This window comes from Ranitomeya imitator, chromosome 1 (genome assembly GCF_032444005.1).
Source record: "Ranitomeya imitator isolate aRanImi1 chromosome 1, aRanImi1.pri, whole genome shotgun sequence".
NCBI classification, from domain to species: domain Eukaryota; kingdom Metazoa; phylum Chordata; class Amphibia; order Anura; family Dendrobatidae; genus Ranitomeya; species Ranitomeya imitator.
The window spans coordinates 111,654,091-111,726,179 of NC_091282.1; the positions used below are offsets into that span (position 1 = coordinate 111,654,091).

At 44.6% G+C, this 72,089-nt stretch overlaps 2 protein-coding genes across 2 annotated transcripts in view; both read left to right on the top strand.

Moving 5' to 3' along the window:
- Positions 1 to 12,469: 12,469 nt before the first annotated feature.
- SLC30A5 (solute carrier family 30 member 5) lies at positions 12,470 to 53,483 on the top strand. The gene is made up of 16 exons (XM_069749721.1): positions 12,470 to 12,748; positions 18,982 to 19,104; positions 23,424 to 23,490; positions 26,688 to 26,773; positions 28,088 to 28,175; positions 33,153 to 33,240; positions 35,105 to 35,181; positions 41,358 to 41,528; positions 42,717 to 43,005; positions 45,695 to 45,903; positions 47,152 to 47,309; positions 47,428 to 47,557; positions 48,958 to 49,195; positions 49,288 to 49,514; positions 51,932 to 52,060; positions 52,575 to 53,483. Exons 1-16 carry the CDS (start codon positions 12,678 to 12,680, stop codon positions 52,743 to 52,745), a joined length of 2,322 nt encoding a protein of 773 aa, XP_069605822.1. The 5' UTR covers positions 12,470 to 12,677; the 3' UTR covers positions 52,746 to 53,483.
- Positions 53,484 to 66,751: 13,268 nt separating this feature from the next.
- The window catches only part of CCNB1 (cyclin B1), a 10,541-nt gene continuing 5,203 nt past the window's right edge, over positions 66,752 to 72,089 (top strand). Inside the window, exons 1-4 of the mRNA XM_069745367.1 lie at positions 66,752 to 66,890; positions 68,516 to 68,644; positions 70,236 to 70,322; positions 71,558 to 71,731. Of these exons, the coding sequence (XP_069601468.1) occupies positions 66,870 to 66,890; positions 68,516 to 68,644; positions 70,236 to 70,322; positions 71,558 to 71,731 (411 nt within the window). The 5' untranslated portion in view covers positions 66,752 to 66,869. The remainder of the gene's footprint in view (positions 66,891 to 68,515; positions 68,645 to 70,235; positions 70,323 to 71,557; positions 71,732 to 72,089) is intronic.

The window sequence follows — 72,089 nt, forward strand, 5'->3', positions numbered from 1 at the left end:
GAAAAGGTCTTGCCTGTGGACTATTCTGAATGCCTTTTCCAATCTCGTAATTTTCTGCACCTGATTGTCCAGCATACGACATGTTTACACCTCACTAAATGGCCAAACTCCCCACACGGGGCCATGGTATCGACACTTGGCGACAGCACCCGTGAGAGTGCAGTTTGTCTGAAGAGGTGGGTGAGCCCGCTTTTGGTCGACGGCACTGCCACTGGGTCCCTCCTAGTACAATAAAGTGTCTCTGGCGGTGGTGGTGCGCACCCAACGTCAGACACACCGTTGTAATATGAGGGGCCCTGGGCCTGTACCGCCGGCCACAAGACAGTTTCCCCCCACCCCAGCTCAAACAGTGCTCTACCACTTGCAAAATTATTTCACAGCTCCACCAATGTTTAGTCTATGCGCTGACATCCTTCAATGCCTGCCACTGACAATACCATTGTATTGACATTTTTGTTATGTTAGGCCTTCGATGCCTGTCTGTGGTCACTCCTTCCACTAGGCCTCCACTGACCACACCACTGCTGCCCGTGTACCCCTGTAACCAATTTAAAATTGCCTACAGCCATGTGTTATTATTTTAGGCCTTCGATGCCTGTCTGCGGTGACTCCTTCCACTAGGCCTCCACTGACCACACCACTGCTGCCCGTGTACCCCTGGAACCAATTTAAAATTGCCTACAGCCATGTGTTATTATTTTAGGCCTTCGATGCCTGTCTGCGGTCACTCCTTCCACTAGGCCTCCACTGACCACACCACTGCTGCCCGTGTACCCCTGGAACCAATTTAAAATTGCCTACAGCCATGTGTTATTATTTTAGGCCTTCGATGCCTGTCTGCGGTCACTCCTTCCACTAGGCCTCCACTGACCACACCACTGCTGCCCGTGTACCCCTGGAACCAATTTAAAATTGCCTACAGCCATGTGTTATTATTTTAGGCCTTCGATGCCTGTCTGCGGTCACTCCTTCCACTAGGCCTCCACTGACCACACCACTGCTGCCCGTGTACCCCTGGAACCAATTTAAAATTGCCTACAGCCATGTGTTATTATTTTAGGCCTTCGATGCCTGTCTGCGGTCACTCCTTCCACTAGGCCTCCACTGACCACACCACTGCTGCCCGTGTACCCCTGGAACCAATTTAAAATTGCCTACAGCCATGTGTTATTATTTTAGGCCTTCGATGCCTGTCTGCGGTCACTCCTTCCACTAGGCCTCCACTGACCACACCACTGCTGCCCGTGTACCCCTGGAACCAATTTAAAATTGCCTACAGCCATGTGTTATTATTTTAGGCCTTCGATGCCTGTCTGCGGTCACTCCTTCCACTAGGCCTCCACTGACCACACCACTGCTGCCCGTGTACCCCTGGAACCAATTTAAAATTGCCTACAGCCATGTGTTATTATTTTAGGCCTTCGATGCCTGTCTGCGGTCACTCCTTCCACTAGGCCTCCACTGACCACACCACTGCTGCCCGTGTACCCCTGGAACCAATTTAAAATTGCCTACAGCCATGTGTTATTATTTTAGGCCTTCGATGCCTGTCTGCGGTCACTCCTTCCACTAGGCCTCCACTGACCACACCACTGCTGCCCGTGTACCCCTGGAACCAATTTAAAATTGCCTACAGCCATGTGTTATTATTTTAGGCCTTCGATGCCTGTCTGCGGTCACTCCTTCCACTAGGCCTCCACTGACCACACCACTGCTGCCCGTGTACCCCTGGAACCAATTTAAAATTGCCTACAGCCATGTGTTATTATTTTAGGCCTTCGATGCCTGTCTGCGGTCACTCCTTCCACTAGGCCTCCACTGACCACACCACTGCTGCCCGTGTACCCCTGGAACCAATTTAAAATTGCCTACAGCCATGTGTTATTATTTTAGGCCTTCGATGCCTGTCTGCGGTGACTCCTTCCACTAGGCCTCCACTGACCACACCACTGCTGCCCGTGTACCCCTGGAACCAATTTAAAATTGCCTACAGCCATGTGTTATTATTTTAGGCCTTCGATGCCTGTCTGCGGTCACTCCTTCCACTAGGCCTCCACTGACCACACCACTGCTGCCCGTGTACCCCTGGAACCAATTTAAAATTGCCTACAGCCATGTGTTATTATTTTAGGCCTTCGATGCCTGTCTGCGGTCACTCCTTCCACTAGGCCTCCACTGACCACACCACTGCTGCCCGTGTACCCCTGGAACCAATTTAAAATTGCCTACAGCCATGTGTTATTATTTTAGGCCTTCGATGCCTGTCTGCGGTCACTCCTTCCACTAGGCCTCCACTGACCACACCACTGCTGCCCGTGTACCCCTGGAACCAATTTAAAATTGCCTACAGCCATGTGTTATTATTTTAGGCCTTCGATGCCTGTCTGCGGTCACTCCTTCCACTAGGCCTCCACTGACCACACCACTGCTGCCCGTGTACCCCTGGAACCAATTTAAAATTGCCTACAGCCATGTGTTATTATTTTAGGCCTTCGATGCCTGTCTGCGGTCACTCCTTCCACTAGGCCTCCACTGACCACACCACTGCTGCCCGTGTACCCCTGGAACCAATTTAAAATTGCCTACAGCCATGTGTTATTATTTTAGGCCTTCGATGCCTGTCTGCGGTCACTCCTTCCACTAGGCCTCCACTGACCACACCACTGCTGCCCGTGTACCCCTGGAACCAATTTAAAATTGCCTACAGCCATGTGTTATTATTTTAGGCCTTCGATGCCTGTCTGCGGTCACTCCTTCCACTAGGCCTCCACTGACCACACCACTGCTGCCCGTGTACCCCTGGAACCAATTTAAAATTGCCTACAGCCATGTGTTATTATTTTAGGCCTTCGATGCCTGTCTGCGGTCACTCCTTCCACTAGGCCTCCACTGACCACACCACTGCTGCCCGTGTACCCCTGGAACCAAGTTAAAATTGCCTACAGCCATGTGTTATTATTTTAGGCCTTCGATGCCTGTCTGCGGTGACTCCTTCCACTAGGCCTCCACTGACCACACCACTGCTGCCCGTGTACCCCTGGAACCAATTTAAAATTGCCTACAGCCATGTGTTATTATTTTAGGCCTTCGATACCTGTCTGCGGTCACTCCTTCCACTAGGCCTCCACTGACCACACCACTGCTGCCCGTGTACCCCTGGAACCAATTTAAAATTGCCTACAGCCATGTGTTATTATTTTAGGCCTTCGATGCCTGTCTGCGGTCACTCCTTCCACTAGGCCTCCACTGACCACACCACTGCTGCCCGTGTACCCCTGGAACCAACATCAGAAAATATAAAAATAAGTATTTTGCTTATAAAAAAGAAAATACTGGAGAGATATCAAATGCAGACATTTTAACATTAAAAACAAACACATACAACAAAAATCTGGTACAGTACTAAAAATGGCCACCAGCTACAATAACTTTCTCCTGCAAGTAGTTAACTGAAAGGTTTTTTCAATTTTAAACACAGATATGGCATCCACCGAGTGTTGTCCTGTCGCGTCTTCTTTATATTATTGCCAAGAAGATGCAAAACAATGAAAATAATAAAATCATTATTTACCAAAAAAATAGAGTAAGTCAAAACCACATTGCAAATAAACATTCATTACAAATAATGAAGCAGGTCGCGTCCGAGGGTGAGTATATACCTAATAAGAATATAATCACCCTCGGACGCGCCCTGCTTCTTTCCGACAGCCTTCCTTCCTAAGAATCAGCCCTTCCGTGGTGTAGAGAGGGTTTGTTACACTCCAAGGTGTTCCCCAGGTTGCCTTTCCTGAGCTTCGATCTTCCGGCTCTCGTTTAGTAGTTGTTGGAAACTACGCTGCATTGGGCCTACAAATTGGGTATGGGGTGTAGAGAGATGGTGTGTTCCACTCCAAGGTGTTCCCCAGGTTGCCTTTCCTGAGCTTCGATCTTCCGGCTCTCGTTTAGTAGTTGTTGGAAACTACGCTGCATTAGGCCTACAAATTGGGTATGGGGTGTAGAGAGATGGTGTGTTCCACTGTAGAGAGATGGTGTGTTCCACTCCAAGGTGTTCCCCAGGTTTCCTCGCCAATGCTTCGATCATCATGCTCTCGTTTAGTAGTTGTTGGAAACTATGCTGCATTAGGCCTACAAATTGGGTATGGGGTGTAGAGAGATGGTGTGTTCCACTCCAAGGTGTTCCCCAGGTTTCCTCTCCATTGCTTCGATCTTCATGCTCTCGTTTAGTAGTTGTTGGAAACTACACTGCATTAGGCCTACAAATTGGGTATGGGGTGTAGAGAGATGGTGTGTTACACTCCAAGGTGTTCCCCAGGTTTCCTCTCCATTGCTTCGATCTTCCGGCTCTCGTTTAGTAGTTGTTGGAAACTACGCTGCATTAGGCCTACAAATTGGGTATGGGGTGTAGAGAGATGGTGTGTTACACTCCAAGGTGTTCCCCAGGTTTCCTCTCCATTGCTTCGATCTTCTGGCTCTCGTTTAGTAGTTGTTGGAAACTACGCTGCATTAGGCCTACAAATTGGGTATGGGGTGTAGAGAGATGGTGTGTTCCACTCCAAGGTGTTCCCCAGGTTGCCTTTCCTGAGCTTCAATCTTCCGGCTCTCGTTTAGTAGTTGTTGGAAACTACGCTGCATTAGGCCTACAAATTGGGTATGGGGTGTAGAGAGATGGTGTGTTCCACTGTAGAGAGATGGTGTGTTCCACTCCAAGGTGTTCCCCAGGTTTCCTCGCCAATGCTTCGATCATCATGCTCTCGTTTAGTAGTTGTTGGAAACTACGCTGCATTAGGCCTACAAATTGGGTATGGGGTGTAGAGAGATGGTGTGTTCCACTCCAAGGTGTTCCCCAGGTTTCCTCTCCATTGCTTCGATCTTCATGCTCTCGTTTAGTAGTTGTTGGAAACTACGCTGCATTAGGCCTACAAATTGGGTATGGGGTGTAGAGAGATGGTGTGTTACACTCCAAGGTGTTCCCCAGGTTTCCTCTCCATTGCTTCGATCTTCCGGCTCTCGTTTAGTAGTTGTTGGAAACTACGCTGCATTAGGCCTACAAATTGGGTATGGGGTGTAGAGAGATGGTGTGTTACACTCCAAGGTGTTCCCCAGGTTTCCTCTCCATTGCTTCGATCTTCCGGCTCTCGTTTAGTAGTTGTTGGAAACTACGCTGCATTAGGCCTACAAATTGGGTATGGGGTGTAGAGAGATGGTGTGTTACACTCCAAGGTGTTCCCCAGGTTTCCTCTCCATTGCTTCGATCTTCCGGCTCTCGTTTAGTAGTTGTTGGAAACTACGCTGCATTGGGCCTACAAATTGGGTATGGGGTGTAGAGAGATGGTGTGTTCCACTCCAAGGTGTTCTCCAGGTTGCCTTTCCTGAGCTTCGATCTTCCGGCTCTCGTTTAGTAGTTGTTGGAAACTACGCTGCATTAGGCCTACAAATTGGGTATGGGGTGTAGAGAGATGGTGTGTTCCACTCCAAGGTGTTCCCCAGGTTTCCTCGCCAATGCTTCGATCATCATGCTCTCGTTTAGTAGTTGTTGGAAACTACGCTGCATTAGACCTACAAATTGGGTATGGGGTGTAGAGAGATGGTGTGTTCCACTCCAAGGTGTTCTCCAGGTTGCCTTTCCTGAACTTCTATCTTCAGGCTCTCATTAAATTGTGGTTAAACGGAACAACTGCATTTGGCGTACTAGTTGGTTTGGGGCCTACTATCGGTGTCTGCCGCTCCTTGCTGTTCTCCTGGTTTCCTGTCCTGAAATTCCGTTTTCAGGCGCTCGTTAAGTAGTTGTTAATGTTAGACTGCATTTGGCCTACTAGTTGGGTTGGGGCCTACTATCGGTGTCTGCCACTCCTTGCTGTTCTCCTCCACTGAACAAAGCTGTGCCGCCTGTTTACTACTGTTGCCAATTTTGAACTGCATTTCGACTACTTACTGATTTGGGCCTACTCTCTGTGTCAGCCTCTCATTCCAGTTGTCCTCCACTGCAATGCCCCCTGATTAGTCCTGTGTTACCAATTTTGAACTGCATTTAGCCCACTTTATTCTTTGGGCCTATATCTGTGTTTCCTCCTCATCCTGCCCATTGCCCAGCCAGTGATAGATGAGTCTGCTGGTACATTGACCCATAACGCAACATTTCCCGTGCACGCTACACTGCAAGATTGTGACCCTGCTGAAAGTCAGGTCCCCCTTCCCGCATACCATACCACCTTACACGGGGACAAACAGGAAGGTGCAGATGAAAGTGCAGGTTCCTTCATCAGGTGGGGGGAGGAATACTAGTTGGCGACGTCTCTGGCACAGGGCCTCTCATGGTACGCAAAAGTGTTGCTGCCAGTGGGAGGCGCCCCCGCCATGCAAACACACCGCTGTACTTTGAGGGGCCCTGTGCCAGTGCCAATGCCAACGAGTGGGCCCCCCCTGCTTGCTCAGGTTCACAGCACTTGCAAAGTTGAAATACTTACCTCTCCCTGCTCCACTGCCGTGACGTGGTCCAGATTTCCTGGGCCCACTAATTACTTGAACCAGCCCTACCCACCACAACTTTAGCCAAATGACCCCCAATTTCAAATGCCTTCCAATTATTATTAGGTAAATTACGCTTGACAAGCTTCATTAAGAAGAATGGATGGTTTTGACATTAAAATGGGCACTCTAGGTGTTTTCCTGGCCCCCACTCACTGCCGACTATGCTGCCCCATTGACTTGCATTGGGTTTCGTGTTTCGGTCGATCCCGACTTTACGTCATAATCGGCCGATTTCATTCGACCCGACTTTTGAGATAGTCGGGTTTCGCGAAACCCGGCTCGACTCTAAAAAGGTCAAGGTCGCTCAACTCTAGTAATGAATATGCGGCTCCACCTCCCATAGAGGTGGAGCCGCATATTCATTACTGTAATCGGCGGCCCCACGTGACCGCATACAGGAGAAGATGCGGCACATAGATCTTTATTTTAAACACTATTATTCATATCTTCTCTGCAGCAAACGCTGCTGCAGGGAAGATATGAATCGTGGCTTCAGCACCAGATGCTGGTACGTGTGGTACCCAGCACGGTGCGTGTGGTACCCAGTGGGCACACGGGCGGCACACGTGTGCCGCACGTGTGCCACACTGATGTGCCACAGAAACGTAGGGGGCACACGGACACGGATAATTCCGGTACCGATTTTTTCCGGTACCGGAATTATCTGGACGTGTGAAACCGGCCTTGGTTTGTTTACTGTAAGTGATATCTGTAACTTGTATGTAACCCCTTCTCATGTACAGCACCATGGAATCAATGGTGCTATATAAATAATAATAATAATAGTTACATTGTATGATGGCAACACTGCTCCTATATAAAGTATGATGGCCCCACTGCCCTATATATATAGTATGATAGCAACACTGCCCCAATATATAGCATCATGACCCCACTGTCCCTATATATAGTATGATGGCCCCACTGCCCCATATGTATAGCATGATAGTCTCACTGCCCCTATACATATTATGATAGCAACACTGCCCCTATATATAGCATCATGGCCCCACTGTCCCTATATATAGTATGATGGCTCCGCTGCCCCATATATATGCATGATGGCCCTTCAGACACTCTAAGGCCGGCGTCACACACAGCGTAAAACAATACAGTCCGTATATTACGGCCGTAATACGCTGAAAAGTCCCGAAAATAGTGGTCCGTAGCTCCTCCGTAGGCAGGGTGTGTCAGCGTTTTTTGCGCATGGCATCCTCCGTATGTAATCCGTATGGCATCCGTACTGCGTGGTTTTCTCGCAGGCTTGCAAAACCAACATACCGCTATAGAAGTGATCCATGTGTCCCAAAAAGAAAAAAATATATACATATACTGTCTATATATATATATATATATATATATATATATATATATGTCAGTAGACACATATATGTATATATATTAATATTTTTTCCAGCGCTATACAGCTTGAAAGCCGGTAATTCAATTACCGGCTTTTTCTTTCTCCTTCCTAAAACCCGACATGATTTGAGACATGGTTTACATACAGTAAACCATGTCTTCTCTCCATTTTTTTTGCAGATTCCACACTACTAATGTCAGTAGTGTGTATCTGCAAAATTTGGCCGTTCTAGCTCTTAAAATAAAGGGTTAAATGGCGGAAAAAATTGGCGTGGGCTCCCGCGCAATTTTCTCCGCCAGAGTAGCAAAGCCAGTGACTGAGGGCAGATATTAATAGCCTGGAGAGGGTCCATGGTTATTGGCCCCCGCCCCGGCTAAAAACACCTGCCCCCAGCCACCCCAGAAAAGGCACATCTGGAAGATGCGCCTATTCTGGCACTTGGCCACTCTCTTCCCATTCCCGTGTAGCGGTGGGATATGGGGTAATGAAGGGTTAATGCCACCTTGCTATTGTAAGGTGACATTAAGCCAAATTAATAATGGAGAGGCGTCAATTATGACACCTATCCATTATTAATCCAACACTAGTAAAGGGTTAAATAAAACACAAACACATTATTTAACATTATTTTAATGAAATAAAAACAATGGTTGTTGGAGTATTTTATTCTACGCCCAATCCAATCACTGAAGACCCTCGTTCTGTAAGTAAAAAAACATAATAAACCAACAATATCCTTACCCCCCGCAGAACGAGGGTCTTCAGTGACTGGATTGAGCGTAGAATAAAATACTCCAACAACCATTGTTTTTATTTCATTAAAATAATTTTAAATAATGTGTTTGTGTTTTATTTAACCCTTTACTACAATTGGATTAATAATGGATAGGTGTCATAATTGACGCCTCTCCATTATTAATTTGGCTTAATGTCACCTTACAATAGCAAGGTGGCATTAACCCTTCATTACCCCATATCCCACCGCTACATGGGAATGGGAAGAGAGTGGCCAAGTGCCAGAATAGGCGCATCTTCCAGATGTGCCTTTTTTGGGGTGGCTGGGGGCAGATATTTTTAGCCAGGGGGGGGCCAATAACCATGGACCCTCTCCAGGCTATTAATATCTGCCCTCAGTCACTGGCTTTACTACTCTGGCGGAGAAAATTGCGCGGGAGCCCACGCCAATTTTTTCCGCCATTTAACCCTTTATTTTAAGAGCTAGAACGGCCAAATTTTGCAGATACACACTACTGACATTAGTAGTGTGGAATCTGCAAAAAAAAAGGAGAAAAGACATGGTTTACTGTATGTAAACCATGTCTCAAATCATGTCGGGTTTTAGGAAGGAGAAAGAAAAAGCCGGTAATTGAATTACCGGCTTTTTGCTATATCGCGGCTGTATGAAGTAAGAATATATATACATATATGTGTCTCACTGACATATATATATATATATATATATATATATATACCTATTCTATGTGTACACATTTATTCTACCTATTCTACTGTAAGCTGTCAGTGTGATTTTACTGTACACCGCACTGAATTGCCGGCTTTTCTTGCTAACACCGCTGCGTATTCCTCGCAAGTCACACTGCTGGTCCGTGTGTAATCCGTATTTTTGGGGCTTCCATAGACTTTCATTGGCGTTTTATTTGCGCAATACGGTGACAAACGCAGCATGCTGCGATTTTCTACGGCTGTAGAAAGCCGTATAATACTGATCAGTTTAATACGGCAGATAGGAGCAGGGGCATAGAGAATAATTGTGCCGTATTTTTTGCGAGTTTTACGGACTTAGTTTCTGCGCTCTTACGTCCGTAAAACTCGCAAGTGTGACGCCGGCCTAATACGATGGTCTCCACAGCCCAATCATACAAAAATAATAAAGTTTAAACTCACCTCATCCTGATTGCAGGCACCCCTGCCTCCGTCTCCTCTTCTATGGTGGGCTTGCAATTACGTTATCACGCCGCCTGTGTGACTTCTCCGACATATAAATGATTTGCGGCTTACAAGACGGACAGCGATCGGACAGAGAGCTGGTGTCTCGCTGCTCTATCACGGGACTGAACTGTGTCTGTGTCATGTGTCAATGCTGCAATAGCAGGAATCCGGCTAAGACATTTGGGGCCGGAGCAATGCTGATGTCCATGGACCTTCCCATCCTGATAGTATAAGGTTGCTGCTGTCATTTTTACCTTGGCTGGTTGTGTAGAATGAGAGGAGCTCATGTTATTTGTTTTCTAACTCTTCACATATGCAGAATTGAGCAGTCTGTATCCACTATACTGGGGCCATGTATTTCTATTTATTTTGATAGATGCAGGAAATATTTGCCTTCTTTAGTCAATACAGAATCATCAGCAGCAAACTGATCTACTCGCGATGGGAAGGTCCTTAGCTGAGCGCCTAATCTAACAATGACAGCGTACAGCCGCCCCAGGCATGGTGCATTAGGCAGTGAATTTATAGTGTGGGGGGTCATTTCACACTAAGCCCCAGTAAGAATAATTTAAAGGTGTCTGTCAGATACCTCAATTAATAATGCTGTAATAAAGTGTTACAAAAAACACAAATACCTTATTAAAAAAACACACAGAAAACCATTACCCTACACCATCCCCCATTGATCGTTGTATTAACTGACTAGATCCCATGTTGGTCCAATGTAGTCCGTATAGTGATAAGAAGAAAGACGTCTCTGATATTCAGCTTCATCTTAATGTACACAGCGTCCTACTTTTTGTTGAAGATTTAGCCTTTCTTGTTTTTATAGTACATGGATGACGGGCCCCCAGAATTATGTTCTTTGGTGGGCTCTGTGTTCTCCAGTCCAACACTGTATAGGGGAGAAATGTAAAAACAAGAACTTTTGCAATTTACGGTTTCTAAAAATTGCAGCTGTTCATGAGATCTCACCATTTGTCCTTTCTTTCGGCTGCTTTCTGACCGATTACCGCTGCTTTCTAGCTCATAAACGCTGCGCTGAAACTAGGGATTAGGAGGTAACAGCGCTCCTGGACAGCTTCAAAACAGTTATTACAAGCTCAAAAGAAAAGATCTTGTAAGGCTAGGTTCCCATTGCGTTAATCGGACCGCGCTAACAGACAGCGTTGCACGGCGAAATTAACGCCGTGCAACGCATCCGTTAGCGCGCCCATTAACAGCAATGGGGACGCGCATCACTAGCGCGTGCCATTTTCGGCACGCGCTAGCGATGTGCCGGTGTTTTGTGGTGCGCCGCGGACGCTGCTTGCAGCGTCCGAGGCGCCGCGGTCCGTTCCCCGCTCTTGCAGATCTCCGATCTGCGAGAGCGGGGACGTTTAACGCGACCCCTTTACAACACATTGCGTTAGCGCAATCCGCTAGCGCTAGGCGCTAAACGGATTGCACTAACGCAATCTGAACCTAGCCAAAGCACTGCCCATGGTCTGCTGTCTAGCAGTGGTGGCCGGTCTCCAAGGCAACAGACTGTAAACAAAAGTGTTATCTCAAGAATGACTTAAAATTTTAATAATTAGTCAACTGCAAAACTGTTTGTTTTTACAAATCCCATCAGACAATAGCCATTTATGAAGATGGGAAAGTCGCTGTAAGTGATTACAGACCATAGAGCACTGGATCTTTTTGTGCTGAATATCAGGTGAATGGAGCCCTATGGCTATGTACACACGTTCAGGTTGTTTCACTTTTTTTCGCGATAAAAACGCTATAAAAACTTATTAAAGGGAACCTGTCACCTGAATTTGGCGGGACTGGTTTTGGGTCATATGGGCGGAGTTTTCGGGTGTTTGATTCACCCTTTCCTTACCCGCTGGCTGCATGCTGGCTGCAATATTGGATTGAAGTTCATTCTCTGTCCTCCATAGTACACGCCTGCGCTGTGCAAGATTGCCTTGTGCAGCCATGTACTATGGAGGACAGAGAGTGAACTTCAATCCCATATTGCAGCCAGCATGCAGCCAGCAGGTAAGGAAAGGGTGAATCAAACACCCGAAAACTCCGCCCATATGACCCAAAACCAGTCCCGCCAAATTCAGGTGACAGAGTCCCTTTAAAAACACATACATTATGCATCCTATCATTTAGAATGCATTCTGTATGTTTTGTGCACATGATGTTTTTCCGCGAAAAAAAAACGCATCGAGGTAAAAAAAAGGAGCATGTTCATTTCTATGCAAATTCTATGTATTTGGGAAAAAACGCACAAAAACGCACCAAAAACGCGTCAAACAACGCGAATTAAACGCATGCGGATTTCTGGCAGAAATGTCCGGTTTTTGTCAGGAAAATTTCTGCAAGAAATCCTGACGTGTGCACATATCCATAGTGTTTGTATTTAGACCTGGAGCATTTCTCGGCTGCTTTCTCAGAGGCAATGTTCATGTGGATTCACCAATGTGGATGTATCACGTGGGATGCAGTCACTGGAACCTTTTCCTGTCTGAAAAGACCAGGAAACGCAGTGCCATGAAGTTTGTCCCCACCGCCTCCCTGTACTTCTCTGGAAAACGCTTCTTACACGTCTGAGTAAGATTTTCCCTGTTTCTTTCCGTACTGTAGCTGTCATGTGACCGGTGACGCTTCCATCAGCACTCCAGGCCGGCGAGCTGGCAGTGCTGGAGGCTGTGTATCCGGAATATGTGTCCGGGCTGCGGCTGTCACTCGGTTCCTTTCATGTACTCGCCGTCCCGCAGGGCCCTCCGCGGGTGTCCCGGCCTGTAGACGGGAGGGGGCAGATTACAGCAGCAGCTACATGACGCTATAGGGAGCCGCCGGCATGGACGACAAGTACAGCAGCAATGTGATGAGCAGCGGCAGGCTGGGGCCTGTGGATGCCCCGGAGTCCAGGTGAGGAGGTGCCATAGCCGGGCCTGTGTGTGCTCTGCTCCAGCACTTGTGGGCGGGCAGCTGTCGGCATGCTGGGACTTGTAGTGTCTCCTCCTGCACATGTGGGGGGCGGGCAGCTGTCGGCATGCTGGGACTTGTAGTGTCTCCTCCTGCACATGTGGGGGGGCGGGCAGCTGTCAGCATGCTGAGACTTCTAGTGTCTCCTGCACATATGGGGGGGCGGGCAGCTGTCAGCATGCTGAGACTTCTAGTGTCTCCTGCACATATGGGGGGGCGGGCAGCTGTCAGCATGCTGAGACTTCTAGTGTCTCCTGCACATATGGGGGGGCGGGCAGCTGTCAGCATGCTGGGACTTCTAGTGTCTCCTGCACATGTGGGGGGCGGGCAGCTGTCGGCATGCTGGGACTTGTAGTGTCTCCTCCTGCACATGTGGGGGGGGCGGGCAGCTGTCAGCATGCTGAGACTTCTAGTGTCTCCTCCTGCACATGTGGAGGCGGGCAACTGTCAGCATGCTGGGACTTCTAGTGTCTCCTCCTGCACATGTGGAGGCGGGCAGCTGTCAGCATGCTGGGACTTCTAGTGTCTCCTCCTGCACATGTGGGGGGGCGGGCAGCTGTCAGCATGCTGAGACTTCTAGTGTCTCCTCCTGCACATGTGGGGGGCGGGCAGCTGTCAGCATGCTGGGACTTCTAGTGTCTCCTCCTGCACATATGGGGGGGCGGGCAGCTGTCAGCATGCTGGGACTTCTAGTGTCTCCTCCTGCACATGTGGAGGCGGGCAGCTGTCAGCATGCTGGGACTTCTAGTGTCTCCTCCTGCACATGTGGGGGGGCGGGCAGCTGTCAGCATGCTGAGACTTCTAGTGTCTCCTCCTGCACATGTGGGGGGCGGGCAGCTGTCAGCATGCTGGGACTTCTAGTGTCTCCTCCTGCACATATGGGGGGGCGGGCAGCTGTCAGCATGCTGAGACTTCTAGTGTCTCCTGCACATGTGGGGGGCGGGCAGCTGTCGGCATGCTGGGACTTGTAGTGTCTCCTCCTGCACATGTGGGGGGGGCGGGCAGCTGTCAGCATGCTGAGACTTCTAGTGTCTCCTCCTGCACATGTGGAGGCGGGCAACTGTCAGCATGCTGGGACTTCTAGTGTCTCCTCCTGCACATGTGGAGGCGGGCAGCTGTCAGCATGCTGGGACTTCTAGTGTCTCCTCCTGCACATGTGGGGGGGCGGGCAGCTGTCAGCATGCTGAGACTTCTAGTGTCTCCTCCTGCACATGTGGGGGGCGGGCAGCTGTCAGCATGCTGGGACTTCTAGTGTCTCCTCCTGCACATATGGGGGGGCGGGCAGCTGTCAGCATGCTGGGACTTCTAGTGTCTCCTCCTGCACATGTGGGGGGGCGGGCAGCTGTCGGCATGCTGAGACTTCTAGTGTCTCCTGCACATGTGGGGGGCGGGCAGCTGTCGGCATGCTGGGACTTGTAGTGTCTCCTCCTGCACATGTGGGGGGCGGGCAGCTGTCAGCATGCTGAGACTTCTAGTGTCTCCTCCTGCACATGTGGGGGGGGCGGGCAGCTGTCAGCATGCTGAGACTTCTAGTGTCTCCTCCTGCACATGTGGAGGCGGGCAACTGTCAGCATGCTGGGACTTCTAGTGTCTCCTCCTGCACATGTGGAGGCGGGCAGCTGTCAGCATGCTGGGACTTCTAGTGTCTCCTCCTGCACATGTGGGGGGGCGGGCAGCTGTCAGCATGCTGGGACTTCTAGTGTCTCCTCCTGCACATGTGGGGGGCGGGCAGCTGTCAGCATGCTGAGACTTCTAGTGTCTCCTGCACATGTGGGGGGCGGGCAGCTGTCAGCATGCTGAGACTTCTAGTGTCTCCTGCACATGTGGGGGGCGGGCAGCTGTCAGCATGCTGGGACTTCTAGTGTCTCCTCCTGCACATGTGGAGGCGGGCAACTGTCAGCATGCTGGGACTTCTAGTGTCTCCTCCTGCACATGTGGAGGCGGGCAGCTGTCAGCATGCTGGGACTTCTAGTGTCTCCTCCTGCACATGTGGGGGGGCGGGCAGCTGTCAGCATGCTGGGACTTCTAGTGTCTCCTCCTGCACATATGGGGGGGCGGGCAGCTGTCAGCATGCTGGGACTTCTAGTGTCTCCTCCTGCACATGTGGGGGGGCGGGCAGCTGTCAGCATGCTGGGACTTCTAGTGTCTCCTCCTGCACATGTGGGGGGCGGGCAGCTGTCAGCATGCTGGGACTTCTAGTGTCTCCTGCACATGTGGGGGGGCGGGCAGCTGTCAGCATGCTGGGACTTCTAGTGTCTCCTGCACATGTGGGGGGGCGGGCAGCTGTCAGCATGCTGGGACTTCTAGTGTCTCCTCCTGCACATGTGGGGGGCGGGCAGCTGTCAGCATGCTGGGACTTCTAGTGTCTCCTCCTGCACATATGGGGGGGCGGGCAGCTGTCAGCATGCTGGGACTTCTAGTGTCTCCTCCTGCACATGTGGGGGGGCGGGCAGCTGTCAGCATGCTGGGACTTCTAGTGTCTCCTCCTGCACATGTGGGGGGCGGGCAGCTGTCAGCATGCTGGGACTTCTAGTGTCTCCTGCACATGTGGGGGGGCGGGCAGCTGTCAGCATGCTGGGACTTCTAGTGTCTCCTGCACATGTGGGGGGGCGGGCAGCTGTCAGCATGCTGGGACTTCTAGTGTCTCCTCCTGCACATGTGGGGGGCGGGCAGCTGTCAGCATGCTGAGACTTCTAGTGTCTCCTGCACATATGGGGGGGCGGGCAGCTGTCAGCATGCTGGGACTTCTAGTGTCTCCTGCACATGTGGGGGGGCGGGCAGCTGTCAGCATGCTGGGACTTCTAGTGTCTCCTGCACATGTGGGGGGGCGGGCAGCTGTCAGCATGCTGGGACTTCTAGTGTCTCCTCCTGCACATGTGGGGGGCGGGCAGCTGTCAGCATGCTGAGACTTCTAGTGTCTCCTGCACATATGGGGGGGCGGGCAGCTGTCAGCATGCTGGGACTTCTAGTGTCTCCTGCACATGTGGGGGGGCGGGCAGCTGTCAGCATGCTGGGACTTCTAGTGTCTCCTGCACATGTGGGGGGGCGGGCAGCTGTCAGCATGCTGGGACTTCTAGTGTCTCCTGCACATGTGGGGGGGCGGGCAGCTGTCAGCATGCTGGGACTTCTAGTGTCTCCTGCACATGTGGGGGGGCGGGCAGCTGTCAGCATGCTGGGACTTCTAGTGTCTCCTGCACATGTGGGGGGGCGGGCAGCTGTCAGCATGCTGGGACTTCTAGTGTCTCCTCCTGCACATATGGGGGGCTGGCAGCTGTCAGCATGCTGGGACTTCTAGTGCCACCTTTACTTGGGAATTACACTGCCTGTGCTACAGGGCAGGCCACACTACTGATTCCCCAATAGTTGCAGGAGGGGTAATCCTCCTCCATTGATCCTGTATATGTCACATAGTGGCAGGTGGAGCCGGGTTTTCCTGGGTTGAAAAATACTTTAAACTGACCGTCCTGACGGCCTCCACCTGCAGCATTCGGTTATGGAGGATCAGCACTTCTTACCACCCATCTTCTGGACCGGTGATAACTTATAGACCTTATAGTGGTCCGACTGCCGGTGCTGCACCCACCGCTAGGACTTCTATCTCTTAGAATAGAGCAGCAGTGCACACGCCCGAACGCGGCTGCACTCATTCTCTATGGGGTTGCCAGAAACAAACTGAGTGCAGCTCTTGGACGTCCCCATATAGAAGAAATGTAGCAGGGGTCAGGGAAAGTTCTCCAATATCCCATCCTAGGGATAAGTGATCCTTCTTCCATTTGGAATATCCCTTTAATGGGGTTGTCTGGGATTTTAAGCAAGTGTCCAAAGAGTAGGAAATGTTTTAACTAAATAACCTTTATTTACCATTAAAGGTAACCTGTGCCCCCTAGAAATGCTGTCTGCTGCTTTAATGGTAATCTGCAGTCAGCCAAATAGTTTTTAGGTCATTCATTGGACCAGCAGCTTTCTCCACCTACACAGCAGAGCTGACTCTGCGGAGGGCCGTTGTGTGCTCGGTTACAGGGAACAAAAGGATCAACAGTCTGAAATCAGACAAGCCGGATCCTCTCTGCACATTTGATGTTCATCCAAACTCTTTTATATCAGTGAGATCAGACCGTATTAGTCTAATGTGTGCGGGGCTTTCCGGTGAATGCGGTGTATTTACTTCACTCCTCAGAGCAGGATGTCAATCAAAGTGCCCGAGTGATAACAGTGCACTCGCTGTATAGTGAGGGCGACTAACCACTCTCTGCCCAGCTGTGCACTGAGTATAAGATGCTTTCCTCCTGGAGCCAACCAGATGTGACTTAAAGATGTTTACCTGCAGATTACCATTATACCTGCAAGTAAATGGCTTTTCTGGAGGTGACAGGTTTCCTTTAAAGGGACTCTGTCAGCACAGAATGACTGTGCAAACCAAGAACAGACTCTCCGTGCTTCACGGCGCGGCCAATCCTTTATATACATCTTCCCACCTGCTTGGTTTCCATCTCTCTCCACCCGTCACTGCCTCTGTAAAGCCAGAGCTGTCAATCACAGGAGAGGAGGGAGGTGGAGATTGATGGACAGCAAGCAGGTGGGAAGGTGTATTTAAATGTTTGGCGACGACATGATACACCAAGCGACTGTACTTTTTTTGTTTGTTTTTTTTTGAACAGTTATTCTGTGCCGAGTCCCTTTAAATCCCCTGCTGTTCCAACACTGTAGCCCTCATGATGAGTGCAGCCATTCACTGGCCCAGGCATTGTTGGTTGCTTGTATGACACGTGATTGAGGCCGGTTATTGGTAGTAACGATCATGTGAGTAATGTATATGACATTGACACGCAGGAGGAGCTGATCAGATTAATATACCTTTTTTAAAATAAACTATTTACTGATTTTTTTTTTTTTTTTTTTTTTTTTTTTATTCATTGGATGGTCCTATTTATTGGTCCTTCCTTGTTTGCATGCTTGCAGAGATACCGGTCAGTCACTAGTAGGACCGCCCACTGGACTCCAATCTACAGAAACACCAGGGATTTCAATGAATAAAATATTACTTACAAATGAACAAAGCCTTTTTAAACAAACCTGCAAATCATTCCGTTCAGCTTCTTGTCCTCTATACTGCAGCAACATTGGGATCATGGTGTTGGTGTTGCATTTGGAAATCTTTAAAGGCGTTGTCCAGTGGAAAATATATTTTGGGTGTGTATCTATGTAATATAAATATGTAGAACTGAGCTATATACTCGTATTATCAGAGGTGCCCACAATCTTCAGTACAGTCCCAGGTTCCCTCCAATGTGTGTGTAAAGGGAACTGGCTCATTTTAGTAGGCAAACCAGACACCCTTCTCTGACTTAATTATTGAAATGAGCCGGGCAGCCTCTCCCCGTCACCCACATGGGGTGTGGAGCTGCCGAACCGCACTGATACTTGGATATTACAAGTAAATTGGGTATAAATATTGATGTGTAGCCCAGACACCCCCACCACACAGCTTTGTCTTCTAGACATTAATACTCACATAGGCCTCTGATACAGATAGGTGCTAAGCAGCGGAGGGCTCCAGGGGGACAAGTGCCTAATAGAAGAGGTGTGAGACAATAATGTTGTGTGGTCACAGCCTCATATGGCTGTGACGCTGGGTCCGGTGCATTAGAGGTGTGAGACAATAATGTTGTGTGGTCACAGCCTCATATGGCTGTGACGCTGGGTCCGGTGCATTAGAGGTGTGAGACAATAATGTTGTGTGGTCACAGCCTCATATGGCTGTGACGCTGGGTCCGGTGCATTAGAGGTGTGAGACAATAATGTTGTGTGGTCACAGCCTCATATGGCTGTGACGCTGGGTCCGGTGCATTAGAGGTGTGAGACAATAATGTTGTGTGGTCACAGCCTCATATGGCTGTGACGCTGGGTCCGGTGCATTAGAGGTGTGAGACAATAATGTTGTGTGGTCACAGCCTCATATGGCTGTGACGCTGGGTCCGGTGCATTAGAGGTGTGAGACAATAATGTTGTGTGGTCACAGCCTCATATGGCTGTGACGCTGGGTCCGGTGCATTAGAGGTGTGAGACAAGAATGTTGTGTGGTCACAGCCTCATATGGCTGTGACGCTGGGTCCGGTGCATTATACATCTGGTTATCACATTACCATCTTCTTACATGACTTGTTTCTGTTTTGCAGACTCACCAGATACATCGTTCTTCTCTGCTTTATAAAGTTCCTGAAGGCACTTGGTATTTTTGAGTCCTACGATCTACTAAAAGTAGTCCATATTGTACAGTTTATCTTTATATTAAAATTGGGGTAAGTAGCCGTGTCGCCATGTACGTCTGCGTCCCTCTAGCCTGTAGTGTAACTGTGGAGGAGAAGGGCAGTGCACACAGGGGATAGCCCACACTGCAGGCATCAGGGACTTTGTGCCTGTCCTTTCAGGGGACTTTTCAGAGTAAGTTATTGTGTGTACATGAGGAATTAGGCCTCATTGAGTCGTCTGTTTTTCATGCCGTCTGTGGTTTTCACGGACAGCGCTTGTACCTGTGATAGTCTATGGAGCCATTCATATGTCCATGATTTTTTTTATGATGCGCAGAAAATCGCAGAGATGTCTCTATCGATCCGAGCGTCCGATCAAAATCAGCAATGCAAGTCAATGCTTCCATGAAAATATCGGGCCGCACTTGGATGCCATCTAAACGCAGTATGATTTTCACGATCTGTCACATTGGAGAATATGGAGAAATTTTTTTTTTCCTCCGCGTACAAGAAAAACTGATCTCGCTCATATGACCGTTTTTTTTTTTGTGTACATGAGAAAAATGTACATCTGAATGAGGCCTAATTCTGGCTATTAGAAGACTTGCGTCCTGAATTATTTGCAGTTTTCACCTTTGCTGGCTTTAGTCACAAATGGCCGCGCTAGATTCTTCTCGCTCCTCTCTCCTCTCCATAAACTTTTATAGGCAGCCAGTATAATTTTATCTCTTAGCTTTTGAGAATGAATGATTAGTGCAGGATTGAAGAAGTGACTGACAAGTGAGGAGAGAAGAATATTTCTCTGATAAAATATACACACAGCTTCTTGTTTTATAGATTTATGGGGGAAAGAAGCTAAGTTTGGTTACTCTTTAATAACTGTCACTGTTGCATGTCGGTAGTGTGCATCGCCTGTCTGCTCCTTGGGGCTCCTACATTACTGTCAGTGCACAACCTCAGATCTGTGAGCAGGAATCCAAAGTAATGGCTCCTACATTACTGTCAGCGCACAACCTCAGATCTGTGAGCAGGAATCCAAAGTAATGGCTCCTACATTACTGTCAGCGCACAACCTCAGATCTGTGAGCAGGAATCCAAAGTAATGGCTCCTACATTACTGTCAGTGCACAACCTCAGATCTGTGAGCAGGAATCCAAAGTAATGGCTCCTAGATTACTGTCAGCGCACAACCTCAGATCTGTGAGCAGGAATCCAAAGTAATGGCTCCTAGATTACTGTCAGTGCACAACCTCAGATCTGTGAGCAGGAATCCAAAGTAATGGCTCCTACATTACTGTCAGCGCACAACCTCAGATCTGTGAGCAGGAATCCAAAGTAATGGCTCCTACATTACTGTCAGCGCACAACCTCAGATCTGTGAGCAGGAATCCAAAGTAATGGCTCCTAGATTACTGTCAGTGCACAACCTCAGATCTGTGAGCAGGAATCCAAAGTAATGGCTCCTAGATTACTGTCAGTGCACAACCTCAGATCTGTGAGCAGGAATCCAAAGTAATGGCTCCTAGATTACTGTCAGTGCACAACCTCAGATCTGTGAGCAGGAATCCAAAGTAATGGCTCCTACATTACTGTCAGCGCACAACCTCAGATCTGTGAGCAGGAATCCAATGTAATGGCTCCTAGATTACTGTCAGTGCACAACCTCAGATCTGTGAGCAGGAATCCAAAGTAATGGCTCCTACATTACTGTCAGCGCACAACCTCAGATCTGTGAGCAGGAATCCAAAGTAATGGCTCCTACATTACTGTCAGCGCACAACCTCAGATCTGTGAGCAGGAATCCAAAGTAATGGCTCCTACATTACTGTCAGCGCACAACCTCAGATCTGTGAGCAGGAATCCAAAGTAATGGCTCCTAGATTACTGTCAGTGCACAACCTCAGATCTGTGAGCAGGAATCCAAAGTAATGGCTCCTAGATTACTGTCAGTGCACAACCTCAGATCTGTGAGCAGGAATCCAAAGTAATGGCTCCTACATTACTGTCAGCGCACAACCTCAGATCTGTGAGCAGGAATCCAATGTAATGGCTCCTAGATTACTGTCAGTGCACAACCTCAGATCTGTGAGCAGGAATCCAAAGTAATGGCTCCTACATTACTGTCAGCGCACAACCTCAGATCTGTGAGCAGGAATCCAAAGTAATGGCTCCTACATTACTGTCAGCACACAACCTCAGATCTGTGAGCAGGAATCCAAAGTAATGGCTCCTACATTACTGTCAGCGCACAACCTCAGATCTGTGAGCAGGAATCCAAAGTAATGGCTCCTACATTACTGTCAGCGCACAACCTCAGATCTGTGAGCAGGAATCCAAAGTAAAGCGGCTTTATGTAACTTCAGACAGTCGTAGATTCAACAGCTTTCTAGGACAAACCTTGTGCTGTTTGTAAGACCACGTTCACACAATATCTGACAGCGCTCATGCCAGTATAGTTCAATAGAGCAGTGCCAATGATCTACATGTGAAAAAAAAAAATCCATAGTATGCACTAGTTTCTTCCTTGTGTCAGATGAGATTTAGCCATTCAAGTCTATGAATGCTGTAGGGAACCACTCTCGGGCATTATTAGGTAGCGTTCACACAGGCAATGCCATTTTGTCCAAACTGGTGCTGTTTTATTATTCTCATAAAACTCCCAGGGATTCAAAATAAAAAAAACAGCCTCTTCTGGGCACAAAGGTATCGCAACACGTAACAAGTTCATTTAGCAGTCCCATGTGTGAGCGCAGGCTCACCCAAACAGATTAGACCTTTCTCCCAGAGCAAACGTCATACACAGCCGAGGCTCAATCCCACCAGTCTCGATATCCTCTTTAGCCCGATTTCCCAGCACCAAACAGAAGGATTTAACTCCAGGCATAGTTCACACTGAACCGGCTGCAGCTTCCACATGGTTCTCTGCAGCTCTCACAAACTGCTCAGCTTTCCTAGCTGACCCACGCAGTCTCCATTCAGAGAGAGAGACCAGGGCACATATCTCTGTCAGCTAGAGCTCACATTTTGGCTGGAGACTCGCCAGCTTCACCACACTCCACTGTGCTCCATCAGCAGACTCGCACACCTAGTGAACACAGGCTCTGGTTCTTAGTTAAAAAAAAAAAAGCCAGGCAAGTTCATCTAATCAAATCCTGCAGACCTAGGACTCAAACCTGTCCTACCTGTCTCTGCTACATTGCGCATAAAAACAAAATTGATTCCATACGGAGCCGCACTATAACATCTGAGTTTTATGAGCACATTGCAATTCCTTAACATAGAGAACTATATTTCATATTGTAATTTCTAATAACTGCTGTAATTTCTTAAATAACGCATTGCACATGGATGACATAGGAGAAAAAGATGTCACAATTTTCTTGATAAAATTCGGACTATCTTTTCATACATTCATGTGAATGTAGCCTCCATGCAAATACTGTCCACTGCCATTTTTACACTACAGTTAAAATGTTTTTTAAGAACCTAGACTCCATGGTCATCAGTATCAAATTGGTGAATGTCCGGACTCATCAGATGTGACCAGGACTTGTGACAGATGGAAGTACTCCGTGTAAGATCAGCACAGGCCTGTTTTGTGGCTGTTCTGTTGTACTGCAGCTCAAGTTTCATTGAAATAAATGTGATCTGAGCTGCAGTACCTGAGAACAGGGAGGAACGAATTCACAAGAAAAAAAACAAAATCCCTGGGTCCTTCAAGGGAATCTGTCAGTGGGATCATCCCTCCTAAGCCGTCTATATGGACAACCAGGTCATAGAAAGCTGAATAAAATGGCACCTCGATAGCTGCGGCGACCTGATGTCTTCTCCAAAGAAATCCATATTTTTCTTAATATGTAAATGAGCTCTTATGATCTATGAGCCAGATATAGATCTGCCTCCAGAGATTATTTTAAATGAAAGGGCAGTTACCAGTGTGAGACATGTAATGACTGACAGGCTGCACTCTCTGCAGAGCTGGTATAAGACGTCAGATCACAGGTATTCAGATATCATTTTAGTCAGCTTCCTATGACCTACATGCACATATAGACGGCTTAGAAGGGTTGATCCTACTGTCAGATTCCCTTTAAGGGGTTAATAATTTTCATGTGATGGGTAATATATGCAGTCACTGAATAACCTGTTTTGCTTGATCTGACTCCAGGATGATCTCATGGCTGCAGTTGTTTGTTTTTTGGATAATCTTCTTTGGGAAATGAAACGTCTACTATATGTGTAAAATATACGGAATATATCGATATACGTATCTGACCTCACTGTCGGACTGGGTAGTTCTCTTGTTTTATCCTATAGCCATAGCTTGCACACTGGTATTTTGCTCTCATGTTGGTCTTTGCTTTCTGCAGGTGTGCAATCTTTATGGTTTTGTTTCAAAAACCATTTTCTTCTGGGAAGACGGTTACAAGACGCCAAGTGAGTTATCCATGTTACCCCAGTAGAATATATAACGTTCCAGGAACGTGATCAATACGGCTTCACTAAGGAGGAAAGGCCATGATTTCCACACAAAGTGAATGGTCAGCAGATATCACAACACAAACTACATTTTATTAAAAGGTTCCTCCTTTTATATTGATGACCTTACCAAAGAAAATAATTTGCCACCCATGCACAGGATGCCCCCTCTGATCAGCTGTTCTGGTGCCGGCGGCAGGATGTTCGCAGATGCAGAGCTGAACAGTAAAGCCCTGACATCAGTGTAGCGGCCCCGGCCCGTTCCTGCACGTCAGTGTTATCTGAATGAATGGCACTGGATCTGCAGTACTCGGCCGCGGCCACTACACAGTTGATACCTTTCCACAATCAAGCCTGCCAGGACTGTATACTCTTTGGGTATGTGCATATTTTAAAGGCAACCTGTCACCCTGAAAATCGCGGGTGAGGTAAGCCCACCGGCATCAGGGGCTTATCTACAGCATTCTGTAATGCTGTAGATAAGCCCCCGATGTAACCTGAAAAAGGAGAAAAAGACGTTATATTATACTCACCCGGGGCGGTCCCGCTGCTGGTCAGGTCGGATGGGCATCTCTGGTCCGCTGCGGCGCCTCCCATCTTCATTACAAGACGTCCTCTTCTGATCTTCAGCCACGGCTCCGGCGCAGGCGTACTTTGCTCTGCCCTCTTGAGGGCAGAGGATAGTACTGCAGTGCGCAGGCGCCGGAAAGGTCAGAGGCCCGGCGCCTGCGCACTGCAGTACTTTGTCTGCCCTCAACAGGGCAGAGCAAAGTACGCCTGCGCCGGAGCCGTGGCTGAAGATCAGAAGAGGACGTCTTGTAATGAAGATGGGAGGCGCCGGAGCGGACCAGAGACGCCCATCTGACCTGACCAGCAGCGGGGACCGCCCCTGGGTGAGTATAATATAACGTCTTTTTCTCCTTTTTCAGGTAACATCGGGGGCTTATCTACAGCATTACAGAATGCTGCAGATAAGCCCCTGATGCCGGTGGGCTTACCTCACCCGCGATTTTCGGGGTGACTTGTATCCCTTTAAGGATTTGTTGCAGATATTTCTTCACCAAAAACGTGTCTGTTGGCCAGAAAAAATGCAGCGTAAAACCGCATTTGCGTTGATGGGACAAATGGTGCAGACAGTCCCATTGTGCTCTCAGACATCATTTTCAGCCGTTTCCGCTTATTTGGAGCATGCACGATTTCTGCTGTGCTTTGGTGCACTCTTAAAACCGGTGGATGCTGCCGACAGATGTCAGTGTGTCTAATTCTACATCATTAAAGTCACTGGCCCCATCAACACAAATGTCCAAAACCCATTTTCCATTTTTTTTTTTTTTTTTTTTTAAGATGAAAGCCCCAATGGAGCCACTGGTGGTACCCTAAACTGCAATATGAACATAGCCCAAGAGTATACAGTCCTGGCAGGCGTGATTGAGGAAAGGAATCAATGAAAAGTACAATTACATAATCAAAAGAACTGAAGCACCAAGTAAATTAATACACTTAAGATAAATACAACCAGTGAGCCACACAAATTGGCCATCAGAGTGATCAAAGGCAAAATATATACCAATAGGATGGGAACAAGGGAATGCAGATGTCCACTACTCCCGACGCGCGTTTCGCACAATGTACTTTGTGCCTTCCTCTGGATCAACATGTTAGGCCATGTTAGGTAAGGCTATGGGATGAACTAGATGGACTTATAGTCTTCCTTCAACCTTAATAACTATGCTACTATGCTATGCTATATAATTGTAAGTCTACACAAAACTGTCATCAACACTTGTGGCCAACAAAACCAGGGTGCTACAGCTGAGCTGGCCAGCATGCCAAGAGTGCGCCAAACCCCATCATTTGCATATATAAATAAGGTTGTTATTTGCACAAATAAGCAAGCTGCAAATAAAAAGAACATTTTTTTTTTTATAGGAATTAAATCCCCCCCATAAGGATATGTCCCTAGCGTAAAATGCAATTTAGGGTTGACTGACTCCCCTTAAAGGAGACTTATAATTTGAGAGAAACCTATAAAGTTATTTGTCACTGACACTATAAGTCTTTTCTCAAACACATGTCATTAGCAAATCAGATGATTTCCCTCCATATTATAGGGGTGCAGGTTTTACTTTGCCAGAGTCAATGCAGAACCTGGTGAGATTCTCTACTCTGGCAGATACGAAATGTGAAGGGGAGCTGATCCTGTACATCATCTGAACATTATGCGGGGCCTTGTCCTCCAATCTGGCTGGATTTTGCCATTTTGTTGACGTGTTTTCCATAGAATACAATGGGAGAGTCGATTCACATGTTTCTCTCAAAAATTCTCTAAAAGTAAAGTACAAATATGGTGAATCATTTCTCTACTGCATCCAAATAGACAACAAATTGGCAAACAACACAAACTGAATAAAAGCCTGAACTTTACTTCATGCAGAATATCGCTATCTGTCAGTCATGTAATAAGTCAATCCTGTGTAAGAGAGCATGTGGCTGCTTCTAAAGGGTTAATCTGCAAGAGGAGGACATAGCTGCTTCCAAGTAGTTCACCTGCAGAAGGAGAACACTACAGGGAAAAGGCTAATCTATTAGTTGGAGAAAAGCAAATGGCTGCTTGTAAACTGGCTAATATTCTTGTGGAGGAAAAGCTTCTTGAATGGGTAATCTGTGTCACTATGTACTGTAGCACATTGCCAATATTGTACACTGAAGGCTATGACAGATTAACCTGTTTCTGCTCCTTTTAGCCGCTTCCTCCTTCTCCAAGTTCCATAATACACAGTATTCTAGTTTTGTATTGCTTCTTGTATAATCACATCCAGTATGAAGTAATAGATGTTCCACACCACCCCAACACATTGGTATCTTCCAGCTCAGCAGGGAGTCTCGCTCGCCTTCCCAAATAGAGAGACAGTGGAAAGCCCCATACCAGTCTCCCTCTCTTAAGGGGCCGGATCGTTTATCACTAAATTACAGCGGAAATAGTTTGTTTCCCTGATTATGTAAATTTGATAGAGGTTTTATAGTTTTGTGTCCTTTTTACTTCATGAAGAAGGTGATAGGTGGCCAAACCCTTGCGTGCTAGTCTATCATCTGTTAAAGGGATTTGTGCATGACTGTATTAACCCTTGCTTATTGTCTTTTTTTGTTCCCCCTAGTGGATAAGTATTGTGAAACATGCTTTCGTTGGCTGCATTATCTCACTCCTGTGGTTCTTTGGCCTTACACTTTGTGGGCCTTTAAGGTAATTGCAATTTTCTTAAAAAAAAATAATAAAATCTATTCCTCACTTTGGTGGAATGAAACTGAAAAGGAGAACATACAAATTACATATTAGGAAAAAATATTTTTTGACAGTAAGGGTGATCAATGAGTGGAACAGGCTGCCACGAAAGGTGGCGAGTTCTCCTTCAATGGAAGTCTTCAAACACATGCCTGAAGTGATCAGCAGTTCTCCTCCAGCCATATATGTTCCCAGCTGTGAAATGTGGTATTACGGTATATGTTGGCCATCTAAATGAATGGGTCACCATGTAATTCATGCCAAATCTAAATGTGTCAGAGTGAGGGGACAACTTTTACAAGGGGTTTTTTTCTCTCTAAGGGTTAAAACGGGGCATCCTAAACTGTAATATTCTCCTTATGTTTATGGGTTAGTTATTTACTTAGAAAATCTGCCATGTGCTCATATTTCTGCACTGGATTTTCTTTATTGCAAGCAAAAATGAATGAGTTGTTGACAAATCTAATTCTTAGAAATAAAACCCCTGTGAAATGTTCTGGTAATCCTTAGCAAACAATGGGTAAGATTTTGCCACATGTTCTGCGGCGGCTGCATTATGGATTTGTGCGGACGTAGCCGGTTTAGGAATGTTTCCTATAGCTGTCGCCGATGTAGGCAAAGAAAAGCTGAATCCAATGATGTATCACTTACAATGGCTTCACCCAGTAAACTTACACACAGTGTTGAGATGTTACAAGAGGCGGAGCTGAGGATGCTAACCCCGCCCACACCAGGCTCTTCGTGTATAAAGTCCATAGACAGTGAGCTGCCTATCACAGGAGGGGGCGTGTCATACTAGCATGCTGCAATGATAAGCTCCTGTTGCTAAAACAATCATTGCAAGCAAACAACACCTTGAAGCTTAATAAGGGAGGCATTGCTGAAATCTGTGTTTTAACCCCTACAGCATGCTGTCTTCAGATTATATAGCAAAAATCTGCTGACGTATTCCCTTTAACAATTACATCAATGGCCGACGTGTGTGTCTGAGGCCTTACACTGGTAAATGAGATGATCATGTGATAAAATAAGCATTTTTAATTGGTTTACATATAAAACTGGTAACTGAGGGGGGAACTTCAACTTCTGCTGCCTTATTGTCTTGAAACGTCCATGGACCGTCATCAAGGTAAAAGTGCAAGTAGTTAGTTGCTGAGTTTATTCATTTGTCAGTGCAGTGATGGCGTTTATATCATTTTTATATTCTGGTATCTCACTTGGTGATGTGCATGAGTGTCGATTACTCTCTTGTGATTCATGTTCTTTGTTTTCTAGGACTTTGCTGCTGTTTGAACATAGTGATATTGTAGTTGTGACGTTGCTGACCGTGCTCTTCACTGGTTCCAGCGGAGTACCGTCCAAGGTATTTTGTGTGTGTGTGTGTGTGTGACATCTTTTTGTCGCCTCTTTCCATTGTGTTTTTTATATTACAAAGTAAATATAGAATATTGACTACTTGAAATTGTCTTGTGCTCATTCTCTACCTCCGGCCATTTCCCTCCATCTGTCTCCCTCTCCTTTCTTGTTCCACTCATGCAAAAAGTATATATATATATATATATATATATATATATATATATATATATATATATATATATATATATATATATATATATATATATATATATATATATATATATTCTTTTTAGAATACATACTAAAATGCGATGAGGAAAAATATGATCCTGAAAATAGATTCTGTTTTTTCTACAGTGGCCTGGTCAAAATTACTGTTATTGTGAACAGTTGATTTCATCTCTTAACTTACGGTACTTATCTCTAATAGGCGTAAAGTTAAAGATCACACATTTCATTTGTATTTTGGGCAAAAATAAATATATATGTAATTTTTCACATTTTAAAAATGACAACGAAAATGGCACATGCAAATGTTTGGACACCTTTCAGAGATTTGTGTGCTTAGATAACTTTTACCAAATTTTCAGACTTTAATTAACTTAAGGTTATGGCTTGTTCACTTTCATCATTAGGAAAGGTCCAGTGATGCAAATTTCCCTTTTTAAAAACCCAGCCTCCACTAATCTTGTGCCAAAAGACATCAGCCATGGGTTCTTCTAAGCAGCTGCCTAGTACTCAGAAAAAGAAAATGGCGGAGGCCCACAAAGCAGGAGAAGGCTATAAGAAGATGGCAAAGCATTTTCATGTTTCCATTTTCTCAGTTCGAAATGTAATTAAGAAATAGCAGTTAACAGGAACAGTGGAGTTCAAGATAAGGTAGGGAAGACCAAGCAAAATTTCAGTGAGAGCTGCATGTAGGATAGCTAGAGAGTAGTGATGAGCGAGTGTGCTCGTTACTCAAGTTTTCCGAGCATGCTCGAGTCTCAACCAAATATTGCCAGTGCTCGGATGCAATGCTCAGATCCATGCCCTGCATGTTGTGTGGTTTAAAGAAAGATGCAGGGATTGCCTGTCATACACTGTTAAACTGTAGCCATGTTTATTGGCTGGATTACATCCACGAAACATGGTGGGTAGGGATCCGAGCATCGCATCCAAGCAACGGCAGTACTCTGAGTCTCAAGCATGCTCGGAAAACTCAAGTAACAAGCACACTCGCTCATCACTACTAGAGAGGCAAATCAGAACCCCCGCTTGTCTTCAAAAGACCTTCAGAAAGATTTAGCAGACTTTGCAGGTGTGATACATTGTTCTACTGTTCAGAGATGCCTGCACAAATATGACCTTCAAGAAAGAGTCATCAGAAGAAAACCTCTCCTGCATCCTCGCCATAAAACTCAGTGTCAGAATTATGCAAAAGAACATTTAAGCACGTCTGATGCATTTTTGGAAACAGGTCCTGTGGATCAATAAGGTTAAACTAAATTCGTTGGCCACAATAATCAGGTGTGTGTGGAGAAAAAGGGCACATCATTTCTGGAAAGAACATCTCATCAACCATTAAACATTGGGGTGGATCAATCATGCTTTAAGGTTATGTTGCAGCTAATGGCACATGGAACATTTCACTGGTAGAGGGAAGAATGGATTCAATGAAATTTCAGCAAATTCTTGATGCAAACATAACACAATCTGTAAAAAAGCTGACGTTGAAAAGAGGATGGCTTCTACGAACGGATAATGATCCTAAATCACGTCAAAATCCACCATAGACTACCTCAAAGAGCGCAAGCTGAAGGTTTTACAATGGCCCTCACAGTCATCTGATCTGAACATCATTGAAAACCGGTGGCTAGACCTACTGTACAAAATAGCAGTGCATGCAAGACGACCCAGGAATCTCACAGAACTGGAAGAATTTTCCAAGGAAGAATGGATGAAAATCACACAAACAAGAATGCGTTGGATTACCACAAAATGGCAACGTCCTGTTTGTCTCCCCACATTCCTCTGCTTCCCTGCATACCCTTGTCCATGTCCTGAAGTAAGGAATTAAGGACTTCTCATTTTCTTCATCGACTTGGTGAGTGCCGCCTTTCTCTCACTTCATGCCTGGATTTAAAAGCTTGTTTAGTTGAGCACCCCAAATCATTCAGTGTACTGCATAGCTCTGGAGATTGGTTTTACATGTGATTGTCACGATACCATTAGTTCCTGGTGCCGATACACCTGCTTCGCTTCTATTGAATACGTACAAAGAACGTAGCCATCAATAATGGTCTATTAAATTGACATATTTAAGAAAGAACCGTCACATAATACTCCACAGGGGGACCTGACACCTTAGACTACAGCTCCCAACCCTCAGGAGGGAACAGGACATGCATGGATAGTAATGAAATAAGACCATAAGAAAGACTTTAAATGAAGAGACTGTGTCTTCACATACCAGTCCTGCTCTGTAGTTACAAGGTGCAGACTATTTGAATGAATGTGAGATGAAAGCTCAATCCACAATTCTTCAGTGTATTGTAGTGCTTACCCATGTGGCAGAATATCAGGTATACTTTCGTGACGATGCCCCAACGCACGTTTCGAATGTTGGGCTTCTACGGGGGGGCTGTTTTCCAAGAAAGAATGGATGATATCCCACAAACAAGAATGTAAAACTTTGTCTGCAAAAAGCAATTACAAGCTGTGATACCTGCTACTAGGTACTAACTATGCAGGGTTCCCAAATTTTTGCATCATTGCATCATTTTCCGTTTTGTAAATTTTTAAAATGTAAAAAAAGCACTTGTCATCTTTTTAACTTTAGACCTTTTAGAGATCATTTAATCTTCAACTTGCTTCACTGTTCACAATAACCGTAATTGTGACCAGGGCTGCCCAAGCTTTTACATGCCACTATATATTTGCATTTCAAATAATTTCAGTAACCAAAACTTTTCTTTTTTTTTTTATTGACATGGCTGTATGAGGTCTTTTTGTATACGAGATAATTTTTTTTTTATTTATGCTATTTTCTGTATAATATGGATAAAAATTTCTCGCTCATAAAACAAGACCTCATACAGCCTTGTCAGTAAAAAAATAAAATGCGTTATGGCTACTGAAACATGGAGAGGAAGAAAAATTGTAAAATCTAAATGTGAGGTACAGCAGGTGAAATAAGTACTGAACACGTCACAAATTTTCTAAATAAATATATTTCTAAAGATGCTATTGACATGAAATTCTCACCAGTTTTCGGCAACAACCTGTCCATTCCACACAGGCAAAGAAATAAAACCATAAATGTCCATAAATTAAGGGTTTGCTAACACTGGCGTATAATGCGGACGAGTGCAATCCGATAAAAAATCGGATTGCTCTCAGACCAATGTTATTCAATGAGGCCTTGCAGATCTGCTTGTTTTTTTTCTCAGATGTATTTGACATGAGAAAAAACTTGCAGATGCTGTGATTTCTCTTCGAAATCAGATGGGTGCGAGAGAAAAATTGGATGTCAAACCATCAGCACCATCAGTACAGCATCCAATATTTACGGACACATTACAACTCTGTAAATGGTCCTGTAAAAGATTACCGTACTAACTGCTGACTATAAAAAAAAGAAAAAGAAAAAAAAAAGATTGCATACAGACAGCACACAGATGACAAGTGGGAAAAAAATCATCCTGTTTTTCTGGATGCGCTAGTGTGAGCGAACCCTAATGAGAAATGACACAGGGAAAACGTATTGAACACATGAAGTACAAAAAGCCATGGATAGTCATGATGCTGAAATCTATCAGTAATTAGTGAGCAATCCTGCCACTTAGTGGAAAATATCAGCTGGGTCAACTGATGGCCTGTAAAAAGGTCCCTTATTAAACAAGGTGCCACACAAAAAAAACATCCTTATAGTTGCAAAACATTGATGGCATTGGTTACAGAAGAATTTCTAATTTACCGAAGGTTCCAGTGAGCACTATTGGGGCAGTAATGAGGAAGTGAAAAGAATATAATTTAACCATAAACCGGCCAAGACTGGCCAAGATTTCGGACAGGAGTGAAAATAATTATCAGATGAGTTGTTCAAGAGCCAAGAACCACCAATGGACAGCTACAGAAAGACCTGGAGTCAGCAGGTACAATTATTTAAAAGAAAACTATAAGTAATGCACTCATCCTCCGTGGCCTGTGTGCATGGTGACCAAGCAAGACTCCATTGCTGACCAAAAGGTCTGCATATCATCCCCAAAACACCATACCAACAGTGAAGTTTGGAGGTGGGAACATCATGGTGTGGATATGTCACAGGCCAACTTCATATAATTGAAGGAAGGATGAATGGACAAATGTACTGAGACATTCTTCTACTTGAATCTTCTGCCATCTACCAGGATGGTGAAGATGAAATAAGGGTGGACATTTCAGCAAGACAATGATCCCAAACACACAGCCCAGGAAACTCCCAATTGGTTTCAGAGAAAGGAAAATTAAGCTGTTAGAATGGCCGAGCCAATCACCGGACCGGAGTCCAATAGAAAATTTATGGGAGGAACTAAAGCTCAGAGTTCACAGAAGGAGCACACGGGACCTTCCGGATTTGAAGAATGTTTGTATGGAAGAAGGAGCCAAAATCTCAACTGAGCAATGCCTGTGACTAGTTTCCCCAACAGGAGGCATCTTGAAGCTGTCATCTCCAACAAAGGCTTTTGTACAAAGTATTAAATAAATTTCAGTAACTGTGTTCAATATTTTTTTTCTCATTATTACACATAAGTTAGTTTATGAACATCTGTAGTTTGATTTCTTTGCCTTTGTGGATTGGATGGGTCGTTGCTGACATCTGTTGAGAATTTCATGTCAATAGCACCTTTAGAATTTATATTTTCTTAAAAAATTGGTGACATGTTTAATGACTGTCTAGCAGTTTGCAGCGTCTTCTGCTGGTGATATTAACGTTTATTGACTCGTGTTTCTATTTCCTCAGACTCGGGGTGCTGCATTTTTCATCATTGCTGTTGTATGTTTACTACTCTTCGACAACGATGACCTGATGGCTAAAATTGCTGAGCACCGTATCCTTTTGTGATGCCTCTGGAGTTTCGGAATCTAATGGTACCCATGTATCAGTTTGGTCAGTGTGACCTCGTCATTCGTGCCTTCACTTCTGGAGGACAGATGATATCTGGTACTTTTGAGAGGCACACGCAGTGCCTGCATTATGATAACTATATTTATCATACAGATTGTGCCATCTACAGAGCGTTAACATAAATCTATGAATAATAACGGGGCTGACCCACTAGCAAAGTACACTTTATTCCAAGATTGATACTTTACCATTGATTAAAAATAAGTTCCACAATTAAAAAAAAAACTGTTCCTGTGGTGAGATATTCGTACAGTACAGGAACATGGTCTGATCATACCACAGCTCCTGGCTAGGGAGGATGAAAAAGAGAGTATACAGGCAGGACAGCAGGGGATCACAGCTGCTGCTTTCTGTGAGGGAAACCTTTTTCTTGCCTGTTCGAAGCATATTTCACCTCACATATATTAATGAATATTTTTTTAGTTTTAAAAAATGCAATGAGTTTCAGATTGCAATCTTTATTCTTTCCTTCATGTTCAGGCCCCCAGATATGCTATTTCTAGCTTGGACTTCATTTTATATTTTTCTGTTGTGAGAGTGTCCCTTTCAGTAATACAGGCTGGATGTATGGTCTTTGTGTATTCAGGGCATTAGTTTCCGTATCGGCGCAGTTCCGATTCTATATTTATTTCCACTTCATGAGCTTTCCTCCTTTTCTATTGTTTTGAGATTGCTTTTTTTTTCTCTCTACCTTGGAAATCTACAGTATGGGCAATCCCCCCTCTCTTAGAGTATGGGCAAGCGACATCTTTTAGAAATGCATGAACCCGCCTAGTTATTGAGGATGACGACACACAGGATGTTCTGGCAACTTTTGTTCTTAAATGTTTTTCTTTTCTCTGTTCTATCCGAACATAAAGTTCAGCGTACCCGCAAGAGAAATTGACATGTTGTGTGTTTCAAAAACACCGCAGGTCAGTTTACGCAGCGTAGAAAAAAGAAAAGCATGGTGGGCATGAGATTTCTATAAATCCCATTCATTTTGCTGAAACTGTAAAACGCTGCGTTTATTGCACAGTGAAACACTCATTGTGGAAACGTAAAGCATTTCTTTTATTGCAGCGCTGGAGTGGTGCTTCTAATCTCATACTAACCCGCCGCCATCTTCACCTTCTGTCACCGCCACTACCGTCGATCTTCATCAGTTTGTGACCTGCCAGATCGCTCCCGTGTTTCATGGAGCAAGCTGGAGGTCACTTTTCAATGTAAGTCTATGAGGGCGTCATTCTGGCGGTCATAGACTGACATTGGCAGCTTGTGATTGTTACTTCTTACTTCCAAACAGTCAGAAGTTGCAGCCGGTCACATGATGGCTTTGCAGTAACAGAGCGGTGCCGATAAAAGGTGAAGACTATGGAGGGTGAGCATAAGATTATGGGCAGGGACCTTAGATCAGAAGCGCCACTCCAGCGCTGAATACAAAACTGCCGGAGTTATGCTTAAACCTAAAGTTCCGGTCACTTATTTGGGCAAAGGTTTCAAAGTGAGAACTTTACTGTTCTAATCATGTGGAGTACTAGAAAGGAACAATAGTTCATGCAATGTGTTTCCATCGGAAAATGTGCAAATTGATGGAAAGACGTATTTGTTTATGCCACTGTCCGGATGAAGGTTCCACCCGGGAAATAATTTGGGAGACCCAGCCACTTGGGATGAGAAGACAGCTGCTCCTCTGTGGGTATAGACGGGATGGTCAGTCTTGGCATCAGCGGTACATGCCATCTGCTCTGACCTCTATGGCCAGTTGATGCCCACTTTCTTAAGAACCCTTAACGTTACTCATCTAGCTGAAGGACACCATGACAGTGCACTTACTCATTTCTTGTACACTGCATTCTCCCTCTTAGGAGTTGCTGACCACAAGGTAAGAAGAATCTCCTGGAATTTCCTGACCTCTTTTGATTCCGAACCTTCAGTAAAAAATAATGTCTTTCTGGTGCCCTCTGTCTGTATCCTCTATTTGTAGTTTTTTTGGTTTTGTTGCCATCTTTGCGTGTACGGAACAAAATGATGTATGCGACGGGTGCAGAAGTCTCGTACTGTCCTGTGTTCGGTGGTGTTTGGGAACACGCTCCGTATTCTCAAATGGACACAGATTTCATCAGCGCTCGCAAACCAAGGGGCCAAGTCTGTCGTCATAAATTAGGATAGTCCGAGACAAGTTATGTATAGGTACAGTATATCACAAAAGTGAGTACACCCCTCGCATTTTTGTAAATATGTTTATATTTTTTCATGGGACAATACTGAAGATCTGACCCTGTAGTCAGAGTGCAGCTTGTATAACAGTAAATATGCTGTGGCTTCTAATTAACTCAACACACAGCCCTTAATGTCTAAACTGCTGGGAGCAAAAGTTGAGCACACCCCTAAGTGAAAATAGCCAAATTGTTCCCAATTGGCTGTTTTTCCTCACGGTGTCCTGTGACTTATTGTTACAAGGTCTCATGTGTAAAATTTGGTGTTATCGCTCTCATACTGGTTACTGGAAATTCAGCATGCCGGCTTTTTTCTGCATGGATCTGAAAAAAAGAATCATTGCTCTACATATAGATGGCATAAGCTATAAGAAGTTTGCCATCACCCTGAACCTGAGCTGCAGCGTTACGGTGGCCAAGACCATACAGCAGTTGAAACAAGACAGGTTCCACTGAGAACAGGCCTTGCCATGGCCAACCAAAGAAGCTGAGTGCACGTGCTCAGTGTAATATCCAGAGGTTGTCTCTGTATGAATGCTGTCATCATTGCTGCAGAGGGTAAAGGAGTAGGGAGCCAGCATGTCAGTTCTCTGACCATACGCCACACACTGCATCAAATTGGTCTGCATGGCTGTCCTACCAGAAGGAAGCCTCTTCTAAAGATGATGCACAAGAAAGCCTACAAACACTTTGCTGAAGACAAGCAGACTGAGGACATAGATTACTGCAACCAAGTCCTGTGGTCTGATGAGACCAACATAAACTGATTTGGTTCAGATGGTGTCAAGCGTGTGTAGCGGCAACCAGGTGAGGAGTACAAAGACAAATGTGTCCTGCCTACAGTCAAGCATGGTGGTGGGAGTGTCATAGTTTGGGGCTGCAGGAGAGCTGCCAACTGTGGGAAGCTACAGTTCACTGTGGGAACCATGAATGCCAACATGTACTGTTAAATACTGATACAGAGCATGATCTCCCTCGATTCGGAACCTAGGCTGCAGGGCAGTATTCTAACATAACGACCCCAAACACCTCCAAGACCACCCCTGCCTTGCTAAAGAGACTGATGATGGTGAAGGTGCTGAACTGGCAAAGCATGTGTCCAGACCTAAACCCTATAGAGCGTCTATGGAGCATCCTCATATGGAAGGTGAAGGTCTCCAACATGCACCAGCTCCATGATGTCGTCATGGAGAGGTGGAAGAGGATTTCAACCTATGAAGCTCTAGTAAACTCCATGCCAATAGAGTCAAGGGAGTGGTTGAAAATAATGGTGGCCACACAAAATAGTGACACGTTGGGCAATATTTGGCCATTTTCACCTAGGGGTGTACTCACTTTTATTGGCAGCTGGTAAGACCTGAATGGCTGTGTGTTGGGTTATTTAGAGGACACACCAAATTTACACTGATAAACAAGCTGTACACTGACTACTTTACATTGTATCAAAGTGTCAGATCTTCATTGTTGTCCCATGAATAAAATAAAAATATTTTCTAAAATGTGAGGGGTGTACTCATTTTTGTGATGTACTGTAGATGTCTCTGAGAAGGCTGGATATCAACCAATATGGCTGCCTTTATTGCTACAGTAGCCATGCTCTTGACTCTGCCTGGTTATGTGGGGAAGGAGTCGTGGTGAACTTGCTGTTCCTGAGTGTGGGTCGCCTGGATAGCCGTAAGATGGATGTGGGGATCTGACCACTACATCTTCAAGAATAAAGGGATTAATGTCCTTCCGGGCTTTTTCCTGTGCAGCGCCACTCCAGGTCACCGGCTGGGCCGAGAATTGCAACTCCACTCTGTTAAAGGGGTATTCCTATAATTGACATTTAGGACATGTCTGCTGTGAATCTCCCCTTTAGTAACGCTTTATCACGTGTATTGGAGTCCTAGAAACAGTAGGACAGTGATCTGGTCTGACGCCACGATCTTATTGACCTGTCCAATAACTTGTGCAGCCATCGGGCTGGACGGGGTTGGAATAGGTTGATGGGTGCGGGTCATAAAGGCAGGCCCTACATTTATCACACATTTAGGGCTCGTTCAGACCAAGTATAGTGTGTCCGGGTGATTCTGTATGCTGACAGCACATAGACCAATGCCAGGTAATGCGGTAGAGCACAAACACACGTGGACCAACGGTCTGTATATACAACCCCTGATAAAAATTATGGAATCACCGGGCTTAGAGGATGGTCATTCAGTTGTTTAATTTTGTAGAAAAAAAGCAGATCACAGACATGGCACAAAACTAAAGTCGTTTCAAATGGCAACTTTCTGGCTTTAAGAAACACTAAAAGAAATCAAGCACAAAAAATGTGGTAGTCAGTAATGGTTACTTTTTTTTAACCAAGCATAGGGGGAAAATTATGGAATCACTCAATTCTGAGGAAAAAAATATGAATCATGAACAACAAACAAACAAACACTCCAAAATATCACTAGTATTTTGTTGCACCACCTCTGGCTTTTATAACAGCTTGTAGTCTCTGAGGCCTGGACTTATTTAGTGTCACACAGTACTCGTCATCAATCTGGCTCCAACGTTCTCTGATTGCTGTTGCCAGATCAGCTTTGCAGGTTGGAATCTTGTCATGGACCATTTTCTACAACTTCCAAAAAAGATTTTCAATTGGATTGAGATCCGGACTATTTGCAGGCCATGACATTGACCTTATGTATCTTTTTTTCAAGGAATGTTTTCACAGTTTTTGCTCTATGGCAGGATGCATTATCATCTCGAAAGATGATTTCATCATCCCCATGTCCATTCGTGTCTGCGAATTGAGATACTGATTTGGCTTTTATCCTAAGTCATATTATACGACTCGGTAAAGAGTTGATTGTGACTTGTAGGATCGCTACTTCCAACAGGTGGCGCTATAGAGTTTAAGTCCTCTTTTTCTCAGAAGAGGCAATTTGCATTTCATCATCCCCAAACATCCTTTCAATTCATGGGATAAGAAAAGTGTCCAAAATATCAACATAAACTTCTGCATTTATTGAAGACTAGATGGTGGCCCGATTCTAACGCATCGGGTATTCTAGAATATGTATTTATTTATGTATGTATATAGCAGCCACATAGTATATAGCACAGGCCATGTAGTATATAGGAGCCATGTAGTATATAGCAGACAAATACTACATGGCCTGTGCTATATACTATGTGGCTGCTATATACATACATATTGTAGAATACCCGATGCGTTAATACAGGCCACACAATATAGAACAGTGGCCACGCAGTATATAACACAGCCACGTACTATATAACAGTGCCCACGCAGTATATAGCAGCCCACGTACTATGTAACACAGCCCACGCAGTATATAGCAGCCACGCAGTATATAACACAGGCGATGTAGTATATAACACAGGCCACGCAGTATATAACACTGGCCACGTAATATATAGCACAGCCCACGCAGTATATAACAGCCACGTAGTATATAACACTGCCTACGCAGTATATAACAGTGGCCACATAATATATAGCACAGCCCACGCAGTATATAACAGTGGCCACATAATATATAGCACAGCCCACGCAGTATATAACAGTAGCCACGTAATATATAGCACAGCCCACGCAGTATATAACACTGGCCACATAATATATAGCACAGCCCACGCAGTATATGGCAGCCACGTAGTATATAACACTGCCTACGCAGTATATAACAGTAGCCACATAATATATAGCACAGCCCACGCAGTATATAACAGTGGCCACGTAATATATAGCACAGCCCACGTAGTATATAACACTGCCTATGTAGTATATAGCAGCCATGCGGTATCTAACACAGCCCACGTAGTATACAGCAGTGTGGGCACCGTATCCCTGTTAAAAAAATAATGAAAATAAAAAATAGTTATATACTCACCCCCTGGGATCCACCGAAGCTCCGGCGATAGGTGCGCGGCTGCCGCCATCTTCCGTTCCCAGAATGCATTGCGAAATTACCCAGATGACTTGGCAGTGTCGCAAGGTTTTTTGTTTTTTTATTATTTTTAACATTACATTTTTTTACTATTGATGCCGCATAGGCAGCATCAATAGTAAAAAGTTGGGGACACACAGGGTTCATAGTAGCGGTTACGGAGTGGGTTACCCGCGGCATAACGCGGTTCGTTACCGCCGGCATTAACCCTATGTGAGCAGTGACTGGAGGGGAGTATGCGGGTGCCGGGCACTGACTGCGGGGAGTAAGGAGCGGCCATTTTCTTCCGGACTGTGCCTGTCGCTGATTGGTCGCGGCAAAACAGCCAAGACCAATCAGCGACTTGGAATTCCATGACAGACAGAGGCCGCGACCAATGAATATCTGTGACAGAAAGACAGATGGAAGTGACCCTTAGACAATTATATAGTAGATGTAATGACAGCCATCTCCCCAGTTCCTTTACCTGACATGCAGCCCTATATCATCAATGACTGTGGAAATTTGCACGTTCTCTTCAGGCAGCCATCTTTATAAATCTCATTGGAACGGCACCAAGCAAAAGTTCCAGCATCATCACCTTGCCCAATGAAGATTCGCGATTCATCACTGAATATGACTTTCATCCAGTCATCCACAGTCCACGATTCCTTTTCCTTAGCCCATTGTAACCTTGTTTTCTCTGTTTAGGTGTTAATGATGGCTTTCGTTTAGCTTTTCTGTATGTAAATCCCATTTCCTTTAGGCGGTTTCTTACAGTTCGGTCACAGACGTTGACTCCAGTTTCCACCCATTCGTTCCTCATTTGTTTTGTTGTGCATTTCCTGTTTTGGAGACAAATTGCTTTAAGTTTCTGGTTTTGACGCTTTGATGTCTTCCTTGGTCTACCAGTATGTTTGCCTTTAACAACCTTCCCATGTTGTTTGTATTTTGTCCAGATTTTAGACACAATGACTGTGAACAACCAACATCTTTTGCAACATTCCGTGATGATTTACCCTCTTTTAAAAGTTTGATAATCCTCTCCTTTGTTTCAATTGTCATCTCTCATGTTGGAGCCATGATTCATGCCAGTCCCCCTGGTGCAACAGCTCTCCTAGGTGTGATCACTCCTTTTTAGATGCAGACTAACGAGCAGATCTAATTTGATGCAGGTGTAATTTTTGGGTATGAAAATTTACAGGGTGATTCCATAATTTTTCCCCTATGCTTGGTTAAAAAAGTAACCATTACTGACTCCCACATTTTTGTTCTTGATTTCTTTTAGTGTTTCTTAAAGCCAGAAAGTTGCCATTTGAAATGACTTTAGTTTTGTACCATGTCTGTGATCTGCTTTTTTTTTTTTTCTACAAAACTAAACAACTGAATGATCATCCTCCAAGGCCGGTGATTCCATAATTTTTGCCAGGGGTTGTAATAAGATCACAGCATGCAATGAGAATTAACCCTTATTCTGGATTAAGTTAGTGGGCGCAGATAAATCTGATCACATGCGGGGGACCGTGTTTTTTTTACATCAATCCTTTACAGTTAAGATTAAGGAAAGTGTGTTTGACCTCTATTGTTCATGTAAAGCCTATATTCCATACGGATGTATAAAACGGACACAGATGCGATATGGATATTTAAAACCGGACATGCACTATCCAATACACAAGCAAAAGGGTTTTGTTTTTGTTTTTTGGACAAAAGCTGGCGACTTTTGTTACGCTTATGTGAAACCGTCCTTACGGCGTACCGTACAGATATGACGCTGCGTTGCATGTGACCATGTCTGACATTTCTCCATTACGTCTCTACTTTGTCTGGATCTGTGCAGTTTCTTTCTGACTTTTTTTCCCCTGTATTAGAAGGATGTATTCATGGCCGTGCCTGTGTTTTCCTGTTGTTTTCAGGGCGGAGTGCTGCTGCTGGTCTTGGCTTTATGTTTCAATGTTGGTTTCCACGCAGCTTCCAGAAAGCTTTCTCTAGATATCGGTGGAGCCAAGCGTCTGCAAGCGTTGTCTCACCTCGTCTCTGTCGTATTGCTGTGCCCATGGGTCATCGTACTCACTGCAACTACCGAGGTAATGGCCGTGCCCATCTGTAGACACCACGTGTTAGACGACAGCTGGTTCTTACATATTACATTAGATAAAGGAAGCGAGAAGCCAGATCTGTCTGCAACTCCTCAGTGAGCTCAGCCTTGGACTGGTCTGTCCTTATGGCTGGGAATGAACGATCTGCGCATTAGTTTCTTATTTAAATACATGGATTTTATTGTGCTAAAGAAACAAAAAAATAACTGGTTTCATTAACACATTTGCATGTACCGTTTGTGCAGGCTTTTTTTTTTTCTTGCATTTTGTTGGTTGCTGAATGAGTTAACTGAGAATCCATTAGTGAGCTCCTTCCGACGGGAGAATTTGGAGCTCTTTGATCTGTTTTTCTGAGCTCTTCATTGGATTTATAGCCACAAAGGTAGCTCAGCCTTCATGTGATCATAAATCGGCTGACCTGGGCAGGGGAAAAGACGAGTTACAAACTCCCGGTGTAAACGAGCTCGCTGACAGATTCTTTTCGCTCATACGGCTATAAAAGGAAAACGGTGCTGAAGTTTTAATGAAACACGGTTGCAAAAATTGATGTTTAATCCACAATTTTTTTTTTATTTTACCCCTCCATCGTGGAGATATTGGCAAAGTTAACTCCTAAGAGGCTGAATACTTTGATTGCTGATGTATCCACAACAGAGAGGTGAAATTTAAAAAAAAAAAAAAAAAAAACATTTTATTCTACTTATTCCACTCTGCAGCCATTATTACATCGTGTGCTCAGTTCAACATGGAAAATTTGGTAAAAGGTCATCTTAAAGGGAAACTAATAGTATGCCAAAATGCTAGTACCTGCATATATTGGGTCAATCTGCAGTGTCATACCGTTGTAAGGTTACGGCTCAGTACATAGTGAGTGGCGGCTTTATTCACGTCCCGGCACTTCTCGGAGCAGAGTAAGCTGGTAATCAATGGGCCAGGACATGGTTACTGCCGGCACTCACTATGTACTGAGCGCTGACTGTTTCCGCCCGTCTATGACTGAAAGCCGGAGGACGCAGGGAGGAATAAAGGTCATTTCCTCCCAGTGCGACGGCCGGACAGCTTTAGAGCGCCATTAATCTGCAGGTTATCAGCATTCAGGGACATGACACACTTCCAGGTCCTTGGTTATAAACTATCACTGCTGGTCCAATAATGTTGTGTTTTCCCTCATTTCAGAGCAAAGTGGAGTCTTGGTGGTCCCTGGTAATGCCATTCGTCACCGTCATTTTCTCCGTCATGATTCTGGATTTCTACGTGGAGTCTGTGTGCGCGGTTAAGATGGAAATATCAAAGTGTGCCCGCTACGGGTTCTTTGTCATCGCCCTGAGCGCGCTGCTTCTTGGCAATTTCTGGACTCATCCTATCACTGACCAGCTCCGAGCGATGAATAAACCAGCGCACCAGCCGAGTACTGAACACGTGCTGTCCGGAGGGGTGGTGGTCAGCGCCGTGTTCTTCTTGTTATGTAAGTCGTAGTGGTAAGGACGGCTCCAACCAAGTCCAGGTTTGACCTTGTGTGTTTTCTGCAATAGTGAGTGGTACTGATTGCAATGGACGTGTCCGGCTCCTTGTGCAGCTCTGCACATTCATCCACGATGCATCCATTATTATGGTCCGTAAAACTTACCAAAGTAGTACTAGTACATGCCGCTATCTGTTTTCCACACAAACCATCAGTCCACATCTGCCACGCGTGGTCTGTGACACGGACGGACAGCACAAATTTATTTTACTCTCATCGGAATAAGCTCTAACTTGAAAATGTTTGTAGTTCCACCATTGGACCACAAGGTGGCGCTATGATGTCGTGTTTCAGCCCATAGACATGCTAGATGTTGATTACATTCCAGTATCTGCATAATTCTATATCCGATTTAATAACGGTTCTTTAACAATAGTTGGTATCGTACTCTCCTAACAGCCCCGCTGTAAACCCAGCACAGGCCGATCCGGAGGGAGGTCGCACCAGCTCTGGAAGTGATGTCTGCTTTACTTGGGAAGTCATCAGGACCGCTGTAACCTGTGACTGGAAAGGAGCGAAAGAGAAACATCCAATGACATGTTCTTCCAGTCACCTGACCGCTGCAGCCAATCATAGGCTGCTGAAGTCTTTGTGACAGTAGAATGAAGTAGACTTCACTTCCAGATCTGGCACAAACCTCTAGAGCAGCCTGTGCTGGATCCATGGAGGTTGTTGAAGGAGAGTATACCTCCGTTTTTTTTGTTCTAAAACCATCCATGCCTAGAGAAAAAATCAAGACAACCCATTTAAAGGGACTTACGGTAGTTTGAACAGTCGTTCTATGTTGACAGAGTCCTGTCGCTCGGTGCTTCATGGCAACCAATCATTTATATTCACCTTCCCACCTGTCTCTTTCTCCCTCTATCTTCACCTCGACCCCATCTTTGATTGACAGGGCAGAGATGGATGGAAACCAAGCAGGTGGGAAGGTGTATATAAATGATTGGTCGCGCCATGAAGCACTGAGCGCCTGCACTTAGTTTGAACAGTCATTCTGTGCTGACCATACTTTTAAAGGGGTATGGTCATTTTTTTTAATTTGCTTTAATTATATAGTCGGCATGAAAATAAGCAAGATTGAAATTGCGTTGTTTTTTCTATCTGCTGTCATTCTCATTGTGTGAGAACTTTTATCTTTTATAGAGTACTGCTGGTTTCCATGGCGCTCAGCCACTAGAGCTTGGCCAGACCCTGTCAGAGAGGGCACTTTATTTGACGACTGGCTCTGCAATGTATCTACGCAGAGTGAGCTGTCAGTCCATGTCTCATGGCATGCTTACTGCGTCGACACACCTCTCTGACTGAAAGCCGCCGGCTCCCTGGAGAAATAAAGTTCATTTTCTCCCAGGTGCTGCACGTTCAGTAAACTGTTAACCTACAGATTAACCCTATATCTATTATATTTTACAGTTATCGGAGCTGACCAGTTTCCAGTAATATACATGAGTTGCCCGCTACACTTTTTATTTTTGGCTAACCGAGTAATATGCTATTAAACTTTTTGACTTAATTTGACCTCCCTATGCAAACTGAAGCCCCAAACCGTTTCTGTGATGTGACTGTCACAGTATAAACAGATTATATTAACACAAATGAATGAAAATTCAGGCAGCAAAGTCACTGGTAAAGTGCTGGAGGGGAGATATATTTCACTACACCTAATGGTGTCGGAGATATAAAATCCAGAGTTTTTTCCTCCAGCACATTAAGTATTGTGAGGATTAAGATAAGTTGCATAATGGGCTGTTTTTTTATGTGGAGAACCATAGAGAGGGTGGGAGGTTGTCCACCTTCTCTCCACCTGCAGAGTCGGCACAGCAGTGTGCGGACAGGACCGGTGTGATGTCACAGTCATGTGATCAGTCACATGGGTGAGGAGTCACATAGTCTGCGCTTAAATAGCTGAACTCCACGGACAGTCTGGGTTGTTGAGTGCCTGGAGAGGAAGACTCCAGGAAAGTGTTTTGTGCACGTGGTTCGTGTTAAAGGACATTGCTAACCCTGAGTGGGCTGACCCTCACTAATGCAAGGACTGCACGTAGTGCTACCATTTTATTTTGTTTTGCTGTTTTGCCCAGAGGGCCATGTTTATTTTGTGTTTTAAAACTTGATTTATTGGATACAGCATAAACCAAGTGCATCCTTTAAAGACACAGTGTTCCCATGACTACATCCGTGTCAGCCGAGTGAGCCAATCTACCTACCTTTTGTCTTTATAGTTATTTTTTTATTTTGTAATTTTCCACTGTAACTAGGACAGCCATGAAAGCCCTGGTTACAGTGGTAAAATACCTCCTGATCTTGGGCTTAGCTGAAACTTAGCAGCCGTGCTTTGCCAGGGGTATTGCCAATGTTCACTACGTACTACCCTAAACTTAGAAGAGCGAAGTAGTTATACACCTATGAATTGTTACCTCGCCTCTGATTTATATGAAGGTTTATACAGAATCTAAGAGGGGAAAAAACATGGCTTGCTCCATGCCAATAGTTTTGTATACATGGCACCTGGGTTAAGTATTGTACAGCAGCACAATGAGACTGTAGGACTTCACACTATAGGGCTATTTGTTTTTTGCTACATATAATGTATAATCTCAGTGTACTTACGGTTCTGTTTTCATTTGTCCTACAGCTGCAAATATCCTGGCATCTGCCTCCAGGAAAGGACAGAAAGGCACCCTTGTAGGGTACTCGCCTGAAGGGACACCCCTCTATACCTTTATGGGAGATGCCCTGCACAGCACATCCCCGTCCATGCCAAGGTTTATAAAGGATTCACTAAAACAGATTCTCGAAGAGTATGACTCCAGACAGATCTTCTATTTCCTGTGTCTAAATCTGGTGGGTACTGCTTCTGATGGGCAACATTATCACTGAGTCACAACAACCTCTAAGGACCTCGGTGCTAAAAGATTAAGATTTCCCATGCTTGTTGTGTGTGTATACACTCCTCAACATTGCAACACTAAGAAGGAAAAGTCATGACATTATGGAACTCGCAGGATTGATATTACTCAATAAATTGAAATATTATGAAAATTATTTTTTTATTTTTTCATCATTTGTATATCAATAATACGTATGAGTGGCAATCACTTTGACAAATCATCAAGATCCGCTGCTGACAGCTCCCTTTGCAATTGCTGACTAATGATATTCCAAATGTGCTCAATGGGAGTCATGTCTGGAGATGCTGCAGGCCATGGTAGCATATTTAGGCCACGCACCCCTTTAGGCTATATTCACACTTTGCGGATTTTGCTGCGGATCCGCAGCGGATTTGACCGCTGCGGATCCGCAGCAGTTTCCCATGAGTTTACATTTCAATGTAAACCTATGGGAAACAAAAAACGCTGTGCACATGCTGCAGAAAAATCCGCGCGGAAACGCTGCGGATTACATTCCGCAGCATGTCACTTCTTTTCTGCGGATTTTCAGCTGCTCCAATAGAAAACTGCAGTTGAAAATCCGCAGAAGAAAACGCAGTAAAAACCGCGATAAATCCGCAGTAAAAACCGCGATGGGTTTTCACTGCGGATTTTGCAATTCCGCTGCGGAAAAATCCGCAGTGGAATCTGCAAAGTGTGCACATAGCCTTAGTCTTCATTGATTTGGATGCGGGACCAGTAGTACGACCATTTCTCCAAAGTGTGCAGAGAGCCATTTTTCAGCACCACACCATGTCGCATTTTGCACTTTCTACTGGTGGCAAATGCGTGGCCTAAGTGTGCTTCCATGGCCTGCAGTGTCTTCGGACCCGTCTTCCATTGAGCACATTTGAGACGTCATTGGTTGGCAATTACAAAAGGAACTGCCAGCAACGAATCTTGATGATTTGCGTGGCACAACATTCCTCAGACAACCAACCAAGGTGTGTAAGTGCAGGGATTTCTGCACGTGGCGCTCACACTCGATACTGAATAAATCCACAATTCCACGGCTTTTCCTTGTTGCAGTGTTAATTGCGCAGAATATAAGTGTAGAGTAAGGTGTGTCTAAGAGGCTGCATGTCTGTTTAGAGCACAGCCAGTGTCATGGCCCATATTCTGTTCTCTGCTGTTGGATTCATCTTCTTAATCTGATTTTTAGGCGTTCACATTTGTGGAGATTTTCTATGGCGTGTGGACCAATAGTCTTGGATTGTTATCTGATGGTTTCCACATGTTGTTCGATTGCTCTGCTCTCGTCATGGGACTTATTGCTGCACTAATGACCCGATGGAAAGCAACACGTATATTCTCTTATGGGTAAGAACGCGCATTTCTCTATAGATGTCATATGGCGTGTCCCCGCACCATATACCCATGGTATACTAACATTGTATATTACATATTTGTGGTGACTTTTTTTATTTATTTTTTTTAGGTACGGCCGAGTGGAAATACTGTCCGGGTTTATTAATGGCCTCTTCCTGGTGGTGATCTCATTCTTTGTGTTTATTGAGGCTGTGGGCCGGATCTTTGATCCCCCTGACATCAATACCGATATGTTAACAGTAAGTGCAGACGTTTCCATTTATCATTATGAGGGCTTGTCCAGATATATTGGGCTAACCCTATGCCTCAATATGTATGGATTGCAGAATCATGTAGGATATATAGAAGGGGAACGAGATTCATAGGCCGTGCAGTGCTCCTCGGGCAATTTAAATGGATTGTCAACTATTTGGACAACCCCTTGTGAATCACTGTTTCCCCCCCAGTAAAATAACCACACTTAGTCTCCTCTGGTGCCAGCTCTCTCAGGAATTATCACGCGAGTTTTGTGGCCAGCTCTGTCTTCGCTTGCTGTCCCTTCCTTCGGACAAATCAAGATATCCCAAGGAAGCGAGAACAGCCGCAGCTCACACTTCCTCCAGATGGCAGTCGGGTCCATAGGAGTGAAGTCAGTGCTATTTGGCAGCAGGGATCGCGTGACATAGCCATGTCACACAATCCCCGGGAGAGCCACTGCTGATAATGCTGGAACATCGTTGGCACCAGAGGTAAGTATAAGTGTTATTAATTTACTAGGGGAAGGGGGCACTGTGATTCAGAAGGTGTTGTACGAGTAATGGACAACGCCTTTAAATATGCAGTGAGGAAGAGGACATGAACTCTTAGGATTGCTACCTCCATTAGCTGGCCCTAAAGTCAAGATATCCTTTTCTGATTGTCAGGCCTGATGAGACGTCATGTGTGTGTCACACTGCGACGATGACGATGCATCGATCTTACAAATCAGAAGCGCACAGGGATTCCAGTAGGTCGGAGGCAGTTGGCACGGATGCCCTTACGGCGGCAATGTTATACTCATATGGCTACCGGACCAGAGTCCTGCAAATGTATTGGCTCGTCTGCATGAACCATTACATGTGCTGGGTCACCTGACTCTTCACAATGGCAGATATTGGCAGAGAGTCGTACGGGGCAGCTATATTTCAAAATGCCTGATTCTTCTGTACCCCCAAGGAGATAAGCGGCCACCAGAGGTTTCTAGTAGTCCCGAGCCTGAAGATTAGATGCCATCACGTAGGATACCAGGAAGCTGCTGGCTGCTTAGTGATGGCTGCCTCCTTAACTTCTGGGTTCCTGTGCAATTGAACGTGCTTGCTCTATCAGCCAGGAATTTCTTTATTCTTCTCAGTTTGTTGCAGTGGATTCTTATATTATGAAGCACTGATAATGACTTAAGGGGACTGTAAAAAATAAAAGTTTTACTCACGAAAACCATGCAAAACATGCTCACATTGTTATTACAGCCTTACTAGATTCAGGGTGAGCCTGTAGAAGAGTGGCGACTTTTTATTTTTTTATTTTTTCAACCTTGTACACACCATGTAGAAACAAAAATCTCATTAGCCATACCTGAAGATATCAGTCCAAATACTGAACGGTCTCTTCTGTCTCTCAACAGCCAGTGTCGGTCGGGGGCCTTCTTGTCAATCTCGTTGGTATTTGTGCCTTTAGTCATGCCCACTCCCACGGTGGCTCCCGAGGAGGAGGAGGATGTTCTTCGCACGATCATGGCCACTCACACCATGGCCATAGCCACAGTCACGGACACGGTCATTCACACAGTGATCACGGACATGCGCACAACCATGGTCATTCTCATGGATCAGGTGGAGGAGGAATGAATGCAAACATGCGCGGTGAGTGCAGCTTTTCTGGCGGATTTCTGAAACGATGTGAGGTCCGAGGTTGGGTTGTCGTTTGCTATGACCATTCTTCTCTCTCTCCTCAGGCGTGTTTCTACACGTGCTGGCTGACACACTAGGCAGCGTGGGCGTCATAGTATCCACCATATTGATTCGACAGTTTGGCTGGCTGATTGCTGATCCTCTGTGTTCCCTTTTTATTTCTGTCCTGATATTTGGGAGCGTCCTCCCTCTCCTGAAGGATGCGTGCCAAGTGATCCTCCTGAGAATTCCTCCTGAAATTGAGAAGGGAATAAATGTGGCGCTTGAGAAGGTGAATTCACTTATTTATTTCTTCTCAGGCATTCTGCGCCATTCATTTACTATGTGTAAGGCCTTATTCAGATGTTCGTGGTCTATCCGTTTTTTTTTTTTTTTTCATGGATACAACACCTACCCATTATTTTCTATGGTGCCGTTCACATGTCCATGTTTTTTCAGGGACCGTGTGTCTGTGCCAAACTTGCAAAGACATGTTGGGCTGAAAGGTGGCAGATGAGGTTTAACAATGATAAATGTAAGGTTATACACATGGGAAGAAGGAATCAATATCACCATTACACACTGAATGGGAAACCACTGGGTAAATCTGACAGGGAGAAGGACTTGGGGATCCTAGTTAATGATAAACTTACCTGGAGCAGCCAGTGCCAGGCAGCAGCTGCCAAGGCAAACAGGATCATGGGGTGCATTAAAAGAGGTCTGGATACACATGATGAGAGCATTATACTGCCTCTGTACAAATCCCTAGTTAGACCGCACATGGAGTACTGTGTCCAGTTTTGGGCACCGGTGCTCAGGAAGGATATAATGGAACTAGAGAGAGTACAAAGGAGGGCAACAAAATTAATAAAGGGGATGGGAAAACTACAATACCCAGATAGATTAGCGAAATTAGGATTATTTAGTCTAGAAAAAAGACGACTGAGGGGCGATCTAATAACCATGTATAAGTATATAAGGGGACAATACAAATATCTCGCTAAGGATCTGTTTATACCAAGGAAGGTGACGGGCACAAGGGGGCATTCTTTGCGTCTGGAGGAGAGAAGGTTTTTCCACCAACATAGAAGAGGATTCTTTACTGTTAGGGCAGTGAGAATCTGGAATTGCTTGCCTGAGGAGGTGGTGATGGCGAACTCAGTCGAGGGGTTCAAGAGAGGCCTGGATGTCTTCCTGGAGCAGAACAATATTGTATCATACAATTAGGTTCTGTAGAAGGACGTAGATCTGGGGATTTATTATGATGGAATATAGGCTGAACTGGATGGACAAATGTCTTTTTTCGGCCTTACTAACTATGTTACTATGTTACTATGTATGTCCGTTTTTCTCTGGTATCACGCATTAAAAGAGCCAATACAAGTCAATGGGTCCACAATGCAAAATGCAGAAATTGTTAAAGATTTCTGCTCATTTTCATAAATTCTTAAAATGGTAAAGTGCTTATAAAAGCAAGCAACTTAGCATTTTGCTTCCTAATAAAGTTCATTTCCATTCTCAAGACCAATGGGAGTTTTAATTGTAATATGTACCAGTTGTTGGCCTGGTTACTGGCCACCTCTGCAGTCTATCAACAGTGGTTGATCTAGAAGCAAGGAGTGCAGCTCTTACAAACTCCTTACATAAGAGCTTGTAAATGCTGTTGAGCTGGCCAGCTTCAGTGCCCCTGCAATACTTGCCTCTGCTTGCAGCATCATAGAGCATATATGATGCCACTGGTCTGGACTGTCAATCAAGCATGAGCACTCCACCGCCTGGCAAGCAGGACGCCGGGAGGCAGGAGAATGGTGCAATTCTGCCAAAAAACGCTGAGAACGCCCCTTTAGCGCCAATGTGTACTTACTTTCAAAATCTATCGGACTGGCTGTCATTATTATTATTTGTTGTTGTTTTTTATATATATTTTATTTAACGTGATCTTGCCTAATATTAAACTGAGCCTGTTATGAGACCCACTAGAGACTGAGAGATTCTCATTTGAATATCAGATGGGGGGTAAACTTAAAAAAGGAATTTTTACAGTCATTTTGGGATACATTTTTGAAGTAAGTACACCAGCCTCCCCGGCTGACATCCACTTTGAACAGCTTGCATTTTTTTTAGAGGTGTACAGTGCAAATCAATGAAAGTTAATAAAAGTTTGATTACTATTAGTACAATCTTGTTTTAAAGAAAAAAATGGTAGAAGTTAAGTTGTATAATATTCTTCATCTTGCCCTTAATATTAGATATCACATTACATTTTATATTGATTTATATTGATTTTCTCGGTCGAGTGTCTGTAAGCGCTGACATGGGCAACCCACATAACATGATTATCTAAGGGTAAGGCTAGATTCACACATTGTTGCTCCGTGCTTGAACTGTGGCAAAAGGATGTGTGGATCCAGCCTTACCCTTGGATAATCCTGTCGTCCTGTCTGTGATTCGGGGAGGTGCTGTATAGTCCCGAGTGCGGTCATGATCTACCATTTATTCATGGAGGTCTTGTGTAAGTTATGGCAATGCTTCCCGACATAAATAGAAAGTTATGAATCTAGCATACATAAACTGATCTGCTCCTCCTTGGCGGCATATATTCAGGACAGTAATTTGTCTGCGCCTTATGTGTTACGGACCGGATCCATAACTTCATGGTTCTGTACCGGGTACATGAGCCGCTAGTGAAACAACCTGTTCTTCTTACAGATCTCAAACATTGATGGTCTGATCTCTTATCGGGATCCACATTTTTGGCGGCACTCGGCCTCTATCGTTGCAGGGACTATACACGTGCAAGTGATGTCGGATGTGGTGGAACAGCGGATCATTCAGCAGGTATCGTACAGATTATTAACTAATCTCTGGAGCTGGACGTCAGATTCTCATATGGGCTGCGCTAAAGGATTTACAGCTGTTATTTTATGCTAGAAAAGAGAGGGACTCTCAGTCTGGCGGATCTGACATGTCCTTGATTGCAAAGATGGCCGTAAATGCTGACGTAGTATCTGCCATTATAACTTCTGGCAGTCAAGCATGTTATAGCCTGAGACTACTCTGTAAAGAGCCTTTTCCAATTTAGCTGTGGTAATAGCCTTCCCTCCAGGAGACAGTACATGTGGAAGAAAGGGTTCTTTACAGTTAGAGCAGTCAGACTGTGAAATGCCTGAACTCAAGGGAAGGTAATGGCAGATGGAAAGGGCTGGATGCTTTTCCCACAGCAATTGGCATTGTGGGTTATCCATAATCTAGTGATGGACAATGTAGAGCTGGTGTAGAAAGGTTGATCTCGATAGACCGGTGTCTTTTTTTCAGTCTTAAGGATGATCCCCTTATCTTTCTATTCCTATAGGTAACGTCAGTTCTGAAAGACGTTGGCGTCACTAACCTCACAATTCAGGTGGAGAAGGAAGCTTATTTCCAGCACATGTCCGGCCTCAGCACCGGCTTTCAAGAAGTCCTGGTCATGACCCAACAGATGGACACCATCAAGTATTACAAGGATGGGACCTACATTATGTGACCGCCCGGCGGCCCCCGCTCAGTATTCTACCAGTGTACCACAAGGGAACCACAGGCTTGAGCCCAAGTGTGCGGGAATCACACGTTGTATAGACCTGGATTTTATACATCAGATTTTCTTGTCTTTGTGTAGAGTAAATGAGGATGTTTTTATACAATGATATGAAGCTGAATTTACCATTTACTACTTTATCTCGGACAAGAGGGGCTTTACCCTGGAGTGGATTGTGCCCTTGCCACCACGGAAAAGTGACCACCAATCTGCCATTCCTTTTTTCTTTTATTCATCCACGCAGACAATGGATTTACCTCGGTATTGCACAGAACAACAAAAATGGAACATTTATGTGTTTATCATATGGGATATAATATATTTTGTTTTTGCCTTTTTTCCCCTTTCTTTGTATTGTGCCTTTCAGTAAAATGTTCATTTTGTGGCGCGCCCAGATAACTTCACCAGCGTCCGTCCGAGGCCTGGGCCATCTGTTCCCAGTTTCCACCTGAATGACGATGGAGGGGGATATAGATTGACAATAATTAAACAGGATGACGGGGGTTGGGGTGTGCAGACAGTGCTGCAATGTCGCCATGCATGGCACTCGCGTTCTCTGAGGTTGGAAGGACCAATGTCTTCATTCTAAAGTGCTCCTTTTATACAGGGATGTGAGACTTTAAGAGATGAATATTTATAATTAGGCTTTATTTTTCTATAATTGTTCAATAAAACCTCCAGACATAAGATGTCCTCCCAGGAAACCTCATTCTTCTATACTGAAGACGCCAATCTGATATCTGTTTTTAAGAGAAAAAGAAAAAAAGGTTTTGTCTTTAATTTGTGATCAGAACTCCTGTCGCTGTTTTATTTTCTAGGGTTGATCAGGGCCGCGGGTTGTGGCCTCGCCTATGACCCGAGCTCACAGCAGGAGGTCTTATGAGCCTCAGGTCTTGTGTGCAGCAGCTTTACTGCCGTCTGATGGAACCTTATCCTGTAAGCACGTACACCGTTTATACCAAGCGACCAGTCCTACAGCCTGTTAATTTTACATTTCATGCTACACCCAGGATGCTTTGTCTCTGCAAACCGATCATGCGTTAAAAAAAAAAAAAAAAAACAACCTGACTGGTCTGATTTTGTTCCAATTTGTGCAGTTCAAAATGACGAAGTCAATGGGATCATGAAAACAAAGGACAGCACACAGATGTCATCCTAGTCCTAGCCACGTGATTTTTCTTCAATATTTTGGATCAGATTTTTATCAGTGTTTGGTCCGGGTGTTAAGTTTTTATCACCAGAGTTTTAGCAGAGATAAGTTTTTCAAGCTCTTCCAATAAAACAATCATGAAAGGCGGACGGCATCTGAGTGATGTCCGAAATTTTCAAGGACTTACATTGGCTACTTTCATCTGTGACTTGGATCAAAATCAGACATGTCTCTGTGTTTTGGCGCAGACCAATCCACAAAAAAATATGTGGATAAATGAAAAGCCCCATAAGCTATGATAGGTAAAATGTATACTTCTACATGGATGGAAATGCAATGTTAAAACATTGACATCTGAATGGGATCTTATTCAGATTTATCCTGGCAGCCACATAGTTGTCAATAAGGCCTCTTTCAGACGTCCGTGATCATCAGTCCAGTCTCTGATCATGATGCATGGACTGGCCGTGCGTCTCCTGACCCTGAGCAAGATGGCCTCATAGAAATATATAAAGCTGTCACACTTAAGGGTATAATGGCCATACATAGTGCACCATACAGTATCAGGGGCCCCACATAGAGCTCCATACAGGGTAATGGGCGCCACATAGTGATCCATACAGTGTAATGGGCCCCACATCGTGCACCATACAGTGTAATGGGCGCCACATAGTGCTCCATACAGTGTAATGGGCGCCACATAGTGCTCCATACAGTGTAATGGGCCCCACATAGTGCATCATACAGTATCATAGGCACAGCATAGTGCTCCATACAGTGTAATGGGCACCGCATAGTGCTCCATACAGTGTAATGGGCACTGCATAGTGCTCCATACAGTGTAATGGTCCCTGCATAGTGCTCTATACAGTATAATGGTCCCTGCATAGTGCTCTATACAGTATAATGAGCTCCGCATAGTTCTTCATACAGCATAATGGCTACAAGTTCTGCTCAATGAAGTATAATAGCCCAATATTGTGCTCCATGCAGTTTATTGGCCCCACATAGTGCTCCATACAGTATCATGGGACCCGCATAGTGCTCCATACAGTGTAATGGGCACCACATAGTGCTCCATACAGTGTAATGGGCACCACATAGTGCTCCATACAGTGTAATGGGCCCCGCATAGCGCTCCATACAGTGTAATGGGCCCCACATAGTGCATCATACAGTATCATAGGCACAGCATAGTGCTCCATACAGTGTAATGGGCACCGCATAGTGCTCCATACAGTGTAATGGTCCCTGCATAGTGCTCTATACAGTATAATGAGCTCCGCATAGTTCTTCATACAGCATAATAGCTACAAGTTCTGCTCCATACAGTATAATAGCCCAATATTGTGCTCCATACTGTATATTGGCCCCACATAGTGCTCCATATAGTTCTCCATACAGTATAATAGCCCCACATTGTGCTCCATACAGTATAAATGACCCACATGGTGCTCCATACAGTGTGTAAAAAATGGGAAAATCCAGCACTACTGTGAAACCTCCTAATGAGACATCTATATATATAATTGCCTAAGGGTTTTTCCGTCTGTCTGTCCTGGAAATCCCGCGTCTCTGATTGGTCGAGGCCGCCAGGCCTCGACCAATCGGCGACGGGCACAGTATCGACGTAGAAATCCCACGTCTCTGATTGGTCGAGGCCGCCAGGCCTCGACCAATCAGCGACGGGCACAGCGACGATGATGTCATAAAGGACGTAGACATCCCGCGTCTCGGATTGGTCGAGGCCGCCACGTTTCTGATTCAGCGACGGGCACAGTATCGACGTAGATGTCATAATGGTTGCCATGGCGACGATGATGTCATAAAGGTTGCCTCGACCAATCAGCGACGGGCACAGTGTGCCGCGAATTCTGGAATCATCATTGTCCATATACTACGGGGACATGCATATTCTAGAATACCCGATGCGTTAGAATCGGGCCACAATCTACAGCTAGCCGGGTATTCTAGAATATGCATGTCCCCGTAGTATATGGACAATGATGATTCCAGAATTCGCAGCAGACTGTGCCCGTCGCTGATTGGTCGAGGCAACCTTTATGACATCATCGTCGCCATGGCAACCATTATGACATCGGCGCTGTGCCCGTTGGCAGCCTCGACCAATCAGACGCGGGATGTCTACGTCCTTTATGACATCGTCCTGTGGACTGATGAAACCTCCTAATGAGACATCTACAACATACAGTGGGGCAAAAAAGTATTTAGTCAGTCAGCAATAGTGCAAGTTCCACCACTTAAAAAGATGAGAGGCGTCTGTAATTTACATCATAGGTAGACCTCAACTATGGGAGACAAACTGAGAAAAAAAAATCCAGAAAATCACATTGTCTGTTTTTTTAACAATTTATTTGCATATTATGGTAGAAAATAAGTATTTGGTCAGAAACAAACAATCAAGATTTCTGGCTCTCACAGACCTGTAACTTCTTCTTTAAGAGTCTCCTCTTTTCTCCACTCATTACCTGTAGTAATGGCACCTGTTTAAACTTGTTATCAGTATAAAAAGACACCTGTGCACACCCTCAAACAGTCTGACTCCAAACTTCACTATGGTGAAGACCAAAGAGCTGTCAAAGGACACCAGAAACAAAATTGTAGCCCTGCACCAGGCTGGGAAGACTGAATCTGCAATAGCCAACCAGCTTGGAGTGAAGAAATCAACAGTGGGAGCAATAATTAGAAGATGGAAGACACACAAGACCACTGATAATCTCCCTCGATCTGGGGCTCCACGCAAAATCCCACCCCGTGGGGTCAGAATGATCACAAGAACGGTGAGCAAAAATCCCAGAACCACGCGGGGGGACCTAGTGAATGAACTGCAGAGAGCTGGGACCAATGTAACAAGGCCTACCATAAGTAACACACTACACCACCATGGACTCAGATCCTGCAGTGCTAGACGTGTCCCACTGCTTAAGCCAGTACATGTCCAGGCCCGTCTGAAGTTTGCTAGAGAGCATTTGGATGATCCAGAGGAGTATTGGGAGAATGTCCTATGGTCTGATGAAACCAAACTGGAACTGTTTGGTAGAAACACAACTTGTCGTGTTTGGAGGAAAAAGAATACTGAGTTGCATCCATCAAACACCATACCTACTGTAAAGCATGGTGGTGGAAACATCATGCTTTGGGGCTGTTTCTCTGCAAAGGGGCCAGGACGACTGATCCGGGTACATGAAAGAATGAATGGGGCCATGTATCTTGAGATTTTGAGTGCAAACCTCCTTCCATCAGCAAGGGCATTGAAGATGAAACGTGGCTGGGTCTTTCAACATGACAATGATCCAAAGCACACCGCCAGAGCAACGAAGGAGTGGCTTCGTAAGAAGCATTTCAAGGTTCTGGAGTGGCCTAGCCAGTCTCCAGATCTCAACCCTATAGAAAACCTTTGGAGGGAGTTGAAAGTCCGTGTTGCCAAGCGAAAAGCCAAAAACATCACTGCTCTAGAGGAGATCTGCATGGAGGAATGGGCCAACATACCAACAACTGTGTGTGGCAACCTTGTGAAGACTTACAGAAAACGTTTGACCTCTGTCATTGCCAACAAAGGATATATTACAAAGTATTGAGATGAAATTTTGTTTCTGACCAAATACTTATTTTCCACCATAATATGCAAAAAAAATGATAAAAAAACAGACAATGTGATTTTCTGGATTTTTTTTTCTCAGTTTGTCTCCCATAGTTGAGGTCTACCTATGATGTAAATTACAGACGCCTCTCATCTTTTTAAGTGGTGGAACTTGCACTATTGCTGACTGACTAAATACTTTTTTGCCCCACTGTAATTGTCTAAGGGTCACTTTCGTCTGTCTGTCACGGATATTCATGGGTCGCGGCCTCTGTCTCATCGAAATCCAAGTCGCTGATTGGTTGTGGCAAAACGCCCACGACCATTGCCACGACCAATCAGCGACGGCCATAGTCTGGCAGCGAAATTGCCGCTGCTTTACTGCCCTGCAGTCAGCGCGGAGTGCTCACACAGGGTTAATACCAGCGTTAACGGACCGCGGTGTAACGCACTCCGTTATGCAGCTATTAACCCTGTGTGACCAACTATGCAGCATCAATAGTAAAAAGATCTAATGTGACAAATAATAATTAAAAAAAAAAGGTTATTCCCACCCGACGTTGCGCTGTCCTCGGCAGTGCAAGCGGCAGGTTCCGGTGCTAAGGATGCTATGCGAGAAGGACCTGCCATGACGTCACGGTCATGTGACCGCGACGTTATCACAGGTCCTGCGCTCATACCAACCCTGGGACTGGAAGCTGCCGCATGCACCGCACACAGGCGCCAGGACTTCAAGGGGCCTTCGGAAGGTGAGTATATGTTTATTTTTTATTTTAAGTCTTTTTTTAACCACGCATATAGTGCCCACATTGCTATATACTAGGTGGGCTGTGTTACATACTGCGTGGGCTCTGTTATATACTACATCTCTGCTATATACTATGTAGCTGTGCAATATACTACGTGGCTCTACAATATACTACGTGGCTATGTTATATACTACGTGGCTGACCAATATACTACATACCTGTGCAATACACTATGTGGCTATGTTATATACTACGTGGCTGTGTTATATACTACGTAGCTCTGCTATATACTACTTAGCTATGTTATATACTACGTCACTGTGCAATATAGTACATAGCCTGTGCTATATACTACCTACATATTCTAGAATACCCAATACGTTAGAATCGGGCCACCATCTAGTACATACATATGCGTCTTCCGACCCTGAGCATTATGGGTCCCACATAGTGCTCTATACAGTATTATGTGCCCCATATAGTGCTCTGTGTAGTATTATGGGCCCTACATAGTGCTCCATGCAGTATAATGGCTTCACATAGTGCTCCATACATTAGAATGGACCCCACATAGTGCTCAATGCAGTATTATGGATGCCACATAATGTTCCCTACAGTATAATGGGGCCCACATACTGCTTCATGCAGTATAATGGCTCCACATAGTGCTCCATACAGTACGTTAAAAAAAAATTGGAAAATGCAGCACTACTGTGAAACCTCTTAATGAGACATACATACATATGCGTCTTCCGAGCATTATGGGTCACAAATAGTGCTCTATACAGTATTATGTGCCCCATACAGTGCTCCATGTAGTATTATGGACCCTACGTAGTGCTCCATACAGTATAATGGCTCCACATACTGCTCCGTACAGTATGTAAAAAAAAAACAAAAATGGGAAAATCCAGCACTACTGGGAAATCTCTTAATGAGACGTTCACATCAGCTATTGGAAATCATGGTGCTCAATTTGAAAAAGTAGTAAGACAAAATATAGAAAACTGCATGCAAGATGCAAATATACTCACCCTGCAGCGCAGATTTGGCTAGCTGGCCAGAGTTGTACATATGTGACTTAAGAACTTGAACCACAGTATTGCTGTATATATTGAAAATTACGGTCTCATAAAGGTCAGCCAGTAGCTGAGGTTCACAGAAATACGCAGATCATAGAGATGGGAACCCTTCAGTAGCCTCCAGCTCCCATGGGAACCAATTGCGTTGAGCTGGACATTAACAAAGAATTTAAAGGGGTTGTTCGATCACAACATTGATGACCTATTCAAAGGATTGGTGGGGTCTGACATGCGGCTCCTCCACCAATCACCTGTTATTTCCTCTGGCAGTTTCTGTATGTAAGCACTTAGATCAGACATGCAAAGCACATGATGAGAGCATTATACTGCCTCTGTACAAATCCCTAGTTAGACCGCACATGGAGTACTGTGCCCAGTTTTGGGCACCGGTGCTCAGGAAGGATATAATGGAACTAGAGAGAGTACAAAGGAGGGCAACAAAATTAATGAAGGGGATGGGAGAACTACAATACCCAGATAGATTAGCGAAATTAGGATTATTTAGTCTAGAAAAAAGACGACTGAGGGGCGATCTAATAACCATGTATAAGTATATAAGGGGACAATACAAATATCTCGCTGAGGATCTGTTTATGCCAAGGAAGGTGACGGGCACAAGGGGGCATTCTTTGCGTCTGGAGGAGAGAAGGTTTTTCCACCAACATAGAAGAGGATTCTTTACTGTTAGGGCAGTGAGAATCTGGAATTGCTTGCCTGAGGAGGTGGTGATGGCGAACTCAGTCGAGGGGTTCAAGAGGCCTGGATGTCTTCCTGGAGCAGAACAATATTGTATCATACAATTATTAGGTTCTGTAGAAGGACGTAGATCTGGGGATTTATTATGATGGAATATAGGCTGAACTGGATGGACAAATGTCTTTTTTCGGCCTTACTAACTATGTTACTATTCATTGTGTGGCGGCTGCTATGGAGTCATTGAATGAAGCTGCGCTTTGCTGATCAGTCCAAAGTGTTTTATATCCGGCAGCTGCTCAAGGAAATAACATCTGATCGGTGGTGGTGCAGGGTGTTGGACCGCACCTATGAAAGGTTAAGTCGGCCATATCTAATATTTAAACCGGACTAATATTAACCTTTCTATCCTACACTTGCGAAGCTGTGATCTCACCGCATTGACATCGTGCTAAATACTTATCTATTGGTAGCTATGCTGAGAATATGCTGTAGTGATCGACATAACCAGAGTGATTTTATGTTTTTGTATTTTTGTTTTTTCTCCCTTTGTTCCAAGAATCATAACTTTTATTTTTTTTTAGATTTATGCTGACATAGCCGTATGAGGGCTTTTTTCTTGCGGGACAGGTTGTAGTTTTGAATTACACCAATCATGTTCATATTTAATGTACTGGATAAATGGAAATTAATTCCAAATGCAAAGACATTGTGGGAAAAACAAAACCAACTCTAGTGTTTTTTGGGTTTTGTTTTTGTGGTGGTCATTCTGAGACATAAATGAGGGCTTGTTTTTTTGCGAGACAAGGTGATCCTTTTATTGATAGTATTTTGGGTCAGCTAAAATGTTTTGATATTTTAATACTGAATTTTATTTTAGGAAGGAGTGGTCATTGAAAAACCGCCATCTTGATTTTTTGTCCCCTTTGTTTATACAATATGACGTTCGTTTCCTTTTATAAACTTTTGTAGGACAGGTAGGGCCTCCCACATATTGAAAGCCGCACTCCCCTCATGTGGTCACATACAGCACATACCGTATGTGTAATTACAATTTGTGTCTGTATATTGTATTCTAAAGAAAAACATAAAGCACAATAGGATGTATTTTTATTAAAAGTGCAAAAAGAGCTTACATCATGAGGTAGTGAGACAGCAACACTTCTATTGGCTTTATAATCAGCTGCTGTAGTGCCCACAAGGATAGTAGGATAGACGTGCTCGTCCTGAGGAAGAAGTCGGATGACTTTGAAACGCGATGACATTAAACTAATTATTTTCTGGTCTGTGGAAAGCAAAAAACCACCATCCCATTTCTACTACAGATGTATACTGTAGGACACATTTGTTGTTATTCAGGTAAAATGCCTCGTTTCTCTACATTTTTACATATCTTGGATTTTTTTATGGCCACTCGGTCCAAGTTTGGCCAGCACCAATCTCTAGAACGGTCTCTACTGACCCACCTGCTGGGTGACGGCAAGCTCAAGTCTGAGCCGACTTTTCACTGAGTCACACTTCTCTTCCATTAGCTAAAATTAGAAAAAAATGCAAAAAACATTGAAAAACAAATCACAACTATTTCAGAGGTGGGTCCAGGGCTCTGTCATGTATCAAATAAACCCTCATAAAGAACATAATGATGTAACAGTAAAGACACCTTTATATTCATCACAGCACATACCGTACACTCTAGTAATCTATATGGTGAGGAACTGCATCTCCCTCATAGATTTCTCCCTCTGTCACAGACAGCTCCTCTGTCACTCCTCTCATCTTCTCATCCCAATTGTCTCTCCTTGAACACACTGTTCCCCACTGTCCCCCTCTGAGACTACTGCTCACCATGATTCACACTGACCACATTCACTGATGGCTGCCTGTGGTCCCCCCACTTTTACAGACTTTTTTCCAAGTCTCTGCTCTGTAACAGACCACTCCCTCATTCTCCACTTCCCCATAGTCCCTCCTTTCACAGTATACTCACAAACCCCTCCACATGGTTCCCCATAGTCCCCTGTGTCAGATCCCTCCTCATGGTACTACTTTTTCCATAATCCCTTCTCTCACAGAACAACTGCTATGGTTCCTCAATTTACCCATAGCTCCTTACTGACAGACCACCCCCTAATGTCCCCCTCCAGTCTATTTTCTCACAGAAAACTCTTCATAGACCATCTTCTCACTAAGAGCTCCCCAATGGTCCTCCCACTTTCTCCATTGTTCTCTCTCATACAGCCTGCTCCACATTGTGCCCCTATTTTCAACATAGTCTTCTTCATACAGCCTGCTCCTCATAGTCACCCCATTTTCAACATAAACATCTCTTATACAGCTTGCTCCTCATAGTCCCCCCACTTTCCCCATAGTCACCTCTCTTACAGCCTGCTCCTTGTAGTCCCCCCACTTTCCCCATAGTCCCCTCTCATACAGCCTGCTTTTCATAGTCCCCCCCCCCACTTTCCCCATAGTACAGCATGCTCCTCATATTCCCCCCACTTTCCCCATAGTCCCTTCATACAGCATGCTCCTCATATTCCCCCCACTTTCCACAGTCTTCTCTCATACAGCCTGCTCTTCATAGTCACCCCACTTCCCCCAAAGTCTCCTCACATACAGCCTGCTCCTCATAGTTCCCCCACTTTCCCCATAGTCACCTCTCATACAGCCTGCTCCTCATAATCCCCCCACTTTCCCCATAGTCCCTTCATGCAGCCTGCTGCTCATAGTCCATTCACTTTCCCCAGACCCCTCTCATGCAGCCTGCTCCTCATAATCCCCCCACTTTCCCCATAGTCCCTTCATACAGCCTGCTCCTCATAGTCCATCCACTTTCCCCAGTCTCCTCATGCAGCCTCCTCATAGTCTTCCACTTTCCCCATTGTCCACTCTCATACAGCCCACTCCTCATAGTACCTCCACCTAGAAAATATTATATTTTGATGGATCTGACTTTTCTGAAAGCGGCAATACCACATATCTGTATTTGCTTATTTTTAATGGGGCTTCTCACCACCCGCAATTGTTAGAAGCAGGTTTGCATACACTATAGCGCTGCAGAATGAGTCCCCATAGTCTTTCCATGGAGGATTCAATGGACTTTGCTGAATTCCTTGGACTACGTCGGATTACGATGGACTACGTTAGGCAGATTCATGATGTACAACATTCACCAAATGTTGAATTTTTTATTTGGCACATTTTAAGAGAAATGTGTGACTTTTTAAAGGATTTTCAACTTTTTGCGCTAATACAGTCACACACAAAAAACAGTTAATCCCTTACCGACATCAGGCGTAATAATAGTACGCCGATGTCGGCATCCCTCCTTTTGATGTGGGCTCCGGCAGTGAGCCCACATCTTTCCAGGGACATCACAGCTGTTTTGAACAGCTGACATGTGCCCACAATAGCTGCGGGTGAAATCACGATCCACCTGCGGTTATTAACTAGTTAAATGCCACTGTCAAGCGCATTTAAATGGCTCTTCCAGCAATCGAGCCAGAAATACGCACACCGGTGACCTGCGTCACGTGGTCGCGGGTCACTGGTGTGTCGGCATGACAACCCAATGGTTGTCAGTGGCAGATTGCTGTGAGCGCCACCCAGTGGTCGGCGCTAATAGCAAGTCAGCAATTCTACTACATAGAGGCGATCGGGCTATGGCAGCCTCTAGTTTCCTATGGAGACTATTGAAGCATGGCAAAAGTTAAACAAAAAGTTTAAATATATTAAAAAAATAAAAAATATATAAAAGTTCAAATCACCCCCCTTTCGCCCCATTCAAAATAAAACAATAAAAATAAAATTAAACATACACATATTTGGTATCGCCGAGTTCAGAATCACCCGATCTATCAATAAAAATAGGATTAACATGATCGCTAAATGGTGTAGTGAGAAAAAAGTCAAAACGCCAGAGTTAATTTTTTTGGGGTCGCTGCGACATTGCATTAAAATGCAATAATGGGCGATCAAAAGATTGTATCAGCACCAAAATGGTATCATTAAAAAAGTCAGCTCTGCACGCAAAAAAATAAGCCCTCACCCAACCCAATATCACGCAAAATGGAGACGCTACGGATATCAGAAAATTGCACAATTTATTTATTTTTGTTAACAAAGTTTGGAATTTTTTTCACCACTTAGATAAAAAAGAACCTAGACATGTTTGGTGTTTATAAATTCGTAGTGACCTGGAGAATCATAATGGCAGGTCACTTTTAGCATTTAGTGAACCTAGCAAAAAAGTCAAACAAAAAACAAGTGCGGGATTGCACTTTTTTTGCAATTTCACTGCACTTGGAATTTTTTTCCCATTTTCTAGTACGCAACATAGTAAAACCAATGATGGTGTTCAAAAGTACAACTAGTCCCGCAAAAAATAAGCCCTCACATGGCCATATTGATGGAAAAATAAAAAAGTTATGGCTCCGGGAAGGAGGAAAGCGAGAAACGAAAATGCAAAACCAAAAAAAGCTCTGGTCATGAAGGGGTTAAAGACAAACAATAAGGCTATGTTCACACTTTGTGGATTCCACTGCGGATTTTTCCGCAGCGGAATTCCAAAATCCGCAGTGAAAACCCGTCGTGGTTTTTACTGCGGATTTATCGCGGTTTTTACTGCGGATTCTTATGCGGATTTTCATCTGCATTTTCCTATTGGAGCAGGTGAAAATCCGCAGAAAAGAAGTGACATGCTGCGGAATGTAATCCGCAGCGTTTCCGCGCGTTTTTTTCCGCAGCATGTGCACAGCGTTTTTTGTTTCCTATAGGTTTACATTGTACTGTAAACTCATGAGAAACTGCTGCGGATCCGCAGCGGTCAAATCCGCTGTGGATCCGCAGCAAAATCCGCAAAGTGTGAACATAGCCTAAAGAGGATTTATGATTTTGTGTAAAATTCATGAACTGTGTTCTTCATTTTGAATAATTTGGTGCATAAACCGGCAGCAAATACCACAAGACAGAAAAAGAAATGTGACTTAAAAAAATGCAAATAATGAATCGGACCATATGGAATCTTTACATCATGTTTTTGCCACATGTCAGTGGCCATCTGAAGTTCTTAATAATTGGATTCGGGAGTATTTGCTGATGGATCAATGACTTTAAGGCTGCCGTCACACTAGCAGTATTTGGTCAGTATTTTACATCAGTATTTGTAGCCAAAACCAGGAGTGGAACAATTAGAGGAAAAGTATAATATAAACATATGCACCACTTCTGCATTTATCACCCACTCCTGGTTTTGGCTTCCAAATACTGATGTAAAATACTGACCAAGGCTGGCGTCACACTCAGCGTATAAAAATCGTATGTATTCCGTATGGCATCTGTACTGCGAGATTTTCTCGCAGGCTTGCAAAACCGACATACGGACATACAATGGATCCATGTGCTCAAAAAATAATAAAAACATATGTGCTGTCTATATATACCTAGTTTCCATTCATTCGCTGGGGTTTTACAGTCAGGAGCATAGCTGCATTATAGCAGAGCTCCTGGCTGTAAAAAAAATTAACCCCTTCAGATGGATTTACATCGTGGGACGTGACAGATCCAAATATGCGCTGGCATGCGCATGCGCATTACTGCCTATGGGAACGCATGCGTGTGCATGTATTTGCGCCCACATGCGTTTGCTGCGCTTGCGTACTTTGGACTGCGCATGTCCAAGAACTGATTTACACGGCCATTGAGACAAGCCCTCCTGGAAATATTGAACGCATGCGCATAAAAAGCGTAAGCGCAGGCAAAAATACGCATACAAATGCAGCGTTTTTTTGCCGTCATGGGAAAGCTGATACGGATAAAAAATGCTGCGAAAACATGCGTTGGCATGTGGTTGCGGACAAGACACCGCGGACTCAACCACAAATGTGAAACTAGCCTTAAAGAGTGGCACACAGAAATAAGAGGCGACAAATTCATTAATAAGTTTGGTGCATTTATCGGTGTTTTGCGCCTCCACACATCTCACCTCGGGGACTGGAGTAATATTTCTGGAATAAGGCTACGTTCACATTAGCGTTCCGCTAATATGCGTCGCTATTGCGTCGGCGACGCAGCGGCGACGCAGCGGCGACGCGCCCCTATGTTTAACATGGGGGACGCGTGCGTTTTTTTGTTTGCGTTTTCCGACACGTGCGTCGTTTCCGACGCTAGCGTCGGACGCAAGAAAATGCAACAAGTTGCATTTTTTGTGCGTCCGATTTTCGTCAAAAAACGACGCACGCGTCGCAAAACGCAGCGTTTTTGCGTGCGTTTGCGCGCGTTTTTGGTGCGTCGTGCGTTGCGTCGCCGACGCACCGGCGCGCAACGCTAATGTGAACGTAGCCTAAGAGATGCCGCCACATTTGGTTGGGTGGAGACACACCGTCCAACCTCAGCTCCACCTATTTTGAAAACACCAAAACTTTTGCAAAAGTTTAAGCTGCGCAAAAATTTTGTGACTTTTCAAAATCTTTTATGCCAGGTTTCTGGTATAAACACTTTGGTGTATAGGATAGGTTCACATTAGCGTATAAAAAATGGTTTTGAATCTCATCCAGAAAAGTGGGATGATTTTTTTCTCACTTGTCATCAACGGGTGCAGTCAGTTTTTTTTTTTACACCAGCAGCAGTTAGTAATCATGTGAGCCCTAATCCTGGCTAGAAATCAGGCGTAAACTGCAGCAGCTGCTTACTGATGGTCTCTCTGCCAATCTCCTCACAGTGTCCAAGATATAAAACACAGAGAGGAAGCAGTCACCAGATTGTGTGCTGTGAGGAGGGCCTTTGTGAGAAGTTGTAAAGATGGCTGCTGTGTTGACCAGGGTAAGTGGTGGGCTTTGGCTGGTACATTAGGTGGTGTAAAGGTTAGGTACCTATAAGATGTCTGGTTATAGATAAATTCCACTCTTACATTGAGCTGCTGTTTTATGGGATTCTGGGTTATGTGGAGGCATGTCATTGTATGACTTTTTTTTTTTTTTTTTTTTCCTGGGGGGGGGGGTTGTCTCCTTACTGAAGCCTAGAACTTAGGTTTTTTTTTTTTGTTGTTTTTCTTAGGGACCTAGCCAGTTTTGAAGTGACTTGGGTGTACCCATATTTTGAATATATATATATATGTGTGTATTTATGTATTACTTTTGCATCAGGGGACTCATGTGCCTGATGTCTACACTCATGCAATATATATATATATATATATATATATATATATATTTTTTTTTTTTTTTTTTTTTTTTTTTAGTCCCAGCGATGCTGTTGCTCTTCAAAAGTCTCACTTGCCCTTTTGTTGTCCTCCAATGTTGTGCCTTTGCTGCTTTCCTTTCATTGTTATTGGTGTTTTCTGGGGGAGGAGCCATGTTGGTTTTCTGCTTTTTAAAGGGGGTTTTCCCAAGAACAAAAGCTCGTCTTAAAAATTGTCTGTGTACTGAACATACCACAGCTCCTGGGCAGGGGAGGAAGCAAAAGACAATACTGACATTGCAGCAGGGGATACATTTTGGGAGGTCAATATTTTTTTAAAGTCAGTGAAATACTTTATCTCACAAAATGAATCCACTGTGATCCCCTGCTGTAATGTCGGTATTGTCTTTTGGTTCCTCCCCTGCCCAGGAGATGTGGTATGCTCTGTACAGTCAGTCAATTTTTAAAATGAACGTTTATGGGGAAAACCCCTTTAATGTGACCAGCTTCCTCTGCCTGTAGACATGTCTGTGACCAGGATCAGCCGAATGATTCACTGCATATAATTTACGCAGGTGCAGTAATCAGACCGCCGCCATCTTTGTGCAGACAGTGGCGGTGACACTAAAACTGCACTCCTCTTGTACAAAGATGGCGGCAGTCAGTGACTCATTCGGCTGATCCCGGTGAGTGTTCCGCTGGTGGTACCGCACAATAGGTTGGTACCAGCAGCAGTTTCCATATTGAGACACCATCATGTGGGTATTCCAATATGACAGTCATGAACTTCCTCTGCATGGAATTCTGGGATACGGTGACATCTTGACAGAACAGGAAATGAAGACATTACAAAGCAATTATATAAAACTAGATGGTGGTCCGACTCTAACGCATCGGGTATTCTAGAATATGTATGTATATAGCACAGTGGGCACCATATCCCTGTCTAAAAAAAGAATTAAAATAAGTTACATACTCACCCTCCGTCGGCCCCTCCCCCAGATCCAGGCGAGGCATTTACCGATGCGCCTTGCGATGCTCCGGTCCCAAGAGTGCATTGAGGTCTCGTGAGATGATGTAGTGAGACTGCAATGCATGGATCGGTCACCGGAGCATCGCGAGGAGTGGGAAAGGCCTCGGCTGGATCCGGGGGCCCACGGAAGGTGAGTATATAAATTTTTTTTTTTTTTTTTTTTTAAATACATTAGATCTTTTTACGGTACTATTGATGCCGCATAGGCACCTGACTACTTCTGACTTGTTTCCAGAGCATGCGTATTAATGCAGACAACATGAATGCTGCAGTCGCTGGGAAGAAGGCAACTACCAGACAGCGGCAAAGAAACGCTCTGGGGGATATTGGAAACTGCATGAAATCTAAAATGGCCGTGAAAAAGGTAAGAGGTGTGGTGGCCATAAAACAATGGAAGGCTCCAGTTTCTTAAATGGGTTATTACTACACAAGTACTGAATTGTCATGACTCAGAGTTGTCCTTGGCTTCAGGGTTTGTGTCTTTACAAGGACCTGTGATTCTTATTAATCTGGAGATTCCATATCTAGTGTTAAAAACTTCCGTAGGTGCTCACTCTCAGGTCCCTGTTTTCCCAGTAACTGTATCTCACATCTGCTAAATTATCCCAGATCTGAAGGCCTCAATCCAGATGGAATGAAGTTTGCGTTGTCGGGACTGTCTGCATTGTGAAGTCTTGATGTGAGGAGCAATGCCTCAGACTTTAAGCCCAAATGTCTGATTATTGAAACTGACTGCCACATCCCCTCTCCCACCTATAATTTACAAGATTGTTGGCTTTGGGATACTGTGGGGAAAGTTACTGAAACTATTGGGCCATGTGAACCAACAGCTCTTTGTTTTTTTTTTTGTTTTTTTGTTTTTTTCTCCACCCATAGAAGGTGAAGACATGCTGCTACAAATGTCTGGTGCATAAAACCGACTTTATTTAGCGGGCACTATAGACAAGATGCATGGCAACACCTAAAAACATTGGCTGCAGGGGGAAGACTGCACATGTACACCATCTCAAAGCACTTTTCCACCGCTCTATAAAAGGCTAGTGATTTAATCTTGTAAGGACTCATGCTCATTTGCAAGAAAAACGGATGAGTGCAATCTGAGAAAATCGATTGCACTCTGACCAATGTTAAATGGGTTACTTTTTTTTCTTTTCTCAGCTGAAATCAGACGGGGATTTTTTTTCAGCATGCTGCACATCTCAGACAAGACTCGTTTGTATGATTTCACACCCATTGACGAGTCTTGTCTGAGATGTGCAGCATGCTGAAAAAAATCCCCGTCTGATTTCAGCTGAGAAAAGAAAAAAAAAAAAGTTTGTATGATTTCACACCCATTGACTTTTTTTTTTTTTTTGTGGATACCTTACCACTCTGTGGCATAGAACACTGTAAATGGTCCTGCAAAATGACTGTAGAGAAACACATTGCATACACATGCTATGTGAGAAATTGCATTATGCTTGTATGTGTTTGGGTTCTGCAAGACAGAACAGCGCTTACAAGCTGTTTCTCTAATATGCTGATAAAGTGGTGTGAAGCTGTCTCGGATCACTGTGGTGCACAGTTGCCTCCTAATCCATGCCAGCTTCAGTGCAATGCTTATAAAGTAGTCAGCCTGTGATCGGTCTCCTTGGCAAAAAGCTGTAAACCAAGTGTTTGATTAACTAACAGTATTGGTGCCAATAGACTTGCAGGACCTTGTCCGTTGATCCCAGAGTACAGCCTTTTGCCTAATGGCAACTCGTGTGATGTGTGCCACACCAGGTAATCAAGAGGAGCTGCAGAGTCCACTGTCAAAGCTTCATACAATGGTGATTGACAACTACAATTTCTGCTGGACCAGGTCCTACAAATCTAATTCCACTAAATCTATGTAAACTTACAAGTGATGTATGAAGGCAAGAATAACTATATAAACAAATGCTGATCTCTCCCTTCATGAACTGTCCTTATAGGAGGTTAAAGCTTCTCAAAACAATGTTACCGAGAAGGCTGTGAAACTAGCACCAGTTACAGAAGTTCCTAAAGAGGAGGAAACGATGGTAAGCTTATTTGCTTTGGACTCATTGTAGGCTGAGACTGCAACACTAGTACTGATTGTCTATAGTTTGGCTTCTATCTCAACAAATCTTGCTTTTTATGCACTAAATGACACAATGTAAAGGGATTGTCACCATGACCAAAGTTCTAAACTTGGTGGTTTTAAGCAGTAGGGGCTCATAGCTGATGGCACATTTCCCTGCTTGTCTTATAACAGCAGTGATAGTTTCTATCACATTGCCAGTCCTGTGAGCTCATCGTAAATTAAGTAGGTGAACGAAGATCAACTGCTGCAGCTGCTACATAACTGACCTTATTTATGAGCTAAGGACTGACTGATAACAGACCGGAAAATGTGGCAGCTGTGGGCCCTGCTAGTTGTCTCCTTACTGGTAAGGAACTTGTGCTTCCTTCCCTGGATATGATCTATGGTATATGCTGACCATGGACTGGAGCAGCTTTACATGGTCAGACACAGCAAATCACAATCTTATAAATGAACCCCTGCTATATACTGTCTTGACACAAATTGCTGACTTTTTTTTTTTTTTGCTCTAATTAAAATGTACGAACTCTCCAACATCCATGACTTTACAGGAAACATTACCTTGCACCTGCAGTTTTTTTTTTTTTTTTTTTTTAAATCTAAAGTGCTGGCCACTAGTTCTGTCTCAGCTTGTTGGCATCTGTTATATTTTAAGGCATATCGGAGAGATGATAAACCCAGTGTAAAAAAAAAAAACACATGCACAAACACAAGTAACCTAACTTAAATAGGTGCAGAAATTCTGCAACATCAAAAGCTCATTGTTGGAACATGGACTTAAAGATTTCTACATGGGTCTAACCTAAAGTTTATCCTCTATCATGTTATATAGCCATTTGGAGATCTCTTTTCAGAGTAGGTGCGCAGCCTCATCAGTTAATCACTGTAGTTTGGATCATGACATTTGACAAAGTAAACTTAATAGCTTTAAAGCTTTGGTCACACTTTCATTCATTGTAAGTCACACCATGGTGCTGTTGACAGGACTGTTGGTGCCTAAGTGAAACTGAGTTTAAACCATTAACTTGGGCTCACTGTAAATATTTACACGATTAGTTATTCAAAATCCACTGGCAAAGTTGTAGGGGTTTTTGCCTATAAATTGCTGCATCCACTCGAATAGGATTACTGGACATATGAACATGGCCCAAGGCAGACTTGAGTAGTGCTTGGCATACTTATTCTTATTAGCAGGCCTCTCCAAGTCCTATGGAAACACCTGGAGCCTCTCCTATGGAAGAACAGAGCCAGGCCTTCTCAAATGCACTCCTTGAGATAAAGGATGTGGATGGAGAGGACTCTGACAACCCCATGCTCTGCAGTGACTATGTGAAGGACATCTACTGCTATCTGATGGACCTAGAGGTAGGTGGTGCTGATCAGTAACGTACCTGTAGTCAGTCACTTATAATGAACTGACTGCTAGAAAACTAGTTGGGGGTGGGGGATGGATCTCCTAAACTAGTGCAACAAACCCAAAATAACAGGTCCTGTTGGCCTCAAATTTGACTGTTCTTCTCTCTATCATTTATTGGGCAAAGGGGCTTGTATGAACTTGCCGCCTCCCAGAAGATTTAAACATGTAAATTGTACACTACTGCAGCATGGCTTAACATCTGTGTACAAACATGGGGCAGTTGTTAATCATTAGTGATGAGCGAGTATACTAGTTGCTCAGGTTTTCCCCAAGTATGTTAGTGCTCAGACTTAGTTTTTGATGCAG

Bases quoted from the DNA above. Each gene is read 5' to 3' on its own strand.
- SLC30A5 (XM_069749721.1), top strand. From the start codon at position 12,678: ATGGACGACAAGTACAGCAGCAATGTGATGAGCAGCGGCAGGCTGGGG. The intron at 43,006-45,694 runs GTAAGTCGTAGT...TTTGTCCTACAG, and splicing joins CGCCGTGTTCTTCTTGTTAT to CTGCAAATATCCTGGCATCT. The intron at 49,515-51,931 runs GTGAATTCACTT...TTCTTCTTACAG, and splicing joins TAAATGTGGCGCTTGAGAAG to ATCTCAAACATTGATGGTCT.